This window comes from Canis aureus, chromosome 10 (genome assembly GCF_053574225.1).
Source record: "Canis aureus isolate CA01 chromosome 10, VMU_Caureus_v.1.0, whole genome shotgun sequence".
NCBI lineage: Eukaryota > Metazoa > Chordata > Mammalia > Carnivora > Canidae > Canis > Canis aureus.
In genome coordinates, this window is record NC_135620.1 from 6,038,631 (window position 1) to 6,100,214 (window position 61,584).

A 61,584-nucleotide genomic window follows, 5' to 3' on the forward strand; every position below is an offset into this window, starting at 1 on the left:
ACTGCCATTTCCACCTAACTGCCCATAGAGAGCAATGCAGGGGGAGTACAGATATTACCTCTGCAGAGCCTGTGTACTGAGAGGCATCCAGAATCAAAGGCAGGGGTAGAGCAAGGAGCTAGAAACAACGGAATGGGTTGAAAATCTAGAGACAGAACAGTTGGGAACCAGGTCCCAGCCTTAATACCAAGCCCACAGAACCAGGAGGGGACAAAGGTCTTCACCCACCCAAAATTCCCGACCCCACTCACCCTGGAAACCAAGGTTTAGTCCCTGGAGAAATCAAGCCTTGGAGGCTCAAAATCCTAGGACACCATGCATATCACAGCAGAGGGCCCAATGGGGCTTTAGAACAGAAAACAAACAAACAAACAAAAAAAGGTTAAATAAGAAACTTCAGGATACCTCCTTCATCTGCACCATGAATGCCAGCAACCAGGTTTTTATGTGACTATGAGCTCAAATAGTATAAACACTAGTTATATTGACTGAACCAAAATTATGTCATAATTATTACTGACAGAACCAAGAATTGTAGAATCACTGTAGGAAGGAGTAAGAATAAAGATGGTAGAGACATTTACATTGACATGGAAGGAACTGAAGGGAATTATACTGAGAGAAATAAGTCAGTTGTAGAAAGACATTTATCATACGGTTTCTCTCATATGTGGAATATAAGAAATAGTGAAAGGGACCATAAAGGAAGGGGTGGAGGAAACTAAGTGTTGAAAAATTAGAGAGGAAGACAAACCATGAGAGACTCCTGACTCTGGGAAACAAACTGAGGGCTGTGGGAAGGGTGGGGGGAAGGTTGAGGTAACTGGGTGATGGTTAACTGGGTGATGGGGCACTAAGGAGGTCACGTGATGGGATGAGCACTAGCGGTTGTAGGCAACTGATGGATCGCTGAACTCTACCTCTGCAACTAATAATACACTATATGTTAATTAAATGAATTAAAATAAGATAAAATAAAGTAAAATAAAATAAAATGAAGGAAATGAATAGTGTCCAAGTGCCGAGGGCTGACGTTCACCCATAGTATGATACAACTTCTGTGCACAACGCTGCTCTCAGAGTCCTCAGCAGTCACAAATCACAAGTCAGTGACAGATCACTACCACCCTGGGAACTGCCTGCCGGTCTTTTTCCCCCAAAGCTCCTACAGGTGCTCAAGCCACATGAATGACCTCACCTGACCTCTGTCATTGGAAATGTTCTCTTTTTTTCCTGAGAGCAAACAGAGGAGCATGTGTCACAGGCCAGGCCATCAATGAAAAAGAGGAAAAGACTTATCATACAAAAATATAAAATGTTTGCGGGACAAAACATACCCTAAAAAGTCAAAAGACAATAAACTGGAAAAAACAGCTGGTAATATGTTTGACAAAAGGGTTAATACCCTTGATAAATTTTTAAAAATAGGGGACAGGTGGTGATTAATCTTTATTCAAAAGCTCCACCAACATATCTTCCCTGAAAGAGATTGTCAGCTCTCTGCAGATACTTTGAACCCTATGTTGATTGAAGAGAAAAAATTAGATGTTTTACTGACTAAAAAGAAGTCAGCACTTATCAATGGTGGTGGAACAGCTAGACATTGTGGAAAAATCCAGAAAAAAAGCGTGGGCTCATTTCCATGGTTTTACACTCAGCAAAATAAGGAAAAGGCAGTGTCATGTTGAGGCTGAAAAGTAGCATATTTCAACTAGAGAATAATGTAAAACTGGGACTTCCCAAAACTATTGAAATTCTAGCAAACTATAGGGAAAGTAAGTAATGGGGAAATCATTCAAAAAGAACTCTGTTTTTAATAAGCTAATGTTTTGGTAACTCTATAGGTTTGTTTAGTGGTTGGTTTTGGCAAGCTTGGAAAGAAGCACAAATAGGAAATCATTTGTTTGATAAACACATTGGTCACAGATGATAACCAGACCCATGGGGGCGACCACTTTGTAATGTGTGTGAAATATCAAGCCCCTCTATTAGACACCTAAACCTAACACAGCACTGCATGCCAATTTTTCTTCAATAAAAAAAAAATTAATGAAATCAAAATCCGAAAGTACAAATACAAACAACAAAACCTAAGATTTCACATAGAGCAAAGAAAAGCAATGACTTCTATTCCTCGGGGATTGATAACCACACAGAAGCAGGTTCCCAGTACAGGCTGTCATTTGAGGGACCCTAGGAAGGTTCCAGCAGAGGTAATTTCCCTCCTTTCCTCCACTGAATTTCAACCTTTGAAATTTAATTCATTGACATCTCAAAGGCCTCTGGTTTCTTATGCAAATAGCAACAAGCCCATCAGTATAGGCATTGCCAACTGTCGTCTTTCAGGGAGGATTTTTTTTTAAGATTTTATTTGTTTATTCATGAGAGACACAGATTGAGAGGCAGAGACATGGGGAGAGGGAGAAGCAGGCTCCCTGTTGGGAGCCGGATGTGGTGCTCAAGCCAGGACCCCAGGATCACGACCTGAGCCAAAGGCAGATGCTCAACCACTGAGCCACTCAGTTGTCCCAAGAACCTACCCTTTTAAAAAGGCTTCTCACAAGATGGAGAGAGAGCCTCAGGGATGGGTTTTCAAGAGCCCCTGGGCCACCACATGCTCTTCTCTGCATTTGCATACCCTGGTGGGTTTTACCCTGAAAGCAGTTGGTCACTTAGGAGTTAGAAAGGCAAGAAAGCTGGTCTGGGGCAAGAAAAAGAGAAAGCTTGCAAGACCTCCAGATGCAGACCACGTCTGACTAGGAACTGCTTTGGATTGAGCTGTCTTAGCAGAGGAGAATCGTCCTCCATCTGAACCCACCTCCCACCAACCTCAGGGATAGTCAAGCCATCTGCCCCCCTCGTGGCCTTCTGGGAGTATCCCTGTTGTTCGGAAACTGAGAACACTCAGTTCAGAAGAAAATGAACCCTCTTCAGCACCCACCATGCCAGGCACTGTGAAAGGTGACAGATGTGCATTTAATCTTCAATTTACCTCTACTTGGAATGTGGGTATAATTGACCCTGTGTAACCAAAGAGGGAGCAGGTGCTTCCAGCGCTCAAATCCCTGCATAAAGTCAGGGGCTGAACAGAGCAGGGCTGAGGGTAAGTCTGGAAAGGGTGGCCGGGAAAGCCCTCTGCACAGAGCCCTGCCTGAAGCCAGAAGGGAGCCAACCACATGGCTGGGGGAAGAGGGTATTAACTAGGACCCACCAGGGCCAGAGCTCCGAGGTCTCATCCATCCTGTTCCAGGAGAAGCCAGGACAGTGAGACAGGAATGTGAGGAGCCAAGGGGTATGCAGTGACAGATTCTCAGGCCACAGTAGCCATGGTCTGGACCTAGGGCAGCTGAAAATGCTCATATTCTGGACTTACTGTGGAGGCCGAGAAAATTAAGGCCATTCCACCTTAAGTTCAGGTTAGGACAGGTACAGCCATCCCAGGTCCCTGTGAAGAAGAGCTGAACTTTACATTACTTCAGTTACAGGGAAAAAAACAGCTTACAGCTTAACGTCCTAGAAAGCCCCATATTAGAATGAGAACAGAGCTCAATGCCCTTGAAAGCCCCATATCAGAATGTGAACAGAACTTGAGAAATTCCTCCAGCCCTTCTGGAGGTCCCCGAGACCAGCCCTTAAAACTAAGCTGAAACCCACCTCGGGGTCCCAGTCCCTGCTCCGCTGTATCGGGTACACTTGGACCCAAGCTCGAGCTTGTTAATAAACCCTCATGTGTTTGCATCGGTGTCAGCTCCTTGGTGGTTTCTCGGATTCGCAATCTTGGTCACAACACTTATGTTGGGGGGGAGGGGGGTGTGCAAAGAGCAGAATCCAACAATGACTGCTCTGAGGCAGACCTACTGAGTAAATGGTGGGACTGGGTTTCATTTTACACATGCTCATTTTTTTTTCTTTTCATCTACATTTGAGTATAGTTGACGCACAAGGTGACATTAGTTTCAGGTGTATAGCATCATGACTTGACAAGTCTATACATCACACTGTGCTCACCATGAGTGTAGCCACCATCTGTTACCATACAACACTATTCCAACACCTATATTGACTATATTCCTGTAACTTACTCATTCCAACTGGAATGAGTTATAAAATGCTCTATCTCCGAACAAATTCATTTTTTTTAGATGTTTATTAAATTGGCAAGCAGGGAAGTGAGTAGGTCAGTAGCTTATGTGTTTAAGGCTCAGGGAGAGGTTCAAGCCAAGGGTGTAGATTTGGGAGGCATCATTTTATAACCAGTACATACAAGGGTAAGGCAGGACATGATCACTAGAGTGAGTTTAAATAAGAAAGTAACCCAGGCACCTGGTGGCTCAGTGGTTGAGAGTCTGCCTTTGGCTCAGGTTGAGACCCCGGGTCCTGGGATCCAGTCCTGCATCAGGCTCCCACAGGAGGCCTGCCTTTCCCTCTGCCTATGTCTGTGTCTGTCTGTCTCTCTCTCTCTCTCAATGAATAAATAAATAAAATCTTTATTTAAAAAAAAAGTCACCCTTTCACGAAGACGGCACCAAAGATAGAAAGGAAGCCTCTGCCCCTCCCAAAGCCTAGGCCAAAGCAAAGGCTTTGAAAGCCAAAAAAGCAGTGCTGAAAGGTGTCCACAATCACATACACAAAAAAGAGAAGATCCACACATCACCTGCATTCCAATGACCTAAGACCCTGTGTCTCTAAAGGCAGCCCAAATATCCTCAAAAGAGCGCCCCCCAAGAGAAACAAGCTTGATAGCTTGATCACTATCTCATCATCAAGTTCCCTCTGACTACGGAGTCAGCCATGAAAAAAATATAAGACAACAATTCACTCGTGTTCATTGTGGATGTCAAGGTCAATAAGCACTGGATCAAACAGGCTGTGAAGAAGCTCTATGACCTTGATGTGGCCAAGGTCAACATCTTGATCAGGCCCGACAGAGAGAAGAAAGCATATGTTTGACTGGCTCCTGACTATGATGCTTTGGATGTTGCCAACAAAATTGGGATCATCTAAACTGATCCCATCTGGCTATAAATCTGTACTTTTTATCACCATAAAAAATTTAAAATACAAAAAAATAAATTTTAAATAAAAATAAATAAATAAATAAATAAAGAAAGAAAGAAAGAAAGAAAGAAAGAAAGAAAGAAAGAAAGAAAGAAGCCCAAGTACGGAGCCCTCTGACCCAAAGACCAAAGAGGGAAGAATCTGTGACAACAGAAAAGCCCAGGAAAATATGAAGCTGTGGAAACCAAGAGAAAACTTGTTTCCCTGAGAAAGGAAGTGACCCAATGCTGAGGAGCAAAAGTAAGACTGATAAATGGCTCCTGGATCTGGCACACAACAAAAGGCAGCTGAAGAGAGAGGAGATTGGGAATATATGGAGCGAGAGGCTCATCTGTGCAAGATTCATAATCATCAGGAGGCCATTCATTCTTATCAACACATTGTCAAAAATAAAATTCTGTCAAGAATAGACTTAATAGGGATGCCTGGGTGGCTCAGTGGTTGAGCATCTACCTTTGGCTCAGGGCATGATCCCGACGTCCTGGGATCGAATCCCACATCAGGCTTCCTGCAGGGAGCCTGCTTTTCCCTCCATCTATGTCTCTGCCTCTCTCTTTGTCTCTCATGAATAAATAAAATCTTAAAAAAAAAAAAAGAATAGACTCAATAATGCTGTGAGTACAATTATTAATATATGCTTTTTATTTCCTTTTTTGGATGTGGATCACACAAAACAGAGTTTCTGAGAGGTCCTGTGTTCGTCGGGTACAAACCTGTAGCAGTGATACAACAATTGAGGGTATCTTTGGGTCAAGTTGTAGGTTTTATTTATCCCCATTATCAACAATAAAAGATAATGATCAACTATGCTGGAGGAATTATCCTTCTATTACCTTTTTTAAATATATATTTTAGAAAGGGAGGCAGAGAAGGGCAGAGAGAGAGGGAGAGACAGAGAATCTCAAGCAGGCTCCACACTCTGCAAGGAGCCCGACTCGAGGCTCAATCTCCCGACCCTGACATCATGATCTGAGCCAAAGTCAAGAGTCTGTCACTTAACTGACTGAGCCATCCAGGTGCCCCTCTGTTCCTTCTTTTTTTTTTCCCCCCCCCTCTGTTCCTTCTTTAGAAGATTATAAAATTGGGATGCCTGGGTGGCTCAGCGGTTGAGCATCTGCCTTTGGCTCAGGACATGATCCCAGGTTTGGGGATGGAGTCCCACATCAATCTAATTACATATTATAATATGTAAAATAATATTTTATTTCTTTATTCATGAGAGACACAGAGAGGGGCAGAGACACGGGCAGAGGGAGAAGCAGGCTCCCCATATGGAGCCTGATGTGGGACTCGATCCCTAGACCTGGGATCACGCCCTGAGCCAAAGGCAGACCCTCAATTACTGAGCCATCCAGGTGTCCCGGGAGATTTGTGTTTTAATTACCTATTTACCTACATATTTTTTAACGACTTTTCAGCCACCGTTAAATGCTAGTTGTCTTTTAAGTAGAAGAGCGTATTCAATCAAAACCCGACCAGCATACCCAAAACATATCACGGATGAAAGCAAACCAATCAGGAGCTGCCAGATTTGCTGTCTACGAAGGGCTTCCTGCTTCCTCAACAGCCCAGCTGTGTCTTCACATGAAGGAGAGAAGGGGCTCTGTGGGGTCTCTTCAATAAAGGTGCAACAGTCATTCATGAAGCTTCTGCCCTCATGACCTATTCACTTCTCAGAGTCCCTACCTGCACACCTGCTAATACCATCACTGTGGGGGTAGAGGTTTCAACCATGATTTGGGGCAGGGGTGAGGAGAAAGAGCCCCAAACATTCAGTCTACAGCAATCCCTTTCCTTCATCATGCCCTCTGGCCTCGGTGAAGTCATCATTCCCCTAATAATTTTAAGTTTCCTAAACCTCATAGGTCTTCCCACTTCCCAAAGAGTTTCCCCACACCCCATCTCTGCCAGTGGACTCCTTTGGCCAAGGTTACTTGTTCACTGAGGTGGCTCTTCTCCCCATGAACTATGAGGTAGACATCACAGAATACTTTATTCACAGTGTATCCTCCGCACCCAGCACCCACAGCTTAGCAGGGACAATGAGGACAGTGTGAGGATAGCAGATCCCTCTGGAATGCTCTGTAATATTGAAAGATGTAGAAAATATAGTGTGTCTGTAGCCAATTTATTGACTCACAGGTCCCAATCCACCCTCCATTGCCTGCACCATGAAGGAAGCTGTGTTTTGCCTTTGCCAGCTGGCACCGTGTTAAGCCTGTTAAGCTTTGTCAGTAGAAGGCGTGGGAGGAGCACTGGCTGGGGAAGAGTTTTCTTCCTGGCTCCTCGGTGCTCCTCAGCAATCTCCTGAATTACACACAGCTGCCAGGACTCTGCTCAGGCAGCCTAGGTGGCAGGCAGCTGGCAGCCAGCAGCAGCTCCCTGTCGGCTTCCTCTGACACCTGCTTCAGTCCTCAAGCATGATACCTCCCTTTGAACAGCTTTCCTTAGCTCCCCAGACCTGTTTCTAGCACGTTCCACCAATGTGGCACCTCAGTGATTTCTCCACCATGGAGTAGGTCACAGCTGCACACTCTCTGATGAGGTCTGGAACTCAGCCCAGAAACCTGACAAGGAAGGTGGGTGTTGGGGTTGGGGGGTGGACGTGGGTTTCAGATTTGCTCTCCTCTCGAGTCCTCTCTCTCAGCTAGCTCCTCTTCCTGTATTCTTTAATATTTTCTTTAGTCCTTACTAGCCAAATTCCTTGTTACCTCAGTCCCTGGTAAGAGTTAATATTTATGCTTAACTTTCCGTTTTCAAATTACTATATGGGTTTTGTCTCCTGGTTGGACCCTGACTGGTAAGACAGGTGGTCAAACAGAGGAGCCACTTTAACATACTCACTCTCCCTGGTAACAAAACCCAGGCCAAACTTTTCTCCGCCTTGTTTGCCGAGTTAAAAAAAAAAAAAAAAAAGCAGAATTCAATATCCTGATATTGTATACAGAATACACCAACGATATTTAATACAAGATATATAAAGAGTATAAGATTATCCTTCCATGAAGGACAAAAGGCTCCATGTTCTATAGGCAAGATTCACATGGTAACCAACCATTTACCCTCAATGCAGAAGGAAAAAAATCCTGTGAGTCAAAACTTGTCACTGAAATGAGCTGCTACTTATAAAGGTGCCCCCATCTTCACCTTATTCTTACAGAAAATCACAGTCCCTGGAAATGTCCGTGTTCATTTTCCACCCAACATCTGAAAGGGCGACAGAGTTAATTGTAGGTTTCTATTATACTGTGCAACTACCATGAATTCTTTTGAGAACCCACAAATAAATCACAAATCAGGACAATGATCTGGCTCTTTTGGTTAAAAGTGTTCAACCGAGGTCTGAGCTGGGGAGCACTCCTGGCCCAGCTACATTCCAGCACTAGGGGGCAATGTCCTCATTGAGAATCTACTCCCCACTTACTCCTGACCAATTGTGGCGGCTTTAATCCTCCCAATTACACTTGCCTGATTAAAGAAAAGAATCCAAAGAGTTACACTGTGAAAGACCTGCTCTCCAACTATATTGAATACCCCAAGAACAGCCGGTTAATTGGGATTTTGACTTGTGCTGTTAAAACTTGCCATTTCCCGTGTGAATGACTCTGTAAGCGAAAACCCAAAGTCCCTACCGGCCTCTGCTGTCACTGGCCAATCACCCAGCCATCAGAACAAAACTGTTTTGTTCCCCAAGAGCAAACTGCACCCAGGCACTGTGAATTCAAAAGCGGGAAGGTAGAGTGAAGTGAAATTTCTCCCAGACTTGCTTAAACAGAATCACTTTGCAGTAGAAAAGGAGGGAAGTCAGGGAATTTGTTAATTAAGCTTCATTAGAAGAACTGCAGGAAAACAGTCTACCCACCTCCCTCAATGCTTGGGGAACACAGTTCCCTTTCTCCAGGGCAGCAGGCCCTCCTCCAAGTCTAAAACTGCATAAAATAATACAGGTCACTCAGCACACTGACCAAGACATCGTTGCTCTTGAGGAAACCTCTAGCTTAGAAGAGTGATTATGAGGTCCATGGAAAAGGCAAAATTTAGGATACCAGGACCTATCCAATTCCCAGTTAAGATTATCGGGACACCTGGGTGGCTCAAAGGTTGAGCGCCTGCCTTCAGCTCAGGGCGTGTTCCTGGAGTCCCGGGATCCAGTCCCACATCGGGCTCCCTGCAGGGAGCCTGCCTCTCCCTCTGCCTGTGTGTGTCTAGGCCTCTCTCATGAATAAATAAATACAAATCTTTTTTAAAAAATTAACATTTTTCTCAGCATTTATGCTTCTGCAAAACCCATCACTCATCTTACCTTCAAAGCAACCCTCAATTCCTGGAGGTAGTAAGTTGCTCAAGGTCAACTCGAGTGAAGAGAGTAGAGCCAAGTCTGATACCCAAACTCATATGTTCATCTCTATTTTAGGGCCCCTTCAAGGGTTTTAAGTCAGACAAGTTTGAAAAAGGACTTTAGAGCATCACCCAGTCCAGTGAAAAACCCTGTCTTCGAAGGAATTCTCATACAGAATTTTGTATTTTAGAAAAAAGCTAGAAAGTAATGTTTTAGTTGGGTGAAGTGAGGGAGGGGACTCCTGGCTTTACCCATTCAGCAGTGCCCCACTCTCATCACGTCACATCCTAACTAAAGCACCCCTTATTCCACCCAGCAAGCTCCCTGGACATAGGTCCAGTTCAACTCCCATTCTAAAGTTGAGGAAACGGGGGCACCTGGGTGGTTTCGTCGATGTAGTCTCAGACTCTTGGGTGGGGCTCAGGTCAGGATCTCAGAGTCCTGAGATAGAGCCCCATGGGGTTCTATACTCAGTCTTCTTGAGATTCTTTCTCCCTTGCCTTCTGCCCCTACCTTCCCCACACCTGCTCATGCTAGCTTGCTTTCTCTCTTTCTTTCCCCACCTCAAATAAATAAATAAATCTTAAAAAAAAAAAAGAGGAGGAAACTGAAAAATAGAGAATTCCTATTCTCATCTTCCAAGTTCAGCCAGAGACCATAGCCATGGATCTGAAGGCTCCCAAATCATCACTCTTGCCAGTAAAATTGCATTTTTTAAGATTTTATTTATTTATTCATGAAAGACAGAGAGAGAGAGGGAGAAGCAGAGACACAGGCAGAGGGAGAAGCAGGCTCCAGGCGGGGAGCCCGAAGTGGGACTCAATCCCTGGTCTCCAGGATCAGGTCCTTGGCCAAAGGCGGCGCTAAACTGCTGTGCCACCTGGGCTGCTCTAAAATTGCTTTTTAAAACACAATAGGAGGGTGCCTGGCTGACTCAGTCAGTACAGCATGTGACTCTGGATCTTGGGGCTATAAGTTTGAGCCCCACATTGGGTGTAGAGATTATTTTTAAAAAATTTTTTAACTTTAAAAAACATAAATAATTAAAAAAAAACACACACACACACACAATAGGATCCACTAGAGAGGGAGGCCTGAGTGACTCAGTGGTTGAGCATCTGCCTTCAGCTCAGGGCATGATCCCCAAGTCCCAGGATCAACTCCCACATCAGGGTCCCTGCAAGGAGCCTGCTTCTCCCTCTGCCTGTGTCTCTGCCTCTCTCTGTCTCTCTCATGGATAAATAAATAAAATCTTCAAAAAAGCGGGGGCGGGGGGGTGGATCCACCAGAGATGATTCCTCTGGGTGGTATGAAAAACTTCTCAAACACAAAGAAATGAGCTCTATTTCTACCAAGGATTCTTAGTGGATGCCTATCTTGTCTTTTCAGTGGATAAGAATTTGGGTCTGTATTATGGCAGTTACATTAAACATTAACTCTATCCCAAGCACCAAGGCTGCTGCAGAGTTCTACAATCAAGGGGATGAGGTGGGGCTGGAACTCAGCCACCAAAGTGTACTTGACACACAATATTATACTAGTTCCAGGTGTACAGCATAGGGATTCAACATTATATACATTATGGAGTGATCACCAAAGTAATTCGTTACCAACTGTCACCACATAAGGTTGTTACAGTATTGCTAACTATATTCCCTATGCTGCCCAGTGCCTCCCCATGTCTTATTTATAACTCAAAGTTTGGGGGCACCTGGGTGGCTCAGTGACTGAGCATCTGCCTTTGGCTCAGGGTGTGATCTCGGGGTCCTGGGATCAAGTCCCACATCGGGCTCCCCACATGGAGCCTGCTTCTCCCTCTGCTGTGTCTCTGCTTCTCTCTCTCTCTCTCTCTCTCTCTCTGTGTCTCTCATGAATAAAAAAAAATCTTAAAAAAAAAAAACCTCAAAGTTTGTACCTTTAATTCCCTTTGCCTATTTCATTCACCTCCACTCCCCTTGGGTGTCTCTTCCTAATCAACACAATATTGTTGTTTGCTCACCAAGCTCTGTAGCCCTCTGAGGCTTGTCTGGGACAAGCAGGATGTCTTTTCTAACTCACACAAAAGCATCACATGGGTTAGCTGAGGTCCTGGTGGTGAACATACGTTATAACATGGCTTAGCTCATTTAATCCTCACTTAATTTCTCCAACCCTACAGGGTGGCTCCTGTCATGCCCATTTCACAGCTGAGGCCACTGTCTACTTCTAGATTACCTGTTATTACACAGCCAATAAGTGGTGAAGAAGGAATGGAACCCATCTATGTCTGTGGTACCTAAGCTACTCCAAGATGTCCTGGTGCAAACAAATGAGGAGCTCTGTGGTCCCCAGTGTCTGACCCCACCACATTCACATGGAGTCCCAGTAAGAATAGTTGCCTTATGATCTTCCCAAAGTCCCCACTTGTACCTTTCTCTCGCCTATGCTCCAAAATAAGGATATAAAAATGAAACCAAATAAACCAGAAGACTGTTGTATTAGTTATTCCACTGTGAAATATTACATATAAGAATGCGCATGAAACAAATGTATAGCTTCAGAAGTAAAGTGAATGCTCCTAAAATTACCACCCAGGTCAAGAAATGACCAGCACTTCAAAAGACTCCCCATCCATTCCTTCCCACTCCTAATATCTTCCCTCAACCCTACAGGTAATCCTATCCTTTTATAGTAATCTCTTTATATGTCGACACCCACATATATATCCCCAAACAACATGGTTAAGGCTAGTCAATATCCAATGAGCATCTAATATTCGCTGGGCTCAGTTCTAAGCACTTGGAATAATAGTAATAGAGATCCTTCCCCTCATGGGGTTATGTTCTAGTAAATTTAGGTTGCACGTGTTTTGAACTTGATACAAATGTCATAGGGACATACAGCACTGTATTTCTTTTGCACAACGTTGTGAGGTTCATTTACTTTGTTGTCTGTAGTTGTAGTTAATTTTCATTGGTCTCTGTAATACTCTACTGTACAAGTGTTTCATTATTTATTTACTGTATTACTGGTGAACATCTGGGTTGTTTCCACGGCAATGAGCTTTTAAAAAAAAAAAAAAAACTGGGATCCCTGGGTGGCGCAGCGGTTTGGCGCCTGCCTTTGGCCCAGGGCGCGATCCTGGAGACCCAGGATCGAATCCCACATCGGGCTCCCGGTGCATGGAGCCTGCTTCTCCCTCTGCCTGTGTCTCTGCCCCTCTCTCTCTCTCTCTCTCTCTCTCTTTCTCTGTGTGTGTGTGACTATCATAAATAAATTAAAATAAAATAAAAAATTAAAAAAATTAAAAAAAACGTATTATTTTGGAGACAGAGTGAGCATGTGTGCACGGGGAGAGAGGGGCAGAGGGAGAGAATCTCAAGCAGACTCCCCGCTGAGCAAGGAGCCCAACACAGGGCTCCATCCCAGGCATGACCTAAGCCGAAGGCAGACTCTTGACCAACTTGAGTCAGCCAGGTGCCCCTGTAATGCAGATGTTAATGTGGATGTGGTGATAGCTGTAGCACAGCCTGACTGGGTCTTGGAATTTGCAGAACATCCACTCTATGCCAGACATCATGCCGAGCAAGCTATGAGGGAAACTCATCTCAAGAGGTTCTTCCAGGGTGAATTGTTCATTGGAGCCACACAGCAATCTAAGAGCAACTTTTCACCACCCAATCCCATATACTAGTCTCACTTGAAAAAATAAAATGGTTCAATTACCTGGAAAAAATTTTTCTTTCCTTCAAGCATATTCTGTATTAACATGACACTAAACAACCAACCAACCAACCAAAAAACCACAACACTTACCATCAGAGAACAAACAAAACAGGAGGAAATAATCTTATTTCCTCAATCTACCAAGATCAAAGGAATGCTCATGTCACTGAATAGAGCCTTAGAACTGAGACAAATTCCACTGGGTGGCAGGACTGCAGAGAATCTTCTAAAGAAACTGGGGCTTTGTGAAGGAGAGAGGGATTCTTTTTTTGTGTGTATTTTTTTATTGGAGTTCAATTTGCCAACATATAATACCCAGTGCTCATCCCATCAAGTGCCCCCCTCAGTGCCCATCACCCAGTCACCCCATCCTCCCGCCCACCTCCCCTTCCACTACCCCTTGTTCATTGCCCAGAGTTAGGTGTCTCTCATGTTCTGTCACCCTCACTGATATTTCCCACTCATTTTTTCTCCTTTCCCTTTATTCCCTTTTATATATTTTTTATATTCTCCTTTCCCTTTATTCCCTTTTACATATTTTTTATATTCTCCAAATGAATGAGACCATATAATGTTTGTCCTTCTCCGACTGACTTACTTCACTCAGCATAATACCCTCCAGGTCCATCCGCATTGAAGCAAAGGGTGGGGTATTCGTCATTTCTAATGGCTGAGGAATATTCCATTGTATACCTAGACCACAGCTTCTTTATCCAGTCATCTGTTGATGGACACCGAGAGGGATTATTACTGAGTACTTATGTAGGCATACATTACTTCAAAATCCTACCCATTTTAAGATGAGGAATTTGCCTGGGGAGGGGGGAAGGGGTCATGAACTGCCAAGGTCACCCCGCTAGGAGGCAGCAAAAGCTGTTTGAACTCAAACCTCCCTGGCTCCAGACAGAGCTCCTTACAGGGTACCAGGATCCCCAGATGGTAGCTCCAAAAAGCATGCCAAATGAAAACGTTGCTGACAAAAATCCAGGAGAGCTACTGAGCCAAGATTTAAGTGACACTGATCAGGAGTTAGGGAGGTGGGAAGAATTTACCAGAAGCCATCAGCCCTTTATCTGTGCTATTACAATTTCAGAAGTGGTATAGCAACTTGCTGACAAAATTTTCTGGTGCACTTTGACGAGTGATTGACGACACCAAATGGATCTTCTAGATTATCCCTCTGATGCACTATTGTATCTTTTAAAATATCTGTAATAGGGGCATCTGGGTGGATCTAGTCAGTTAAGCATCCAACTCTTGATCTCAGCTCAGGTCTTGATCTCAGGGTTGTGAAGTCAAGCCTCACATTCAGCCCTGAGTTGGGCTTCACATTGGGCATGGAGCCTACTTTTTAAAAAAGTAAATAAATAAAGGACTTTTAATAGCTTGTCTTTTGATAAGAATTGCCTAGTTGGCAGAGCAAGGGTTAAGAGTCCTGGGAAATTGCACTTTATTTTTGAGGTACCACGGAACGATCCAAATGTCCATATAAGGATCTATACCCGATTCCAACATGAGGGGAGAGGTTCCTCACACATCCAAGCAATTCTCTGGATAACAGCTGGTTGTCCTTCAATTCAACTCAATTCTGACACTACCTACCTGGAGACAGCATCAGATTCTACAGTTCAATGTATTAAAAAAAAAAAAAAAAAGAAAAGACCACAAGCCCAAAATGGTATCACTTAGACCCAAGTTCTCAAACTAGTGCTTGATATATAATCAAATTGCATTTGACTCTCTCCCAGAAATGTAGCCTTAACAGATCAGTCAGGAATCTTTTCATTAGCACCAAGTCTGCCACTTGGGCTCTCTCCATCCCCCACAAAGAAAGGGTCATCTGCAGGGCCAGAACCCCTGCTGTTCCCCCTAGAAAGCAGCCTCACCTAGAACATTCCTTTTCTTTAGCCAATAATTCCCTTGCCTCGTGGTCCTTCCATTAAAAACTTCCATTTTATACAACTCCTTAGAGCTCTCCTCTATGTGCTGGATGGGATGTGGCCTGACTCATGAGTCATTCCATAAAGCCAACTAGATCTCCAAATTTACTTGGTTGCATTTCAGAAACCAATCACAAGTCCAGGTAATTATCTGTGTTTCTGATCCACTATACATCAGAGGGTCCCATGACCCCCTCCCCTACCCCCTTGGGATAGATGAGTTTGCTAGAGCAGCTCATGGAACTTAGAGAAGCATTTTACCTACTGGGTCACCAAAAGATACAAAAAGATATAACTCAGGAACAGCTAGGTGGAGGTGATGCATAGAGCAACATATAGGGGAAGGGACACAGAGCTTATATGCCCTATGAGCATGCCACTCTCCCCAAATTTCCACATGTTCACCAACTCAGAAGCTCTCCAACTCTTCCTTTTGGGTTCTTATGAAATCTTCATTATGTAGGTATGTTTGATTAAATCACTGGCCACTGGTGACTTAATTCAATGTCCAGCCCCTCTGCTTTCTCTAGAGGTGAGGTGGGGAGGGGCTGAAAGTTCCAACCCTCTAATTACATGGCTGGGTCCACCAGCAACCACCCTCTATCCTCAGGTGCTAGTGCAAAGTCACCCCATTAACCTAACAGAGGGCATCTTTGTCACAATCTTCCCTTAGGAAGTTCCAAGGGTTGTTAGGAGCTCCATGCCAAGAACAAGGACAAAGACCAAATGTGTATTTATTAGGAAACACAATGAAACACTATGGAATGTTGGCAGTTGTATAAATGGGGTTGGGTATCAGGGGTCTAGGCTGGAGGAGACAAACCATGGAACCATTGGCAAATAGGTGGTTACTGAGGTTGTGTGCAAAGACGAGAAGATCTAAGGAATAGGATAATGTGCATTAAAGTTCCATTATGTCGGTAATGTCAATTAACAGACTGGAATTGCAAAATCCTGAAACCCTAACAGCAAATAAAGATGGTCTAAAATTATTCAAAATTCTCTCCCAGAATGTCAGTACGAGGGGGGGGAATGCAATGATCTAAATTCTCAATGATCTAAATTCTCTAACCTTTCTCTAAAGATTTAGCTCATCTGTGTATAAGAGATCCAATCTGTAACATATGTCCTCACACTGGCAATCCAAGCTCCCTAGTAAAGACCAGGATGGCCAGCCTAATTTCAGTTGCTATTTTTACAGCACATGTAGATACCTAGTGTTTTAGTCTGGGCTTCTTTTCCATCTTGCACTCACTTCTTCTATTAATGCACAAGCAGATTCCCCAGATGTCCAGGTCCAAATGAATAGTAGCCACCTGAATGCCAAAGGTAGCCCAACGTCCTTATATCACAGGGAACCTAGATTGGAAAGACTTAGAAAAATAGCCAGTTGGAGAACAAACTGGGAAGGCGAGTAGGGGGATGGATCAAACAGGTGATGGGTATTAAGGAGGGTACTTGTGATGAGCACTGGGTGTTCCATGTAAGTGATGAATCACTAAATTTTGTTTCTGAAACCAGTATTACATGATATATTAACCAACTACAATTTAAATAATTTTTTAAAAGGTCAATTGGGTAGAAAAGGTCAATATCATGGATCACCATAACCTAAGAATATTAAAGCCCACAAATTAAGCCTAGGTCAGTGAGTTACATTCCTAGATTAATTGGGAACTGACATAATTGACACAAATAATTGAACTTCATTTATCTTCATCCTCAAAACATTTTGGACTAGGGCTCCTCCCTGGCTCAGCTCAAAGAGCATATGACTCTTGATCTTGGGGTTCTGTGTTTGAGCCCCATGTTGGCTGTAGAGATTACTTAAAAACAAAATCTTAAAGTTTTTTGGACCATGTTCAACGTGTTTCCATAAATAACCTTTTGAGTATCAAGTAATGTTTAGTTGTCAAACTACATACAAATGAACTGTGGATCAGTTGGAAACCTGAAGAGGGGTTATTGCATCTTTGGGTTGAATTAAAATGCATGAAGCAAAGAATTTTGCAGGGGGAGGAGTTTTCTCAAATAGAGCTCCGATGAGACTATTTGAGACAGGCAAGCTGAAGGGGCTCCACTTAAGAAAGGCTCCATCTCCGCTATTTTTCTGCAAGACCAATTTACTCATGATCCATATTTTGCCTCTGAATCAGCCAAAGAAGCTATGTTCCAATTCAAGGGGGAATCAAGAAAGTTAATGGTGGTCTGAGTTTTGTCCAAGGCCCCAAGCACCTGGTCATATCTCACTAGAGCCAGATCCCAAACATGTTCCAGGACATTAGCTTCAAACAAACCTTGGCTGATGCTACCATCAGGACTCCTTACCTCAGGTAATTCATGGAGTAACACCTACTATTCACCTGAGCTCACCTGTGATCAGGCCTTACCCTCAATTCCTAAAGGAATACATTCTCTAGGCCCTTTTCTAAGGAAGCCCCTCACCCCAAGCAATGATAACTTATTCTTCTCTTGGTTTAGTTCAAGATTAAAAGTCTCCCAGACACTCTCCCTATTCTTTCTCATCACGCTACTCAATAAACTGTTTTCACTTTCTCTGAGTCCCGTTTGTGTTCTGTCCTGGGTGAAGTCAAGGACACTCTTGGCTGGTCCTGCGGGACCCTCCCCTCCGTCCCCAGCCTGCCTGCATCAGATTCACACAATAAAATCTTGAAAGCTTCAGGAGCACCTGGGGGGCTCAGTGGTTGAGCGAATGCCTTCAGCTCAGGGCGTGATCCCGGGGTCCTGGGATGAAGTCCCGTATGGGGCTCCCTGCGAGGAGCCTGCTTCTCCCTCTACCTATGTCTCTGCCTCTCTGTGTCTCTCATGAATAAATAAAATCTTAAAAGAAAGAAAAGAAAAAAAAGAAAGAAAAGAAAGCAAGCGAGCAAGCTTCAACCACCTCCATTTAGACCTCAAACTTTCTAATCAATCAAGTTCAGGGGATCCCTGGGTGGCTCAGCGGTTTGGAGCATACTTTTGGCCCAGGGTGCGATCCTGGAGTCCCGGGATCGAGTCCCGCATCGGGCTCCCAGCATGGAGCCTGCTTCTCCCTCTGCCTGTGTCTCTGCCTCTCTCTCTCTCTCTCTCTCTCTCTGTGACTATCATAAATAAATAAAAATTAAAAAAAAAAAAAAGGACCACCAGTCAGGATCAAGTGAATTCTACTCATATTCTGCAAGACATATGCTGAGATTGGCTAGTTTCAGGCCAAAGGGCTCTATAACCTCTGCCTAAACTATAACACAGTCTCTGGGGAGTTTCGTTTAAATGTTTGCCTAAATGCCCAAGCTTTCAAAACTTCATTAAAAGATAATTCGGGCCTTACTTCTAAACCTCAGGAGGCCTACCTCAGGCGACGGTTCCCATTCCAGTTGAGCTGGCTTCATTTTCACTGCAAACTAATTCTGCTCCAGGGCCTCCCTTCCCAGATCCAACAGGCTTTCCGAAGCCCAGCTAAGGTGTCCTCTGAGCCCGGGACAGCAGCACTGAGTCACCTGGAGCTGGTTAGCAATGTAGATGCTTCAGTCCCAATCAGCCCTACTCAGTTAAAATCTGCATTTTAACCAGATCTCCAGGTGAGCCACATGCATTGAACCCGTGCTACTGCTTTTTAATTACGAAGTCCATCCACAGCTCCTGGAGCTCTGGAGAAATCTATCCCAAACCAAGTTTCCCTGAGAAGCTGATGCTTGACATAAGCTACCTAAGACCTCTTCCTCTACGCTTTTTGAGCACTAACTCCTTGTTATGTAATAGCAAAGAAACAAGCTTGGGCCACAGGATCTCAGTCTCTCGGAATCTAGATTTAACTTGTATCTGTCTGAATTACACCTCAAGTGATTCATGTAGCTCTTTAGTTTGGCTTCGGGCATTAGGAACAAATGACAGCAGTTGTTCACGGTACTTAGGATTCCCCAAATCAATTGTGTATTTGAAGATATTCTGATCATTCCTAAAACATATCTATGGAGTTAAATACCATTTTCAGAAATGCTACAGAAAAGCAAAATGTGGGGACCCTGGGTGGCTCAGTGGTTGAGCATCTGCCTTTGGCTCAGCTCCTGATCCCCGGGTCCTGGTGATGAGGAACAGAGAGCTACCTGAGGACAAAACACAAGGTGACACCCCACAAATGACACCCCTCTCCCCCCTGCCGTGGGATATGTGTGATATTCCTCAGGAAGTTTCCAAGTGTCTTAATGTTAATGCCTTGCTAGAGGGAAAAACAACCGTAACTTGACAATGGCAAGGCCTCCAAGTATCTTGTAGGTCCTCTTTGGCACATAAAAGTTCTTTTAAAAACCTCGCACCTTGATGTTTCTAGCAGCAATGTCCACAATAGCCAAACTGTGGAAGGAGCCTCGGTGTCCATCGACAGATGAATGGATAAAGAAGCTGTGGTCTATGTATACAATGGAATATTCTTCAGCCATTAGAAACGACAAATACCCACCATTTGCTTCCACGTGGATGGACCTGGAGGGTATTATGCTGAGTGAAGTGAGTCAATCGGAGAAGGACAATCATTATATGGTCTCATTCATTTGGGAAATATAAAAAATAGGAAAGGGAATAAAGGGAAAGGAGAGAAAATATCAGTGAGGGTGACAAAACATGAGAGACTCCTAACTCTGGGCAATGAACAAGGGGTAGTGGAAAGGGAGGTGGGCGGGGGGTTTGGGGTGACTGGGTGATGGGCACTGAGGGGGGCACTTGGCGGGATAAGCACTGGGTGTTATGCTATATGTTGGCAAATTGAATTTCAATTAAAAAAATTAAAAATAAAATAAAAACCTCCCTTTTTTCTTTCCCCTGCTGCCAAGTAAATAATCAGCCACCCCGCACAACCCTGGTGCAGCAGCTCTTCCTGCCCCCGGGTCCTGTCCCCGGGCTTTAATAAAACCACCATTTTGCACCAAGATATCTCAAGAATTCTTTCTCGGTCATCGGCTCCGGACCTCACCCCACCAAGCCTCACCTGCACTCCAAAGCTTCATCACTGGCATAGAGCCCCGAGCTGGGCTCCTCCTCAGCGGGGAGTCCGCTTCTCCCTCTGCCCTCCCCTGACTTGTGCAGGCTCTCTCTTTCTTGTTCTCTCTCTCTCTCTCTCTCTCAAATAAATAGTCTTTTTAAAAAATAAATCAATCAAGTAAAATCACACAGGTATTAAATGATAAACCTCACAGAGGAATCCAAAGCAAAACTCCACACCAACCACTACCAACCATGCCCGTGTTCACAGCCTCAAACAGGCAGTAAATGCTGTGAGAATTCCTGCTGTCAAATATAAAACAAATCTCTAACTTTGCCTAACAGGGTAGCACGCCCACTTATTTCTTCTCCCTGCCTCCAAATCTATAAAGTACTACGAGATCATTGTTTAGACACGTACTAGAATGTACTGACCTCTACAGTATTTTATAAATGTCTTTAGGCTTCCTTATCACCCGATAATTTTAAGGCATTTTAGGTATGCTTATGAAGGAATTCAAATGTCACGTGTTAGGGGCACCTGGCTGGCTCAGCGGTTGAGCATCTGCCTTCAGCTCAGGGCATGATCCCGGGGTCCTGGGATCGAGTCCCACGTCAGGCTCCCTGCATGGAGCCTGCTTCTGTGTCTGTGTCTCTGCCTCTCTCTCTCTGTCTCTCATGAATAAATAAAATCTTAAATAAATAAAATCTTTAAAAAAAGATCAAAATGGGGGAAACAAATGCAGGTGTGATAAAGAACCTTAAAACTCTCAAATGTTATCACAAATTGAATCCACTCACCATATACAATAAAAGTCCAAGTTATAAGTGATTTTTGAAGAAAGTATCTTCTGCCAAGCACAAGGTACATATACACATTATAACTCCATCGTTTAAAAAAAAAAAACCAAAACTTATTTTCCCTTAGAGTCAAGATGTTATAAAATGAAAACCTGGAGAAAATAATTTTATGGATCCATCATTCCAAAGATACTTTTCCTAGTTTCAAGATGGCAATGCCCTATCTGCTTCTTCCTCTTGAAAATCATCCCTCCCCTACCCCAAAAAAGAAAATCAACAAAAATACACAGCAAACTCAAAAGCCAACTCTAACTTCAGGGCCACCAGTAGGTAGGTATACCAGTTAGCTATGATGACAGGGGGGAGAGCAGATGGAGAGATTGCAAATGACCTGGTGAAGGAAGGTCAAATCTGAAAGCTTGCATTGGGAGAAACCCGTTATCCACGTAGATCCCCAGAAAGGCTCAAGAATGGCAGGGACAGGGCACCTGGGTGGCTCAGTGGGTTAAGCATCTATCTGCCTTGGGCTCAGGACATGATCTCAGGGCCCTGAGATCCAGCCCCGCATAGGGCTCTGTGCTCAGCAGGGAGTCTGCTTTCCTAGTGCTCACCTGCAGGCCCCACATACAGAAGGCAGAAGACAGTCCTAGAGCTGGAAACCAGGAGAGGTTCAAAGTGCTGGGATGCAGCAATGATAAAAACTGGATACAACTCCTGTTCTGGTGGAGCTAATATTTTTGAGGATGTAAACAAAAGTGAAACGTCTAGGTACAGGGAATGGGGAGTATGCTGTGTTGCAGGGGGCAGGGGAGGACAAAATTTAAAGAGTACTTAAGGTTCTCACTACGGTGACATTCAAAAAAAGATCAAGGTGAAGGATTGTGTGGATATCTGAAACGGTGGGAATTTGCAAAAGGTTCATGCTGATTTTGTGATTGAGAAAAAGTAAAATGGTGCATTGGCTTGAGAGACGCATGATTGGTGCTCGCCCATAACTGGTGGTCTCCTGCCTGCGCATCTGAAGGAAACAAGCTTCTCACTCCCATGCCTGCCGGTTTTAGCACCATGCAATTAGTTCTAGCTAATGGAACATGAATGCAAATGATGTGCTGGGGCATTAGTAGCTGTTGGGGGCTTTCCAGTGTCTTCAGTTTCTAAGAACTCTGTAAACCAGCAATGTTAGATGGCATCACAGCGTGAAGGTAGCCTGCCCCTGCATTGCCAGGGGAGGAAAGGGTTGCTGATACACAGTTAATTTTGTGAGAGCAAAAAAACATTTTGGTTAAGACTAGAGGTCTCAGGGTTTCTTAGGAGGATTTATTTATCCAGCTAATACACGGCCTAAGAGGGACGCCCGGGTGTCAGCTGTTGAGTATCTGCCTTTGGCCCAAATTGTAATCCCGGGGTCCTGGGATTGAGTCCCACATCAGGCTCCCTGCAAGGAGCCTGCTTCTCCCTCTATGTCTCTGCCTTTCTATGCTTCTCAATAATGAATCTTTAAAAGAAAAAAAATACATGGCCTGAGGGAGGAGACCAGGTGAGAAGGTACTATTACAGGGATCACATGAGAATGGTGGTGGTACAGAAGATGGGGGACAAAGTGGACTCTGGATAGTCTCAAAGTTGAGGCAATGGGCTGTTTGAAGGTTACTATACGGAGTAGTTAACCCCTTTCCCACACCTCAGCTCCCACTTCCCAGCTCCTTGCAGCTGCATTACCAGTTACCCTTCCTCCAACCTCTCCTGCCCACCTGGCCTGCCACCACCACCAGTCCCTACCAGAGAAGACAGGAGGTGGAGCTTCTGAAGAAAACTGGAGAAGTGACTCAGGGATGATGTAGAGATCTCCCAGGTAATGGTTTTCTAAGTCTTCATTTCTGTGTTTTTTAAAAAAAATTTTAATTTCTTCCCGAGACACACAAAGAGAGAGGCAGAGGCATAGGCAGAGGGAGAAGCAGGCTCCCTGTGGGGAGCCCCATGTGGGACTCAATCCCAGAACCCCAGAATCACACCCTGAGCTGAAGGCAGATGCTCCACCACGAGCCACCCATGTGCGTTTGCAGAACATTGTAAATACCTTTAAGCAGTCAGCACAATGGCCAATAGCCTTTTGCCCCCTTCAAATACACCAAGCTCCTTCCCAATTGCACCAGCTGTTCTCTATTGAAGCTACCCCTAGAACCTCCACCAGATGCCTGCTTCCCCCTTCTCCACCCCAGGAGGATGAGCTGTCCCATCCCCCCCCCCCCCCCACACACACACACACATCTGCATCCCTAGAGAGCCCTGGCTGAGTGGCTTCCAGTAGCATTTGGTCAATAGGCAGCACCAACAGATCCAACAAAGGGATTTCTGACTCCTTATCCTGGCGCTGCATCTCAGGGATTAGCTGCCTCCCACAGTGAGCCCAGCTCCCAGCAAGGAAGCCTTCCTTAATGTCTCTTTCTCCCCCAACATCTAGGAACATGATCTCCCCTGGCCATCCTTGCTCTGGAGGCAGTCATGGCTTCTGGCTGTGGGTAGTCTTACCAAGGCCTCACCATTACTTGTTCTTCAAGGTGGCTCACATCTCTAAGTAACCCTCTCATTAATATTTCAACTGAACCCTCCAGGCCAAATGCTATTTCCTGCCCCAACTCTGACCAGTTCGCCATCTCCAAGCCTTTTTAGGCAACTTGTTCTCTCTACCCAGCACACGCTTCACTCAGCTCTTTGTACAGCCAGCTCCTTCCAGTGGTGTCAAACTTCTAGTGCCTCCTCAGAAGGGCTTCCCTAACCAGAGTCTACCAGAGCCCATTCTTCCAACACTCTCTAGCACTTTCCACTTCCTCCAAAGGAAGCTCCTAAGAGCAGGAACTTGGGTGGGCAGTCTTGTTCACCTTGTATCCAGTATACCACACAAAACAGCAGGAGTTTTTGTAAATAAAGGAACTGGGTTCCAAATCAAACTTAACTAAATTCCTTCAAGTTTATTTGTGAAAGGCAAGAGAGTCCCCAGAAAAATGTCAGTTCTCAGGATGTTAGTTGCAATAAGCACGTGAAGATCCTTTAAAAGGAATGCACACCTGCCTTGTAGAACAATTTCTTCAGCGTATTCTTGCCTTTAACAGTTCTCCACTTTTTGTAGCAATGCCACGATCAGTGATATTCCCACACGGGACACACTCCTGGGGTCTAATCAGATGACGACCTAGAGTGTTTTCAATGCCTCGGAGATAGCTCTGATTCCTACTACTCTCCAGAAAGCAACTGCAAATATGAGAATTAAGTTATTATACAGTAACACAGGAATAGCCTGGAGCTGATTTTTTCTAAAAATTAAGACCCATCAAGCACAAATAACATTTAATTGCAACACACAACCACCAGAGCCCAAAGGCCCAAGAGTATGAATGTGACCTAAAGGAAAACTCATCTGATCAAAAATCTGATTACGGAGCAGAAAAGGAATAGGAGACAATCTGATCAATTAGCTGAAGTAAATGAATTTTCATGTTAAGCTTTTCTAATGATCACTTCGACAAGAATTAGAGCTAAATACATGCCCCAAATAATTTTACGTAAAATCTTAGCTCTAAGTTAATATATTCAGCTAAACACGTCTTATCAATGATTTTATTTCCATTTTCCACATAAATATACTGAGAATTCCCAGAATGCAGCTCAATAATTACATGTATTTCAATTTTTATTAAAAATGAAAGAAATCCAGGAGAATTATTTCTATACAACTATACAATGTTTTACGTGCCTTCCCTATTCCTATTAAAGCTTTATGTTTCAAATGTCTACATGATATGTGCTTACACAGGCTTGAGATTCAAACTTTATCACACACATGACATTAGCAGCCTTAATGCACAATCACCCACATAACACAGTGTATGTGTTTAGTTCAGCCTGTCATAAAGTGCTATTCATTGGTGGGAAAGTAACAAAGCCTACTCAATACCGAACTTCACCACAGTATTTCCTACTTGAGTTGGGGGAAGAAAAGCTAATTTGATGCTACTAGCCTAAGTAATAGATTTCCATTTAAAAATACATATGAAAAACAAATAAGGAAACCAAATAAGGCCTGAGGTTTTGGTTGGTCTATCAAAACAGATCAAAAGCATTTCAAAATCATTAGTGCTATGATATATAAAAGTCTAGTTTCTGAACGTTTTAATGTCCAAAAAATGAGCAGTCTAAATAAAAACCATCTAAGTTAAAGACACCTTTCAAAAATGAATGTAAAATTTCAATTAAAATATTAATTCTGCAAATCAGAACTTTTAAAAGGGTACAGTCCTATGATTTTTGTTATTATTCCTCAACAACTAGATTTGTATTTTACTTACTTTTACAAAAGCTTATTACCAATGGACCACAGAAAATAACATCCAATGACCAGTTACTCTACATTTTAGAATAATTTAATGACATTAAAGATATATCATGAACTTTCCAAACATGTAAACATAAAACAGGACAATCTGATATATAATAATGGTGCCAAAAAATGAAAATCATAGGACACGATAAGAGAGCAAAAGAACAACTATGCCAAATATCAGTGTATCTTCACTACTATTTGTGAAAAATAAATTATTTGGTATTTTCATTGAGTAAGTAGCTCAGATATTTTCACTGAGTAAGAAAAACTGAAGAGAAATTTTAATGAAGTGAGAAGTTTTGTGTGTTAGCCAAGAACTTTTGTGTTTCCTGCCAAAAACAAAAACAAAAACAAAAACAAAACCATGTTCAACTACACATGCAGGAATGGGCATCACAGCTAAGGAAACTCTTAAAAATATCCTTAAAAATACAATTTGTAGTCTTAAAAGAAAAAAAAAACAATATTCATTTCCCAGGGAATATACTCTGAATCTCAGTTATACACCTCAAAATACATAATTCTCCATTTAAATATACTACCGTTTCTCTGGTCTTTTTACCTATCTCTAACTTGTTTTCCTATGAAAAACATATGCAAGACACAAGGCTAAGTACTAATTTCTATCCATAAGGCATCTAAAAAATATCTTTTTTTAAAGACAAACATGATACAAAATGAAAAACCAAACACAACACAAAAACATAATAATAAATACTTTTGAATCCCTTCCCCGCCCTCAAAAAGAAATGTGCCTATCAGCAACATGGCTGACATAAATAAATTAGATTTCCTGTTCATAAAAAAAAGAAAGACAATCCAGTTACAGTCAACCAGGAGAGTGTCTTGACTCCCATGGCTTGTGAAAGGCAGGACAATGACACGGAAAAGGCAAAACTGTTTAGGGTTTCTGATTTAAGAAGAAACACACACACAAACAAGTGTGGTCACAGACTACTTAGATGATATGTAATTAGTTACGAAGGTTACACCAAGGCATTATTCTGCTCCTCTCTTCCACCCTAAGTCACATCAGATGCTTAATCTACATGTGCTCTTGGTATTCTAGATACTTTGCCGTGATGGGTTCCTCAAGTTGAATTCCTCCACTGCCCATTAATGCAAATGCTGGGTACATTGTGTGCGAACAGTCCACCTGACGCTCATAAAGGCATTTCATGTGATCCATGTCATAGAAAGCCACTCTGCCTTTATCATAGTCAAGGAAAATCCCTATACTTGTTGGCATGGGAAGAACCCTATTCTCAGGTTCATTGGCAGAAGTGGCTGACTTGGGTATGAAAAACTTCTTCATGCCTATGGTGACCAGAGTGAACGGCTGGGAAGAATCAAAGCAGGCATCTTCACTTCCGCTGTCATGGCCGCTGTCTTGCTCATATCTAGAACACAATACACAAAGCAGTCTTAGCTGTGTCGTCATCCACAAAGCATTTTCATGAGATAATACACATTGCTTTGAAATTAGACTGTGTGTCAAAAACTCTCTATTAAAACACAAATCAATTAAAAACATCTGGACTATGCATTGCCATTTAGAAATTATACCAGAGACTCAGACCCAAATTTCCTGTCATGAAATATCATAAAACATCTCTATATACATGCAGATAAGAAAAATAATAAAAACCTATAAAATAATTCAAGACTCTGGCCTATCAAAAATGAACTAGGGGAGGGATGCCTGGCTGGCTCAGGCCGTGGAGCACTGGACTGTTGGTCTTGGAGTAATGAGTTCAAGCCCCACATTGGGAGTAGAGATTCTTTAAAATAAAATAGATAATAATAAAATGGGGGGAGAAAACTGAAGGGAACTGTCACAGATTAAATTAAATGTGTGCCCTAATGCAAGGAATTACCAACTTAGAGTGAAATACAAAACAATGCAGGAGAAAAAGTCATATTTCATGGTCCTAAAGACCCTATTTCTGGATTGGGATTTCTACATGGATCTAGGTAAGCAAGCAGGAAGGTTTCTTTCCCAATATCATACAACAGTAGCAGCTTATATAAATTTTTGATACAAAGGTTCTTCCATTTTCTTCTTATGCATAGTTTACTTTTTATATATTTGTAATTATACTAAATCAATGCTTTTATTTATTTTTTTTAATCTTATTTTTATTTTATTTTTTTTAATTTTTATTTATTTATGATAGTCACAGAGAGAGAGAGAGAGAGAGGCAGAGACACAGGCAGAGGGAGAAGCAGGCTCCATGCACCGGGAGCCCGACGTGGGATTCGATTCCGGGTCTCCAGGATCGCGCTCTGGGCCAAAGGCAGGTGCCAAACCGCTGCGCCACCCAGGGGTCCCTAAATCAATGCTTTTAATTGGGTTTTCTCACTTCTAATATTTTTTCTCACTTCTGGTATTTCCGATGTTACAAGCTCTTTAAAACATTATTAATACTAATATTCTATCAATATTCTAGGCCTGTGGTACTATGTTTAATTAACCATGTCCTGGTTACAATTTCTCACACTTGTGCCAAAAGCTTTTTCTATCAACTCAGATGATTAACTGGGGATTCTGTTCACACCAGGGGTCAAACATTATCTACGTGGGCCAGTAGACCTTATACCATCTAAAACAACAAAACCATATGAACTCAGTCAAATTTACCAATCTCTTAAGAAACTGGAATTCTTTGATGTGGAAACCTGTTTACCATGACCCAATTTTATCAAGTACTTACAGGGGCGTTTAAAGAAATTGTGTCCCATAACACAAGAACAAATTCTTATCAATTCTGAACTATGCGGGGGCATCTGGATGGCTCAGTGGTTGAACTTCTGCCTTCAGCTTAGGATATGACCCTAGAGTCCCAGGATCGAGTCCCACATTGGGTTCCCCGCAGGGAGCCTGCTTTTCCCTCTGCCTGTATCTCTGCCTCTCTCTCTGTGCCTCTCATGATTAAATAGATAAAATCTTTAAAAAATTCTGAACTATGGCAACTAGAAGCACTTCACCATCCATGTGAGTAATTCTTATTACAGAATTAAGGTAACTGATACAAGAAACTTTGAAAATTTAAAACAGCAAGGCACAGTCAAGAGGTATCCAAAACAGGCTCAGTTCATCATGGCACCAGAAATTAACCACTAAGTCTCATTAGTCACCGTGGGAATGTAAGCCAACCTGGCACGCCCAGAGCACCTGACTCTAAGGAATGCACTCCAACTGCAATAAGTAAACCCAAGTGGATTTCCGGTCTTGCTAAACACAGATATTTACTTTTATTGTATTTTTTAAATTTTATTTATTTATTTGTGAGAGACCAGGAGAAACAGGCTCCATGCAAGGAGCCCCATACGGGACTAGATCTCAGGACTCTGGGATCACGCCCTGAGCCAAAAGCAGACGCTCAACTGCTGAGCCACCAAGGCAATCCCAGATATTTACTTTTAAAAGAATCATCGAATTCTAGATCAGTACAAGAACCTACCTTGGACTAACTGCATCCCGGGGAGACCGGAGCCACTCCTGTAGCTTATCACTGGAAGCAACTCCTGCTTTTACCAGGTACGAATACGGCTCCACACGGAAGGCCCAGAAGTGCTTCCCCTTGGTAATCCCAACGTCTCCAATGATATAGTCCAAGCTTGTGTAATAACCCACTTGGATTCGCTCCGCAGCGAGCAGGAGATTAAACCCGGCTCTGCTCTCCACGCGGTCTCTCTTCAGGTTCAGCAAGAGGTGTTCATTATTATAGCCACATTTCTCATCAAAGAGGAAACTGAAAACTGTAAAGAGACCTTAAAATTAGCCTGATCACTACGTAATTGCATTTCTGTAATTGGTGGTTAACACGATCGGGCTCTGAACCAGAAATGTCTGAAAAAGCTGTGAAGAGGCATGTTTCACAATACCCTCGACAAACTGTGACAAACCAAATCCCTGACTGAGAAATCACTTCCAATAGATTCTCTCTACCTGAACGTCCTCAGAAATATCAAAAGGCAGAAGGAAGTATTTTAAGCATATGAGAAAACCAATGAGTGTGGTTCCTTGCAACAGTTACAGATCTCTTCTAAATATTTTACAAGTGGATCTGTCCCTTTTCTCCTTAAAACGAGGGGTTGTACATTTTCATAATTATCAATACATTTTCCTAAACATGTATTCCACATTTTATAAATTTGGAAAACATGAGCAATTGTGATAGAGGCTTTTCCTTATCCATCAACATGGCAGACATGAGACATGGTGCATGGTATTTTAAAAAGGCAAAAGTTTTGGGGTTAGAGAGATGAGTTTTAATTCCTGCTCAAGGATTTAAATGAAGTTTTTTTTTAAGATTTTATTTATTTACTTGACAGAGAAAAAGTGAGCATGAGCAGGGGAAGAGGCAAGCAGAGGGAGAGGGAGAAAAAGATGCCCCAGTGAGGAGGGAGTCCAATGCAGGGCTCGACCCCAGGACCCTGGGAATCACGACCTGAGCCAAAGGCAGACACTTAACCCACTAAGCCACACAGGCGCCCCTTAAATGGAGTTTAACAGAACTTTCAATTTCTTCAACCACAGATTGGACATAATGCCACTCTCCTGAGTCTCTATCAACTCATATCCATTAAGCAAGGACATTGGCTGTTAGCCCCAAAGTGGAAACAATTCAAAAGTCCATCAACACATGAATAGATAAATCCAAACAGTAGAATAGTATTCAGCCTAAAAAGGCAAGAAATTCTGGTTCATGCTTCAACATGGTTGAAGCTCCAAATATGCCAGGCACAGAAGGATTATTAGATCCACTTCTATGAGGTACAGACAATGAAGAATTATTATCAATCCACTTCTATGAGGTACAGGCAACTCATAAAGACAGAAAGTAGAAAAGAGGCTCCCAGGCTCTATGGAGAGGAGGGATGGGGAGTTTGTGTTTACTGGGCACAGAGTTTCATCTGGAAAAAATGAAGACATTCTAGAGATGTGAGTGGTGGTGGCTCTACAATACTGTGGATGTACTTAATGTCACAGACCTGTACTCTTAAAAATGGTCAAAATGGTAATTTTTAACTGTATCATAATTTAAAAAAAAAAAGTCTACAAAGCAAGCTAAAGTCATTCTCCATACGTAGGCTGACCATTCTTCCTGGTAATGTCTGCTGTCCTGCCATAATAATTCCTGCTTCCAATCTCAAGCCTCCCCATTTGCAAATTTTTTTTTTTAAGATTTTATTTTTTTATTTGATAGAGAATGTGCGCACATGCACAAATAGAGGGGAGGGACAGAGGGAGAGGGAGAAGCAGGCTCCTCACTGAGCAGAGTCAGACGCAGGACTCGACCCCAGGGCCCCGGGATCATGACCTGAGCTGAAGGCAGATGCTTAACCAACGGAGCCACCCAGGCACCTGGCAAAATATATTTTAATGGTCTCCCAATTCACACAGCTCCTCTCAGAGAAAAGCTAATCAACTTTGGGGGCACCCGACTGGCTCAGTCAGTGGAGCATGCAACTCTTGATCTCAAGGTTGTGAGTCTGAGCCCCACAGTGGGTGTGGAGATTCCTTAAAAATAAAATATTAAATTAAAAAAAAAGACAACTTTGAACATGTCCTTTCTTGCTTCCCCTTCCACATCACTATTTAAAACAGCAGCTACTTCCAGGTTTTTTTTAATTCCACTTTCAGTCAGAGAGCTGAGAAAAGAAAGGGGAAACTGAATAGATGATAAAAGGCAAATTCATTTAATATTTGCAAATCCATCCTCAGACTCTACTGGATTTTATTCAAATTGAAGGAAGACAATTTTAGCCACCCCTAATTTGTATCTGTATTCTCTTTTTTTTTTAAATTGGCCACAACGTGCATGAAAAACAAGTAGTGGTCAGTCTGCTATGGACAAAAGGGGAAGGAAAGACAAGAGTGTACAAAAGACGGCACATAAAGCCACTAAACCCAGGCAGGGGCAATAGAGTCTCAGATCCAACTGGAAGCACCTGGCAGGCAGTGACAACAGGCCACGGTGTCTTCCTGCTAAAGCAGAACAAGCACAGCCTTGGTTTTGCGTGTCCTTTGTCTATGGAGACCCTGCGGAGAGCCACCCACCTGGCGATTCTCATTCTATAAAAACCCACAGGCGGAAAAAAAAAAAAAAAAAAAAAAACCCACAGGCGCTCTGTAAGGAACAGCAGTGGTTTCTGACTCGGAAGGCAGGGGAAGTGGGTGGGTGTGGGGACTCTAAGTGTGGGAGGCACAGCTACCACGTGGTTCTCATAGATGCCCTTCACCCCCACGGGCCGGGAATCACAGAGATAGAAAATCCGGACAGGTCAGAAGGAGGTTAAGTGAAATATGAAATAGCGTTTCATATTAGAACAGTAATTTTTCTACAAATCTACCAGGGTCTCGGTTATAGCTTTCTATCAGCTTATCAGAAATATGGAATTATACTATTTAAACTTGTAAGGTGGCACTGATGCTATTTTAATCTCAAATTAATAGCCCCGCTCAGTCAAATGACTTCATGTTTTTCTATTATCTGAGGTCAGGCCAAACTCGAATCCTGTTCCCAGCCTGTCTGGTGAAATTCATGTATTCGGTCTATTTCTAAATCCTTGCTGAGGATGCAATCTATTTTCTAGATTTTTTTTTTTTTTTTTTAACACACAAGAGCTGGTTTCAACGCAGGTCTATCCAGAGGCACTGGCTAGGTTATTTTTTTATCAAGGTCCTTCCAACTCTCTGGCATTTTGATTCCCAGTATTCGCAATACCTGGAGCTGGTGGAGTATGAAGAATCAGCTCCCTGCTGCAAGGACTGCAGATTGAACCCTTGTAGGCTCTTACTCTGAAAGCATAGTTACAATTGCTTTCCAGATCTGAAATGACTTTACTGGTGCCACACACTTCTATCTCGTTCCAAGACAGCATTTCTTCATCTCTGTTAATCTTCCGATATTCGAGGACATAGCTATCAGCTTTATCCTTTTCTGGATGGTACCAATTTATCAGAGCATTGTTATAAACTTTGCTCTGTTCCTCGTTGATCTCTGGCACGTCTATGCCTGAAAGTGTTAAGAAACAAAAAATGTTAAAATATCGATACATATTGGAATCTGGACATTCCTCAATAAAAACGAGGTACTGACAATACTTCAGTCATTTCTGTACTGTCCAAGTGTTTTCCAAATTTGCAATACTATGTATCAGAGAAAGAGTAATTCTGGCGATGTACAACAGCATGGATGGATCTTGTGGACCTGCAAACTGAAATAAGCCAGACATTGAGAGACATAATACTAACTGCATGATGCCACTCCATGAGGAATCTAAAAGAGCTGGATTCACAAAATCAAAGACTGGAATGCTGGCTGCCAGGGGCTGGGGTGAGGGAGAAATGGGCAGGAATTAATCAGGAGGCATAACGTATCAGTCAAGCAAGATGAATAAACTCTAGAGATTTCAGTACTCAGTCAACAACACTATATTCCACACTTAGAATTTGTTAAAAGAACAGATCTAGGGATCCCTGGGTGGCGCAGCGGTTTGGCGCCTGCCTTTGGCTCAGGGCGCGATCCTGGAGACCCAAGATCGAATCCCACATCAGGCTCCCGGTGCATGGAGCCTGCTTCTCCCTCTGCCTATGTCTCTGCCTCTCTCTCTCTCTCTGTGACTATCATAAATAAATTAAAAAAAAAAAAAAAAAAAGAACAGATCTCAAGGCAAGTACACCTCCCACAAAATTTACAATGACAAACAATAAGCAATAAGGATTTTTAAAGATATATTTAGGTTGATAACTGAAAGGGTGAAGGATGAAAAGACAAAAAAAGATTCAGTTTCAGCTTTACATGTTATATTAATTCTGAAACACCATAAATTAAAGTTTTTAAGCATTTGCCTTTAACTTCCACTTACTAACAGCACCAGACTTGACATTTTTAATCTGTGTCCTATAATAAATATTTTTTAATCTAAGTTTGGTGAGTATAACAAAGTTGAGTGAAACATTATACACAACTTTCATATTTTCTTCAAAGAGTTGTAAAGCAATTTAATGAATTTTTCTTGGCATAAACATGATACATAATATTTTTTTGTAAGAAAATCAGAAACTTCATAAAACACACTTTAAGTAACCTGAAGATAATCACTACAATAATTTTATACAGATCCTGCCAGTTCTTTTCTCCCAATGGCATTATGCTCCATGGCTATATCAACATTTTAACAATTTTCAGAAATATGTTTCTAGTTTTTTTTTTTTTCATGAAAAATACAATACAAAAAGTATCGCAGCTGAAGCTTTGTGCATATGCATAATCCCTTCCATAGAAGAAATTCCAATAAGCTTAACTGCTTGGGACAAGCTATAAAAGTCACACACACATAACACATATTTATATCAAATGAGAGATTCTATGAAATGAAAATAAAAGTCTCCCTCTGGCCTCCCCCAGACATATATAAGCAAAAGAGAAGCATGTCTGGATATGGTACATTCATGCAACTGAATGTTCTACAGCTATAATGAGATCTGGAAAGTCATTCAAAATATATTTGGTGGGGGAGGGGGAAAGCTAGTTAAAAAATAACATGACTTGTATACTCCACCCCACACCCCTTTCTTTTCTTTTTTTTGAAACATAGCTTACTAAAAAATGTGCATGCAGGAAAACAACGAGACCATCCATCAGTCAGAAGCTGGGTAACTACTTTTCATCCTCATCCATCCACTCTGCTGGTTCTTTTGGTTAGACACTGGTCTAACCCAAGATCAACCTTCACCATCATCCTTCCAAGGACTGTTTTGGGATACCCCCACCCAGGGGAGATAGGACCTTGTACTCCTAAATAAACTGGCTTGTATATGGAAAACAATTCAAGTTTACATTACATGAAGAAGAATCAGCATTTGAAAGAGTAACAAGTACAGATATGGGAAAACAAGATTGTCATAATAAACAAGACAAGCACATATCCAGGGGTGCCTAGTGGGCTCAGTCAGTTAAGCAACTGGCTCTTGATTTCAGCTCAGGTCATGATCTCAGGGTCCTGGGATCCATCCACATGTCAGGCTCCTCACTCAGTGAGGAGTCTGCTTGAGGATTCTCTCTCTCTCTCCTTCCCCCTCTGCCTCTCCCCCTCATTTGTGTGCTATCTCTCTAAAATAAATCTTAAGAAAAAAAAAAGATAAGCACATATCTGCAAGAAGATTCAGGTATAGATTCAAAAGAAAGTCAGTCATAATAATAATCCTTTAGAGTTTTTAGCTTTAAAACTTTCTTTCCCCCCTTTTTTTAAAGTAGGCTCCACTCCCAGCATGGAGCCCAATGTGGGGCTTGAAGTCACAATTCTGAGATCAAGAGCTAAGATCAAAACACTCTAACTAAACCCCAAGTGCCCCAAGAATTTTTAACTTTTAACGGGACAAATTTCCTCCAGGTGACTGTACAAATCTACACATTGATACCTCTACAGTCATCAAACTCTATACTATTCTAAGGACTATTAATTATCCACCATAAGAGAAATTGGAGGGAGATATGAACAGGGTGAGAAGGGAAAAAGTAAAGGAAGACCTCCCTGCTGGGGAACAGCAAAACACAAGCATAAGTGAGTGCTATGGACCCAAAATTCATATGCTGGGGTTCTAATCCCCAGGACCTCAGAATGTGACTTTATTTGGAGAAAGAAGTCTTTAGAGGTAATTAAGTTAAAATTAAGTCACAAAGATGGGCCCTAATCCCACCATGACTAATATGACTGATATCCTCAGGAATAGAAATTTCAGAAGACCATGTGAAGGCTCTGGAAGGTGGCCATCGGCAAGTCAAGGAGAGAGGCCTCAGGAGACACCAGCCTGCCAACACTTCTGTTGTTTAAGGCATGCCGTCTGTGGAATTTTGTTTCGGCAGCACTAACAAACTAACACAGTCAGGTAAACACACATCTCAGAGTCAGTTTTAGCCTGGAGACATCATTTCTAGGTCTCCGCCCTAGAGAAACTCACGAACATGTGCAGAAAGTAACACTGATGAAGATGCTCAACACAGCAGTTGTTTACAAAGGAGAAAGAAGAGAAACGAATGGTCTCTCGGGAAGGAAACGATTTCTATACCGAAATACAATGAACAGCTAAAATATAAACCAGAACTCCGTGTAGTAACAAATATCTTCAACTTCATTTTTTGAACAATTCACAAAAGGGATGCACATGCAACGTGATGCCATTTAGACAGTGTTTAAAAACCACACAAGCCAACACAATATACTTTCTGTGCATAAAAACACGGTCTTTCGTACTGTCAAACCGAAGCATGTGTTTATCCCACATCACGAGAACCCAAATTACAAGAGCAAGCTTTTGCAGTCATCTCAAACTTACCACTAGAGAAGAAAGACAATTCTCCAAGAAGTTCTGTTTGTTTAGATGTATTAACAACATAGTCTTCAAAAGAAGTCTGAGCAGCAGGTCTAAAGCTCTTCAAAGATTCCGTAGCTTTCTGTATTCTGCAGACAGATACAGTTTATATAAAAATAACTCGTTAAAAGGCCAATCAGACTAAACATCTGCAATGTGATTAAAACAAAACAAAACACCTTGCTCTTCACATGCAGGTTAAGTGTGCAGCAGGTGTGCGCATAGAGTGCAGCCTTAGGAACCCCTGAGAGTTTGGGATGAAACAGAGCATTTAATGACATTGCCATGGAGATTCTAAATCCAAAGCAACATACCTGAGGTGGAGTTGTTTCGCTGTCTGCACAAAACAGGACTGATCTGTCTCCTTCAGCACTTCTTGGGCATAGCCCACAAGCCCATTGTTCTCTAGAAGCCCCTGATACTCTTCCACTTGAGTCTGAAATTTGTCTAATCTTAGTTTCTTAGAAGCATCAATTGCCTTCAAAACAGATGATTTCCTCTCTTCTAGAATTTCAAAGAGCTTTTCAAAATGTGTGATGGCTTCTTCTTTCGCTCTTTCTCCGTTACACTATTATTAAACAAGCAAAGAGTTACCTCATCTGCTAAATCCAAATGTCTTTTCTCAAAATAACCAACATTTAATTTTGTCTGAGTCTGACATCTTCAGAACAATAATTTGGCATCAACTACACTGAGCAGGGGGCATGATCACCAGCTTTTATTTAGACATCCTTTCTAATTTTGTGATACTGTACTCTCCGCAAGTTTTACTCTCCAAAGTTCAGCAATAAACAAATAAACAACCTGCAACATTGTATACAAGGGAACTGGAGGCAGAAATTAACTGATTTAAACAAAGACACAGTATAACACAATTCTGGAGTTTTTAATTGATTTTTAAAATATTTTTTATTTTATTTAAAACAATTTTTTTAGTTTTTGATCTCTAATTCAGGTTACTTTTGACCTTTTCTATGCTTTTTCAATTTTTTAAGAAAAATGTTAAATCACAGCTATGACACTCAGGAAAATGATGTCCTTTAACTAAGAAGAGTGTGACTCTTCTCTTTGAATTGATAGAATTGAATTAGAATTAAATCCTGTGTGACTTTATGCAAACTATGGAACTTCTGTATGCTTAAGTTTTCCTCTTCTGAAAACAGGGGATGAGAGAAGCCATTTGGGTTTTAAGGAGCGGGATTGTGGGGGGTTTTGTGTTTTTTTTAAAAGATTTCATTTATTCTTTCATGAGAGACACAGAGACATAGGCAGAGAGAGAAGCAGGTGCCCCGAGGGGCGCCCAATGCGGGACTCAATCCTAGCACCCCAGGATCACGACCCAAGCCAAAGGCAGACACTCAACCACTGAGCTACCCAGGCATCCTTGGGCTTTTTTTTTTTTAAGACTGAAAAATATTATTTACATAAAATGCCCACCACAATGGCACATACACTGTACACACACAGTATTATTATACTCACTGTGCACGCAGCTCTTCCTCTACTTTGTCATAAAATGACCCTGTTTGTAGTGCTTATGAAACATTTTGAATGTCCATAAAATCAGAGACCAACTTGATTTTGAAAATAAGACCAGCAGAGCACACATATGCCACCATCATCACAGACCCATAAGCAGCAGCCAACAGAAAAAAAAAAAAAATGTCTTCAAACACATTCTTAAAAGCTGACAACATATGGAAGAAGTGCATTGTGCACTTTCCAATGGCTTCTGGCCAACATTTCTAATGAAAGGAAATTTTTTCCAGATTCCCTTCTCTGCTTCCTAAACCCAACAGGCAAAAAAAAAAAAAAATTTAAAGGGCGGGCAGGAGGGAAAGAAGGTTGGGGGACAGAGGGTGGTGACATTTTGGTAGCTGAATTTCAGTGATACATCACAATATTAAACTCAAAAGATCATTGCACACAGGTAAAAAGGGTGATTTTTTTCCAGCTAAGTGTAACTATATAGAAAAAAAAGTGTCGCAGTCCTCACCAAGTAAAAGTCAAGAATGCAGACCAATTCTCCAGTGTGTGAAAGATTCTTGCTAACAGGCTCACAGAGGTAGCTTAGGTCAAAGGTACATAAGAAAGCTAAAAATGTCTCCAGGATCTCAAGGACTTGATGTCTGCATGAATACTGATGGGAGAGTTCCTCAGTTTTCAGCCTACTGAATCACAAACTCAGCAATGGGTACTGAGGATCCCTTGTTTCAGGGATACAGCATGACTGAGGACCAGTAGTAAAAGAAACCTAAAATGACCAAAGATTCAATCCTTGAAGCAACCTCCTATGGAGGTGATTACCTGCCAAGGGCTGGAGGGTTGTACCACAGTGAGAGAGCTGGTCCATCAGACAAAAAGAAGTACAACAAAGTCCCACTTTGCAAGTACATGGAAAAACAACTTACTCAGCCTGGGGAATGCAATCAGCCAGTAGCAGAAAAAGAGTATTAAGAACAAGAGCAATGCTGGCGATATGGCACTAATTTGCATAATTTCCCAATTTTTTTCCACTCATTTTGGAAAATAAAATTTCAAGCCATTAACAGTCTCATACTAGCCAAGATATTTTTATATTTCATTGTAACTTCTAAAGTGACCAGGAGTAATGGCTCTTCAGTTATTTCAAAGAGATAAAAGAAACAGGCAGCAAAATCAATGCAGAGTATTTGGAATTTTAAAACAACCCAGTCCTTATCCTCTTTTACTTGATTTTTAAAATGCTGTCAATTTTCTCCATTTTTAATTGAAATATATAATATATAAACAGAAAAAATGTATATTTAAGTATGGAGATCGACCAATCTTTGCAAACACACACATGTAGCCCACATCCCAGTAAAGTAAAGGAGTATTATCTGGATCCCAGACGCCATCCCTTAGAACCTTTCCAGACACCCACCCTTCCCCTCCTCACCTTTCAACAACGCCTATCCTGAATTCTAACAAGAAAGTCCAGTTTTACCTTTTTTGGTACTTTTTATAAAGGGGAATCACGTAGTTGGTATTCCTTTGTCTCTGGCATCTTTCTTTCAATATTATTGCAAGATTTAGCTACACTGTTGCATAGAGTTGCAGATCTTCATTCTTACTGCTGATCATATTCCACTGCTGATGAATATTTGGATAGTTTCCACTTCTCAGCTATTAGACTGCAGCTATGAACATTCTAATGTTCATTCTAATGTGTGTCTTTTGACAAATGTATCAGTTATACACTTGGGAACAGCAGCATTTTAAGTCAACATATATAGTATACTTTAAATGCAATCTGTTAATTTTGTACAATACAGATAAATTGCCAAAGCTATCATTCACGTTATGTCCCTACTTGTGAGATCGTAACCGCCACGTAAAGGGTTAGTCTTTCTCTCCCCTGTGCTTCAGTATCATTTAATCACCACCTCTATCAGCCACTGATCACACATTGTAACTTGTATTTTATACTTGTTTTCCTAGTCCCAGAAAAGCAGGGGTGAAATCTAATGCAACTCTGTACTCCCAGCTCATTTACTAGCCTCCAGATTTTACGAATGAATAAATTCTCTAGATGGATAAACAAAAATAAGCAAACCAGTTTGTCACTTACCTCTGTTTCTTTCATTAGCAAGTTTAGTTCAGAAATTTGACTCTTCACCTGGCTCTCCTTGCCAATAAGGTAATCAATATCCTTTGAAAGTTTTTCCTGTTAGAACAGATCAGTAACACAAATAAGCAGAAATTTAACAAAGGCCCTGCAGATCTACCTTTCTTCCTTCTTTCCTTCTTTGTGCTTTTGTTTTCTTACACACCACTCTTTCGCCTGTGATGAACAGGCAGTAAAATCAACCCTGACGAGTCTCGTTACTAACCCAGGGTTAACTGTTCCTGGCCTTGAGCATGGGGACCCGCGGATCTATGAGAGATGAGAAGCAGGCTGAGTAAAAGAACAAGGCAGTGATGCTCAGATGAGTCAAAAAAACGGAATACATAAATAATACATTTTTGTTGTCTTTTCATCATTCCCAGTGGTCCTAGGTTTCTAAGTAAATGCTAGAAGAGCAATTCAAATAGGATTGTCTTCCATCAGATTTTATAATTCATGCTTTCTCTGGCCACACACACACACACACACACACACACACACACAAAGAACACAGACCCTTCCAAAATGAATTGCACATCTCAGCCCAGACTAGATATTCATTAAATAATCACACAAAATAATGAAAATATAGATTTATAAAAATAGAGCTAAGCTTCCAGAGCTCACTGAAGAACTTATTTATAAAGTAGTGATTTTGAAGTTAGCCTGCTCACCATAGAGATAACATTGTGGGCTTTGGTGCAATCCCTACTTTAACCCAGAAAAAAGAATGTGTGTGACTGAAGGATATTAAAAATCCAAACAACCAACCCTTGAAGCACCATGGGGTACAAAGTTTTAAGAGACACATGTATGCAGAGTCTAAATCAGAACATCATCCAGAAAATGCCACCCAAGCTGGAGCCCTGACAAGAGGACCTGGGCATTTCTCAATCGTTGCTGCTGCTCTCAATTAAAGGGTGGGTAAGAAAAGAAGGCCAGAGATCTAACTTTTTGGAATTCAAGAAGTAAATCTCTACCTATATAGTTTCCCTCTTTTCTCATTTAGACCACGTGATAGAGTAAGAGAACATATGTTGAAATGGATATGACAGGCCCATGGCAGGACCAGTCTTCAATTCTCTGGAGCACCCAGTAATCGACACACTGAGTTGCCTTGATGGCTCACTGCAGGGCCAGAAGAAGGACCCATGGGTAGAGGAATAAGATTCCTGAGGGCAGGATAGGACCAGAAAGAACCTGTGGGTGGTCAAGGACAGCAAGAGACATGAAATCTCATGTCTTGACTCACATTTTACAGATGAGGAAACCAGAGCTAAGTGCAGAGAGTACACAGTCAATACGAACTAGAAGGTTCCTCGCCATGCAATCCACCGACCATGATTCTGCAGGCTGAGAGATGCTTCCTTGGCACCAAGCTACAAGGGACAGGAGAGCCCCTGAAATGCCATCCCATCAGGCTCCTGCTGGGACCAAAGGTACAAGGGACCAGGGGCTGTACCCCTTGTCACTACAGCAACAGAGGAGAACTGGGCCATTTCAAGTGACATAGGGCTTGGTGGTTAGACAGCTTACACTGGGAGTGCAGGATGGGCTGGAACAGGAAGGATGATGGAATTCAGGAACATGGAAAGTCAGAGAGCACGGGTGTTCACTGTCAGTGAGCAGTAAAGCTTAGGCAAGGTCTCCAGCCAACCATGGCCTTTAGCACCAGTCTTCTCTGTCCCCTCACAACGACGCAGTCTGTGTCAAGATGACATGTTGGTTTGGGTTTTTTTTTAAGATTTGTTTTATTTATTTGAGAGAGACAGAGCATGAGCATGAACAGGGGAGAGACAGAGAGGGAGAAGCAGACTCCCAGCTGAGCAGGGAGCCCGATACAGGGTTCGATCCCGGGACCCTGAGATCATGACCTGAGTCAAAGGCAGATGCTTCACAGACTCAGCCACCCAGGCACCCCAAGATGACATATTTTAACCAATAATCAGTGTGTCCATTTATTCATAGGCCTCCAAAAGTATAAACACCAGACACTGATACTAGATGCTGAAAAGTGAAACATTAGCAGAAATGGTTCCCTCAGGAAATCCATCTAATAGAGGAATCAGTTTTAAATCCTTCAGCTATATTAGGGCCCCAGTTCCTTAGGAACTGACCAAAAGCTAACTGCTCAAGGACTCCAAATTTTCCCAAAGCCTTCCCCTAGGGTAGTGATTCTCAAAAGCTGGCGTGCAGCAGAGTCTCCCAAGAACTAATAAAGACCACAGAGGCCCAAGCCCCTCAAGGAGAACAGGGCCTCTAGTTTTACCAAGTGTTCCATGATTCCAGCACCCTCAAAGTCTGAGAACCACTGCCTCCTGCTTTTAGTAAGATCACTGATCCAAGGTACCCAAAGAAACAGTCAACAAAACAAGGGAGAAGGGAGAGAGAAAGGGAGAGAAATTCATTCATCAATCACACTGAATATCTCTCATAGGAGCAAGCTAGGAGAATAATGAGTATGTTCCCTGCCCCCTTAGGACATATCATTTTATTTTTAAAATTTATTTATTCAAAAAAATTTATTTATTCATGATAGACACACAGAGGGGCAAAGACATAGGCAGAGGGGGAAGCACGCTCCCTGCAGGGAAACTGATGTGGGACTTGATCCCAGGACCTCGGAATCATGACCTGAGCCAAAGGCAGACACTCAACCACTGAGCTCCTCAGGCTCCCCAGGACAGATCATTATAAAGGTGATATCAGCCTTGCTATGTGTCTAAAAATGTTAAGAAGAAAATGATAAGAAGAAAAGGTATAGAATGATACATCTTGGTCAAGTGCCAAATGACTTCACCAAATATGGTAATGCTATATTCACCACAAATCTCACAAACCCCCCCAAAATACAGAAGCTGTATTACTTTCTCATTCAATGGGGACTGGTTCTAGGGGTGTTTACATTTTCTACATTTCTAAGTCTTAGTTTCCAATCGTCTCATCATGATTAAAATCACAAAGTGACCCCCTTCCAGAAGAGATAACCGCACATGAACAATTATTAACTCTCTTCCAGAAATTAATGGAAATAAAGAAAAAATAAAAGTAGGAGAAACTCCTCAAGTCAACAGTCTTCAGTAAAATGTCCATTAACTACTAGAAAGTGGACAACTGAAGGAAGATGAACTAACAACCAACCTCCTTAATGAGAGCCTGTATAGTAGTGTGAGAAGTTGAAAAAATCCTAGAAAACCCACTAACACCCAAAGTTGGGAGAAGCAAGTTGTTGAGGTGGGACCAGAAGGAGAGACAGACAGTAAATATCCCACTGTGATGCCTTTTTCAGGGTAAAACAGAATTATGAACCTTAGCTGTTCAAACTGGCCAGAGGAGATAGTAAACATGGTTTCCTACATTGGAAGGTGGGAAGGACTCCACATCAGTCCCTATTCTGGAAGAGCGAGGCCAATAAACAAAGACAAGCTACAAAAGAGATGGAACCATTCCATCTGAAGCGTGTGCACATGCGTGCAGGTGTCTTTCTATTTTGAGATTAACAAGGGTGAGGTTCTATGGAAGCAAACACAAAAACAAAAAGCCAAGAAAACAGGTCTCATTGTAACAGAAGACTGCCAGGAGCACAATTAGCCCTCTCTGCTATTCACTATTTAGGCCAGTTCACTTGAAAGTGCTAGCGCTTTCCAAAATGGGAAGGGCACGCTCAATGAAATAACTTGGTAAAAATTCCAAAGAGACACCAGACACGACAACACAGTCTACCTGTATTAAAAGCCAAATTGAACAGATGTAGATGGGAAGCCTGGCCCTGGCTTCAGTGGTTTCAACAAACAGCAGCAACAAGATGGACAAAGTTACCCCACCACGACGATCATTTTCCTTCTGTTCTTGCAACACACAAGTGTGTAAAAATGAAAACAGTATGGGGCGCCTGGGTGGCACAGTTGATTGAGCATCCAACTCTTGGTTTTAGCTGAGGTTGTGATCTCAAGACCATGGGATCGAGCCCCGTATCAGTCTCCATGCTCAGCAGGGAGTCTGCTTGAGTTTCTCTCCCTCTCCCTCTGGCCCTCCCCCCACTATGCTCTCTAAAATAAGTAAATAAATCATTTTTAAAAAATGAAAATAATATAAACGTGTATCATGTAGCCAGCCACCTGCTTAAAACCTAAAACCAAGTCAAAAGAAAGATCTAAGGAGATCATTTTTGGCAAATGTGTCAATCAAAATAAGTTTATCCTTACTAAAAAGTGAGTAAATTGAAAACCTCATTAGGGGGCCTATTGGGGAAAAAAAAGTCTGAAACATGAATAAGAAAAGTTAATAGCAGAGTGTAAAGAGTACTATCAAAGCTTTATCCCAGGTAGCAGAAAAAGAAATTTTGGACAGCTTGGATAAGATCAGGGGACTAAAAAATAGAACAAAAATATGTCAAAAGTTAAATTTAACTAGCAAACAATGGTAACACCATGGAGGCGGGGGCGGTGCACAAGTGAGTAACAAAGCCTGGATTTACTCTCCTACCAGGAGAAATTTTAAAACCTAACAGAATACATGAAATGGCTCTCAAGACGCTGGACATCAAGGAACGCCTGGGTGGCTCAGCGGTTGAGCGTCTGCCTTTGGCTCAGGGTGTGATCCCAGAGTCCCAGGATCAAGTCCCACATCGGGTTTCCTGCATAGAGCTTGCTTCTGCCTATCTCTCTCTCCCTCTCTCTCCCTCTCTCCCTCTTTGTCTCTCATGAATAAATAAATAAAATCTTTAAAAAAAAAAAAAAAAGCCCTGAAGAGAGGGCAACAAGATGGGTCTATGGCCGTGCCCACCTTACAGCCCAGACACGGTTTCCTCCAAGGCCAGGATGGAGGAGAACTGAGATAGATCCTGGGTCTCCCATGAGTTGAGGAGACAAGGCTCAGAGTCCCGGGAGGTCAGAGCTTATAAAGCAAAATCCCTAAGAACAGAAAGTGACAGAAAGAACTCTGAAGATGCCCAAAGGGGCTTCCTGGCTTCCTTAGCAGAGTATTGATCAATTCCCACGTGTGAGGAAACTCTCAGAAGCCAGGGAAAGAATCACCCAGAAGGATTACAAGGAACAATTTCAGGGGCTCACACAAGGCTGGGAATACTGCCTGTGACTCACCAGCCAAACCAACCAAACAAACAAAAAACAAATTAAAAACCCTCAAAAAATGCCAACAAAACTCAAAATCCAAAGGTCACTGAAAAGAGTAAAATGAGAAGAGTAATCTGGTAAAATTGGCCTTAGACTGCTGCTCTGTCCTACCTAACAAAGGTTAAAAGACCCAACAAGGAACCAATTGTTCTGAGGTAACCTGACCACACATCAGAAGAAAACTCAAGAATATCTGTGGGATATAGAAGTATCTATGGCCCAACACGGTAAAATTTACAAAACTGACCTAGTAATGACATAGGTGACAGTTAGAAGACCAGGACAATAAAACAATTATACCGTAATCCATATATTGAAAGTAGAACAAAGACTGAGCATGATAGACATATAAAAATGCAAAAGATAAAACTGTAAGTAAGAATTAGATAAAGGCCCCAAAAGGCATGTACATATTATGAAAAATAGACAGGAAATTAATTAAAATCGGTGAGATTTATGAATGAAGATACCATTTAAAAGAAAAAAGAATAAGACAAACAAAAAATAGCATTATATCACTGCCTACCTTACTTGTAGATTATCGGTCAAGTCTGAAAGTTTTCAAAGGTCCATGCATAAGGTTCAGAGATAGGAGGTAACTCTGTTTTAGCTGGTAAAGGTCCACCAGACCCTTAGTATAAATAAATTTTCCCACTACTTCTATAGGCAAGTAATAAGAATCAAGTGTCTTAACATGACTACCATCCTTCCAGGTGTGTCATTCACACACATATTTACACTCAACAGGGGTGTCATTTCCACACACACACTCAACTGGTATGTCATTTCCTCACACACTCAACAGGCGTGTCAGCTCCACACACATTCAAGAGGCTGTCATTTCCACGTACGCTCAAGAGGCTGTAATTCCCCAACACATACTTGACAGGCTGTCATTTACACATACACACACCACACACACACACACTCAACAGGCTCTCATTTACACACACACACACTCAACAAGCTGTCATTTCCACACACAGACACTCAACAGGTTATGTCCACACACACTCAATAGGCTGTTATTTCCTCACACACACTCAACGGGTGTGTCATTTCCACACTCAACAGGCATGTCATTTCCACACACACTCAACTGCAGGCACTGGGCTCACATGGGAATCATAACGGAGTGGCCTTCACCCCTCTTTCTTCAGAACCAGCTAATCTGCTGAGTCACACACACTAACAACCTCATATTAGATCACCGAGGGACCCTTTACATTGCTGACTCGTTTCAGTAAAACAAGACTACACAGCAAGTTGTTACTTTATAAAGAAAAAGTTAAAGGCAAAAGTAAAACAAAAGTTATAAGGGATTCAAAATGTAGTTCTCCAAACATACAATCCTACCTTTAAGGTTTTGTAGGCACTGCTCATAGTAGTTACCCGGTGATTGGAATGATTACCGCCCAACTTACAGAGATGACAAACTGGCCTCCGACATAATTCACAGTACATGTTTATTCTCTCCGTTTCATGTTCTGGGCACATTAAAATCTGTTGAGCACGGAATAAAGGTGTAATTAAGGGTCCTCAGAGCCTGCAGGATACTCAATATCCCAACATGCAAAGACGTGCTTTACCAAACCACTAAATAAAGCCATTTAAATGAATGAATTTTAAAAAGTGTAAAAGCATTTGGTGTATTAGAGTCACTATTTTTCGATTTGAGGATTCAAATGGCCAATTAAATATGCAGATATTATTTCCCCCAACTTGGTGGTAAGATGGTGACAATTCCATTGCTATCAGGTCTGCATGCTTATTCAAGACAAAAAGGCCCTCTGGCCACACTGACAAGGCAAATTTGAATGACGTGACCAGCGCTTTTGTAAGGTACCATGACAAATAACTGATAGGAACCCAAGCCCTCACCATCTTCATAAGAAATCTGCTCCTAAAGTGGTGCCTTGCTGGCTCAGTCAATAGAGCATGTGACTCCTGATCTGGGGGGTTGTGGGCTTGAGATTATTAAAAATAAAATCTTAAAAAAAAAAAAACCCTGCTAAGGAGTCTTGGAACACTTTATGATATAAGCTTCCAGATGTTTGCCTTTACATATTAATCATGTACATGATCAAATTTAGAACTGTTTTTCTTTCGTTTTCTTTTTTTTTAGTACTGTTTTTCTGATTCAAGTTTCTAACTTACTCTGTGAACTATCACTATGTATGAAATAACGAGTTTCATTTGCAAGAAAGAGATTTCTTTAGACTAGTGTGTCAATGAAATCAAAAAGTTGTCTGTGGCTCCAACAGTTCACATTTTCAGCAACCACAACTGTTTTGATAATATCAAGACACAAAGAAAATGTCCAATATGAAAAAGCCTAATACCAATATGCAGGACCAGGATAAAAACTGGAAAAAAATTGAAATTTTCCAGCATGTCCAAGTTCCTACATTCTCAAAACCATTAAATTTATTTATTTGTTCTGATTATTTTAATTCCAGTATAGTTAATACACAGTGTTACATTAGTTTTCAAAGCCACTGCATTTTAAATAAAATAGAAAATTTGGCATTCTGCAAGGAAGGATAAGAACTCAAAGTTATAGGCAAATATAAGAGACAACTTTGTAGAATTTTACTATATTTAGCATTACACTATTTAAGGAAAGTAATATTTTCCTCAATATAACCCACCTCTTCAGTTCTCCCTTGCCAATCTTTTATTGTATTTGTAAGTAGACTAAGTCTGCAAATTATATTCAAAAAATTTTTACTCAAGATTTCATGTGTTTTAAATCATAAAAGCCCAAGTGTAATAAATTCTATAATGACAAGTTCTTTCATAATGGAAAGAACTAGTATTAATCAGTTTAATTAATCTTCTGAGAGAGGCATTGAAGCCCCAAGTTGAAGTCATAAATTTTTAAAAGTCTATGACCTGGTGCATTTAAAATGAGATAAGGAACATAATAGGAGATTAAAAACTTTTTGATAAATATATTGCCACACTGACATAGTTTTAAAAAAAAGACACAGTGTGAAAGCCCAGATTGTTTCTCTTTTGATCTACCAGTCCTGGGCCACTTACTATAATGTCAGAGGGGCACCTGGCTGGCTCAGTCAGCAGAGCATGCAGCTCTTGATCTCAGGGTTCATGAGTTTGAGCCCCACAATGGGCATAGAGCTTACTTAAAAATATAGATATATGATGCAAAAAATACTCAGCTCATAGTCTCAAGATAACTTTTGGGATTTATTTCCATTGTATTTTTTAAGCAGACTCTACACCCAATGCAGAACCCAACTTGGGGCTCAAACTTAGAACCCTGAGATCAAGACCTGAGCTGAGATCAAGGGTCAGACACTCAACCTACTGAGTCACGGCGGCCCCCATTCTTCTATGACAAATTAAACAGCAAAGATTTATCCTCAAGAATGTAAACAGATTTTCATACTCACACACGTTACTAAGAAGAAATAAAAACTTTAATCAAAAGAATCTCTCAAGTTTCTGGTAATCTATCTAAATCAGAAAGCAGCATAAGTGAAGATAGCCAAACATCATTCTGCTTTTCTGCCACGAAGCAGGGCAAACCACAATGCATAAGGGTCTTGTGAGTGTTACTAGAGAAATTACCCAGAATATTTAAGAAATGTGAGTTCCACTTCAGATATTATATAAACATTATACCACAGTCTTCAAACCATTACGCAGTACTTACTCTTATATATGCACAGCATAAGCAGCTAACTGAAAACGTCAGAAAAATGTTTCCCAATCAAATCCTTTAGGCAACTATGGGTTTAATCACATTAAAGCACAGAAGCATTTGAACTTTATAACCACTTGGATCTCAGGGAGCACCTCTGAGACAATTCAGCCCTTCCCGTTTGCAGAGGTAGCATTGCGAACATTTGCGTATCGTGCTGCATGACGCTGTGTTGTAACATAGCGACCCAGGATATTGCTTTTGGGCTGTGCGGTGAGTGTCCAGCCACACACAAAATAACTCCAAATGCCAGGCCTTAGTTTCTCGTACAGGTTTTTTTTTTCCTTTTATGTTCTCATTTTATATTTTTTTGGACATACACGTCTCTGTGTTTGTGAGCACCATCCATTTTTTAAAATTAATTAATGTATGTATATATTTTGTTTATTTATTTTAAGTAAGCTCTACAGTCAAAGTGGGGCTTGATCTCACAACCCCGAGATCAGGTCGCACACCCTTAACAACTGGGCCAGCCGGGCGCCCCTCTTTTTATAGGCTTTTCAACTTACTCCCATTCTTGCTGTCGAGGTCTAGATGCATAAATAATTCCTGTTAGGATACCGATATTCTAACCAAATCAGAACTTCTCTTACCTTGGGCCTAAAATTAGTCGTCGGACCCACATACTCATGCTGAGCTTTCACAGTACCCCACGGGTGGTAAATTTTGAAGCACTCGTTGCAGTAGCTCGCGCTACAGTCCATGCAACTTTTTGTGGACTCCTGGGGTGGTGGCTTACAAAGGTCACACATGATAGCTGTGGCTGCCCTGGCTGCCTGCCGGTACCTCTCGACAATGGTTTCCAAAGTGAAATTTCGAAACAGACCATTGATTCCTCGTTCTCCAAGATCCACATCATGCTCACAGCCGGGGCAAGGAAAAGTGGTTGTCCTGGGGGTCAGTGAACCGCGCTTCCAGCCTGTGTAATTGGAAGTCCTTGTTTAGTTATGTCAGTAGGAAAGCAAACAGAATGAAGGAGAAAGGAGTGATGTTTTGGAAAGAGACAGAGCTACACCTACATTCCCACCACCACCACCAGCATCCCTATCCCCAAAAATAATGCTCAGAGTGGTGGCTCCACTTGAATCAGTCTGTATTCTGAAAATGCATAATGCTGATTTTTCTGTGGTATACAAAAGACAAGCCCAAGTTATTAGATAGGTCTTAAAGAGGAGAGGAAAATCTAGAGTAAATCCCACACAAAACCATATCAAACCAAACAGATATATAGACAAAACACAGAATACAATACTACACAGGGTCAGGATTTTTTTTTTTTGAAAGCATATAATTAACATTTACAGTTATTTCTATGTATCATATCCAAAGTAATTTGGTTTTCATTTAAATGAACACAGCCTTGGCTGATGGATAGGAAACAAACTCATACATAAATGACAGAAGACCCTAAACAGTGCCCCATGGAGAGGCTCCAGAAAGATCCAAATAGTTCTGTATGCTATTTGAAATTGTGTATACAATTTCAACAATCCATCGCTTTGATCAGATTCTGAAAAGAATATGTGACCATAAAATAGTTAAGAACCACTACAAAAGAGCATTCCCCACAGTAGTATTGTTTTATCCAAGTAGGCAAAATCATTAGTTAACTGAGTGTAATCTATAAGAGTGAAAACCTCATCCATAGACCTAGAGACTAGTGACTTTAAAAGAGGGACCAACCATTTAGTATCTTCTTATGACCTGAAAAAAAGAACCATTAAAATTACTTAATTCAGTAAGCCAAAAGTTAACCCAACAAGTATAATTAATAATTTTCTAATATATACATAATTCAGTGAATGACTATGAAGAGCACACTTTTGTTCAATATTATCTTGATTTTTAACAAATCAAGAAACCAAGACATGACCGTCCTTACCCACAGGTTCAAGAGAACCTGGGGTTGTTCCTTTAACCTAAGCACATGCATACTTATTCCCTGCTCTCATTTATAAATCTACCCTGAGAGCACGTAGTCTTGGTTGTTCACAAAATAACTACCTAATTATAAACACAAACTTCTTAACCTAAAGCCTCTTTCATTCTACCATATATCCAGTACTAAAAACGAATGGCCAAACTTAGTCTACCACATTTATAATAAGTCTTTCCAACAGCTACGTTAATATTGCTCTGGCACATTACTATCATCACTGAAAAGACTGTCTTAAAATAGGTCTTGCATGATAACACTAAAGGTAAATTTTAGCCATCAGCTCACAATATTATTCATTTGAAGTGACTTGACAGCATGCTAAGTGGCACTGGGTTCCCAAAAGTACTTAAGCAACAAACATGCAGAGTATTTTTGATATCTTCATTTACCTTTGCATTTCTAAACCTATAAAAAAAAAAAGCATAACAAAAAAAGCTGCCCCATAAAAAATTAGAAAATTCTACATAAAATATATTTTTATGATAATCCTCAAAACATGCAACACAGTCCAAGATATTTCACAACACAGCAGGCATATAACGAAATAAGCAGCAAAGCCACTTTTTAAGACACATGCCAATGAAAATTTCATTCATGAAAAAAACAAGCCAAATAATTCTGGAAGTGATATAGTGCAGTGGTCAAGTTGAAACAAATGGAAAGTCCCTTTTAACTGCATGCTTCCATATGTGAACCAGGTGATAGAAATAAAAATGGATAAACCCAAACAGTCAATGTTTAAAAAAATGAGTTATTACTGCTTTTATGAATTGAAGGTGGAGATCAGTTTAAGTAACAGGATCAAACAAAATTAAATCACGACAACAAAGTCATGCTTTCACGTATATACTGGTGACACCCAGATTGTGGCCTTCATGTTCAGAAATTTCAAATAAGATGTTTCGTCCCTTTTCTGTAAACCTCTTTTATTTTTATAACAAAAATAAGGTGTAAAGCATCACACAGCCTAATAAGACAAAATATTAAGTCGATACATCTCAGCTGCTTTCCTAAACAGATCTTAAAAAAAAATTCTCATCTTTTTCTGTGAATGCCAAAGTATTTAAGTTTTATTTCATGTCTTGGGCTTCCACCATTGTCTTCAAAAACAAATGATAGTATATATGTTCAGGGCAATAAGGAAACAGAACAGGTCTAAGGATATTCTAGGAAGTAAATCTAGTGGGGGAAAAAAATCTAGACAGAGGGGCACCTGGGTTGCTCAGTGATTGAGCATCTGCCTTCAGCTCAGGTCGTGATCCCAGGGTCCTGGGATCAAGTCCCACATCAGGCTTTCCGCAGGGATCCTGCTTCTCCCTCTGCCTATGTCTCTGCCTCTCTCTCTCTGTGTCTCTCATGAATAAATAAAATCTTTTAAAAAATCGAGACAGTAGAACTAAGAATAAGATGTAATAGAGTCAACTTTTTACTCTACAGCTGTGTTCTCTACTATAGTAACTATTAGCCAAATATCACTATCTAAATTTAAATGAAAGATTCAGTTCCTTGGTTGCACTAGACACATTTCAAATTCTCAAGCGCCATATGTGACTGGTGGCTCCCATACTGTCCAGTGCATGGTCAAACAAAACATTCCCATGATCATAGAATGTTCCATCAAGTAATATTCCCCAACAGCATGACATAATGAGAAAGAAAAGTAATGATGACTTTGAAAGGTAAGGAAGCAATGCGGGCCAAGCAATGTAACAGTATATGTCAAACTGCATTTATGGGGCCAATTACATGTGCAGATTATTTGAATCTGTCCCCTTGCAGGATTAATTCTTTTCCCCAATAACACCTTGACTTCAAAGACAGATTCATGACACATATAAATGTAACAGATTTATGACACATGTGTCATAAAATCATGACACAATTTGAAAATGAAGACTCCAAAAAAAAAAAAAAATCCTCAAATTGGTTTCTAGCAAATCTCCCCTCAAAACTACCTTTCAATCATTATGTTTTGTCATTGAAATATCAAAGAAGATAAAGGATTTCAAGACCAAGTCAGTTCGTAAGGAGTTCAAAACTCTGCTAGCTGTATCCTCTCCCAAATTCTGACTACAAACTACTTCCCCACCATCAGCTGCCAGCGAGTTCAGGTCGGGCTTCTAGGTGCTTGGCAAAGGGCTCATGGATTGTGCTGCCACATTCATACTTCTTTCAGCACGTTCTCACCATCTGATGCCTACAAGCTACAATCACCTTCCAAGTATTAGGGGCATGTTCAAACTGCAACACCTTTATCTCAACTACTGTCTGAAAGAAATAGGGAGCAAGCAATGCTTAAGCCAACTGCTCCTGCCTTTCCTCCTATTTTCTAAGTCTCAACACTTAAGATTCTCAGGGACTCCCTGAAGCTTGTAAGAGAAAGGATGCCACATGGCTTTTTTGGAAGTGTCAGATCTGTAAACTGAGGCACGTAGAGAGGTAGGTAAGGAAGACAGAAAAGGGATAACATTTCAGGTGTTTATTTTCTCTAGTAAAATAGAAGGTATCACCAGCATTCTGCAAAAAAATAAAAAGTAGCCAATTTTACTTTAAAGGTCAACTGGAGTTTAAAAAAAAAAATCCTTTTAATAAAAAGGGTTGGCCCATTGTGGGCCCAGAAGTCAAATACTTTGGAAAGCCTAAAAGAGGCAGTGTACGTTATTTACCCACAAATGGGTAATACCTCAAGGTCAAAACTCAAACACTTTCAAACATTACCAGAGGAGAGACACCGTATGCACAAAACAAGCAAAGATTGTATTATTAAGTACCCAAAAAACTGCCACTGCCCTTTAAGCAAAGTTTTAAATGCAGAAGAGAGTACTGGCTCATTTGACCATGCCCAAGGTAGCAATACGGCCATTAATATAATCTTAGTTCCACTAAGTAAATGAAAAGAATCGTTAGGCATATTAAAAGAACTCATAGACACGAGTATGTCATTTTCTTCAAAAATATCTTGTCATGCCAATGGACAAAAGGGAGGCACTGGTGACTGGAGCTCCCTTTAGAAACACCAGCCTCGGCTTGGAAATTTAGTCCTGTTGACCTTTAAGTCATTCAGCCCAATTTGTCCACTTTCTACAAAATTTTGAACACTTGACCACTGATATTTACACACTTTATGTATACAAGGTTATTAAATTTAATTCTAACACTATACTGCCTGCGGCCACACAAGCAATAAAGCGTTTTCTACCTCTCCACCCCAAAGATCTCCGTTGTGACGCTGCGAACAATGAACAGAAAGCTGGATTTAGAATTTAATTTCAAAGAGAAGATTCACAACTCGTTAACAAAAGATAAAGCAGTAACTGTGTCCTGTACACAACACAATTCTTGCATTAACGGTAAGAAAATGTGTTTTTTTTCCTGGCACATGTGGTATTTATGAAACCATCACTGTCAAACATTCATCAAGCTGACCTTAGAGTTCAGAATCAATCATTGTTGGCGCAGCCCTGAAGAGGTCTAAACTCTATCTTATAGATTCGTATGTTTGCACAATTGTATTTCTGGTAACTTGAAAATACACAGCAATAGCAAGCATCTTTTGTTTGATTTTTTTAACTGATGTATACCAAACCAACCCTGTAAGTAAGTATTGCTAAAACTGACTGTATCATCTTCCAAAAAAGAAATACAAAATGTGGGGAAAGCTTGTACACATGTGACACAAAATGTATAGTAATATGGCTATTTTTATATAATTGAATGTGTTACAGTGTTGCATACACAAACCCTACTCTCCTTTCAAGGCAGTACCCTTTTATTTTAAAAAATCTGCCAAATATCCAATGCAATGATAGCCAAAAGGGCTATCTGAGCCAAAAGCATCAGCCACATATGCCATTAAATTTTCCAGTAGCCAGATTAATTAAAAAGAAAGTGAAATCAATTTTAATATGTGATTTACTGAACCCAATATATCCAAAATACTAACACCTCAAAATGTAATAAAAACTATTAGAGACATTTGATATTCTTTTCATTCTAAGGGTTTGGCATTCACAGTGTATTTTTTATACCTCCAGCACATTGCAGTTCAGACTAGCTTATTTCAAGTGGTCAACAGCCCCATGGGGCTAGTGGCTACTGCACTGGACAATCCTGATCTAATTAATTCATTTATTAAACCAGGGGCAAAACTAATTTTTAGAATTCTACTCCTCCCACACCAATACTCAGAATAGGATTTCTTTCCCAAGTATCTCTAAGTGATAAAAAATAAAAAAAATAAAAAAGAAGCCTGCCAGGAAAAAAGGGGGGGGAGCATTACTTCCCTATGAATTTCTCTTTGAATCACTCCAAAGAAAAAGTAGAGGCAAATGTCCCATAAATGGAGGGTAGCATTATATTTGTAATATCATTACTTCTATTAATTCAAAACTGATACCATGAGAAGAATGGCAATCCTAAATCCACATTCATTTGATAAAATCCTCCAGGAATGATTATTATACTTGGAGCCCCCCAACCCTCTGAGTACTCGATCTGTATTTGTTAATTTGCTCTGTAGGCTCTTCTTGATGAATGATTGTGTTCTAACTATGACGCTCTACATAATGCTAGGCTATAAGCCTCTTGAAAAGGAGGGACAAATCTATCTTGTTCATTCCTTTTGAGCATTTAGCCAAGCCTGGCAACCAGCAGGTTAAATTCAGTATTTGTTGAACGAATGAATGCAAATGAATGCAAGCTTGAGAATTTCAATATTGGAGAAGAAATGGCGGTTGACATACAACCGACTTAACCTACCACCCAAGGCAGGAATCCCCTCTACAATGTATTCAAATGGTGGTCACTCACCCACTCTTTAAAACAAAGATTTCAAATACTGATGGCCCAAATGCTGAATGGGAAGGTCATAGCCAAAGATGTGCATTGGCTGCCCTATCCTATGTTGAGCTGGTATGGAGTCATTCAATAATTTGAATTACCTATCAACATTTAAAAGACAGATTACACATCAAAAACACTATCAGGTTCTTTTGCGGGAGGAGGAGGGAAGGACAGTAAATCTGAAAATCTAGTACCCCTAAACTAATGCACTAGTGCCAAGTGGCTAAGTGCCCAATTAGACAAGGCATCCATTCTGGTCTACAGTCTCAAACCATGTGACACCATGTTCTACAGGGGAGGCCTGGAGTCAACTGGCTGCTAGTTTTCTTAAGGTAGATGAGTTAATGGGAAAATGAAATATTTACTCTCTATCAAAGAAGTAAAACCAAGGTGTTTATTATGCCTGGGACCTGCTTCCCTAATGCATATGGCCCCTGAAGCATTCTAAATCTGACCCCTCATTTGAATACTTCTACTGACAGTGAGCTGACAATCTCATCTTTGGAAACCCATGATGGGTGTTTGTTTTCTTTAGCACTGAGCTTGAAATCTGCATTCCTTTTCACAGAAAGGTTTTCTACCTCCCCCCATCTCAGGACATGATCCAACTTGACAGGGTTCTTCCTCAAGGAGAGGGAGGAACATCTCGGTAATTCTATTTCTGATCTAGATGGTGTAAAATATGGTGGAATGGATCTTTTATTTTAAGCGAAAAAATAACACTATTATTGATTAAAAGCCATCATGGCATGTTTTGTGGAAATCTTGTAGCAGGGGTCATTCAACAACCACTCCACAAATATGTATTAAATATCTGGGATCCCTGGGTGGCTTAGCGGTTTAGTGCCTGCCTTTGACCCAGGGCGTGATCCTGGAGTCCTGGGATTGAATCCCGCATCAGGCTCCCTGCATGGAGCCTGCTTCTCCCTCTGCCTGTGTCTCTGACTCTCTCTCTCTCTCTCTCTCTCTCTTCTCTCTCTGTCTCTCTGACTCTCTCTCTCTCATCTCTCTCTGTCATGAATAAATAAAATCTTTAAAAAAAAGATATCCACCAAGTAATATCTAGGTGTGCTTCTAAAAGCAGTTAACCATATTTCATCTAGTTAGATATATATATTTATCTGTATTTCATCCATTCTCCATATGAATCACATATAAATACCAACCAAATGTTAAGATTAGAAGCCCACATGAGATACAGGATTTTATATACGTGTGTAAGCTCTATCTAATTATAGAAATGTTAGTAGATAACTAAAATTCCTTTTAATGATTTGTGTTAAATATTAATAGAAAAAAGTAAATTTCCCTTGGTCAATCAATCAAGGGGTCTGTCCCTAATTAGCCAATGAGGATCTACCAACAGAATATCTGTTTTCCCTGTAGGTAATTTCCAGCTATGGAAATCTGTCCCTGCCCCCAGGGCTGCCAGCTGGTTCCTAGCAGGGAGGGAAACATACAAGTGATGACTTCATAATAAGCATAACTCTCTCTGATCTCATACTCCCTGCAGCCACAGTCATTTAACACTCCCTTTTCAATACATGCTTATAATTTTTATATATGCAAAATATCTTCCAAGTAATTCGTGATTACCCTTTAAAGTAAAAGACATTTTTAAAGCAGCATAATAACTACTTTTAGATCAAATCCACTCTTATGGAGACACCTGGGTGGCTCAGTAGTTGAGCGTTTGTCTGCCTTCGGCCCCGGGTATGCTCCCTGAGTCCTGGGCTCAAATCCCACATTGGGCTCCCTGCAGGAAGACTCCTTCTCCCTCTGCCTATGTCTCTGCGTCTCTCTGTGTCTCTCGTGAATAAATAAGTAAAATCTTAAAAAGAATCTTATCCACTGTCTGATGAAGCACAAAGACACATACATTGCCCTACAAGATACCACCAGATCACAGTGTGGACCAAAAAAGACAGCATTCACTAAATGCAAATGAGGAGAAGGAAATTCTCTTCTACAAAGTTTTTTTTTTTTTATATTAAAGATTAAAAAATTATTCCTATACTATAGGGGGAAGAAATAAACATAGGGTCCTAAAAGATCAAACTTAAAAGCTCCAAACCAAAACCGGATAGAACTGAGGCAGTGAAGTTTGGTGTTTAGAGCTACTCACATACTCTCCTCCTCCAAATGATGCTAGTACCTAACCTGACGCTGAGATTCTGGTACTCAAATCTCGGCCTCCTCTTGGACCTCACTGCTGATTTTGGCCCTGAAACGCCCAGTGGCCCTGTTCCTCGGATTTCAAATTAGTTTTGATCTACTTTAATTCTGCAATGGAGGTCCAGAAGAAAGAAAGTTAACACTATCCCAACGGGTAACAATTATGATGGACTTCTATCATTACTACAGAATTCCACCACTAGTTAGTTGATATTCAAAAATCCTGATTTCAAAAAATGGATTTAAAATGGCTGAAGAAGATAAAGTCCTCAGGTAGAACAAAATGACACCAAATTAATCTATCTAAAAAGCCTTTTGGGAACAGTCATTATGGAATCTTATCCCTTAATTTGTCACATTTATTTCCATATTACTATAGACAGAGGATTCCCTAGTGAGTACTTCCGCGATCCATTGTTTCATCCCTCATCTAATCTAGAGGACCCCTTGGGTCAGAACACACCCCAAAATACAGACCATTATTAAGAGCTCTAACACAAAGCTGGGGTTCAGTATTCAACTTTAAGTGTATCCCAGAGACAGGAGAAGTTCACTTCTGAACTTCTGAAGGGAAGGGCTCCTTTACAACTAGTTTCAATTTATTCACCTGGAAAGATCAACCCGCAAAATGGCAAAAACAATGTCCCTTCCACAAATATTGCTGAGACTCCCAGGCCCCAGGCTTTGGCCACATACCTGGTCTGCTAAGTCTGTCAATTTTGTCCATGCTCGGGGACGGGAGCCGAAGTCGAGGACTGCTCTGATTGGAGTTGTCTGATCCCACGTCAATGAATGAATCATCAAGTGTCAGTAAGAGTTCTTTTACACACTTATGACAGATACTGTGTTGACAAGGGAGAATCAGTGGGTGGGTAAACAGCTCCTTGCATGCTGGGCAAATGAGCTCTCTTTCGATATTCTTAATGGTAACCTGGAGAAAAATCAGAATCAAAAGCCCTCGGTGAGTGAACGTATTACCATGTTTATGCCTCTTGTGTCAGTTACCTGTGTTTGCCTTGCCAAAGGGAATCAAGAAACGGTTTATAATCTGAGGTTGCTTTCTGGCAATGAAATTCTGTACCATCAGCCCCCCTCACCACCCACAGCCTAGAACTGAAGGGACGCAGAAATGGAAAAAACTGAAGTCTGAGCAATATCAGCCCCAAATATGAGGAGGCCATATTTCACCAATCATGAAGTTATTCAAATCATCATGAATTCACTGATTTAGGACATCTGAAAAACCCTTAAAGTAGATGACTTCAGTAAAAGTTAAGAATACAGCCCACTAAGAATGAGACTGCTCCTACTGAGCACACTAACTCTGTGGCAAAAGAGAGCTGGCGAAAACTGGGTTAGCCAGTATGTTCATGGAAGCCTCCTTGAAATCTCTTTACAAGCTGAATCATCAGCAATTGTCTACATTAAATGTGGCCAATTTTCACATGCTGCAACTGTAATGTTGCTGAAAAGCTTGAGGTTCTGCTGCCTATCAAAGTGGTTATCTTAAAAGCACTTTATGAATATTGAAAGGGTGGAGAGGACTAGAAAGCACCATTATAAGTGCTCTCAATACTACAGGCTTGCATTATTTTCCATGAGAAACACTCAGTCTCTTATCACAACCAAAAAGGTTTGATGACCTCATGCTCATTTTCCCATCCTTCCCATATGCAGCCCCCCAAACTGCAGGTGCTATGAATCTATATTCAGCACCCCTGCAGTTTTACAGTTCAATTTTAAAGTGCTCCTAACCCATGTACAATCATTTCAATTACTGGAGATCCAAAGAAAATGAGAATCGAATCAATTTACTCATTTCCACTAAATGAAAATGTATGTTCTTCTATTCCCCCTAAAGCGACCTTTAAGTGCTTTAATAATCCCTGACAGAAGCACTACATCCAACCGGCTTTATCACTGCCCATGGTCTTTGAAGCGTTTCTTGCTGCATCATTCAATAAATATTTCATAGAAGCCCACATCATGTCACGATTTTATTAAATTTGGGAGAGTGCCACACTTCACAATTCACAGCAAAGAAAATAGAATATTCGCATCCTAGCTCATTTCACAAAGAATCTGACACCTCAATTCGAAGGAAAATACTGCTCTGAAGGTCCAAGATAGGTCCAAAAGAAAATACGAAAATACTGTTCTGAATGAAGGTCCACAACACATTCCCATCTGGTAAAAGGTTTACCTCCTGGTGGAAGATCTCAGATCACTTCCAACTTCCTTGTACAAAAAGCGGTACATAAGCTTCTTAATCACGGCAGACATAAAGTAATCCTTCCCCAAAAGAAAAACGAGCTCTCATTTTAGATCCACCGAGGGCAGCCACAACTTGATTACGAGAAATGGGATGCGGCGGCTCCCGCAATTGAGCTGAGGACCAGCAGGGTTCGACGAGAACTAACAGGTTGGAAAGAAGGGCAGCTCCGAGCCTTTCGAACAAAACACTTGCGCCCCGACAGCTGCCAGGGCCACCCCGCCTCCCGCGCGCCCGGCCGGCAGCCGGGGAGGGGCCTGTGCTCGCGGAGCGGGCGGGCGGCTGGGGAGCGCCCGCGGGGTCCGAGCGGGGTCCGGCCCCACGACGCCCGGGACAAAGGGCCGCGCCCGGCCCCCGACTCCCGGGGCCAGTCGACTCTTCGGCCTGGCCCCGGGTTAGGGCGCCCCGCCCGGACTCCCCGAGGTGCTCAGGTGGGCGAGCGCCGCACCCGGTCGGCGCCCCCGGCAGGCCCCGGCGCCCCGGCCCCGGGCTCCGAGCCCCGGCGGGGCAGGCAGGCGGCGCCCCGGACTGCGGAACCCCGGGCGCGGAAGGCGGAGAGGAAGCGCGGCCGCCGCCCGCCCGCCCGCCCGCCCTCGCTCCCGGGGAGGAGAGGCTCCCGCGGCTCGCGGCGGAGGGGGTGGACGGCGCGCGAGCCGGGGCCCCGGGGAGCCGCCCGGGGGCGCGGGGCGGCGGCCGCGGTCGCCCACTCACCAGCGAGTCGGAACCATCCCCTTCCATGGTAGCCTCGTGCCGGGTGTCATCAACGGCGCGGTCCCAGCCGGCAGGCGGGCGGCCCGGGCAGGGTCTGGTGGGCGGGTCCCCGCGGTCGCGGAGCCTGGGCTCGGAGCCGGAGGGCAGCGGGTCAGCCGGACCGGCCAGCGGACCGGCGCGGCTGGGAGCGGGGCGGGGGAAGCACAGGCACCGAGAGCCCAGCGGCGCGCGCTGCGACGGCCCCGGAATCCCGCCCCGCGGCCGGCTGCGGCGGCGGCTCCTGCGGACTGCGGCGGGCGGGAGGGCGGGCGGCCGCGGGGAGACCCGGCGCCGACGCCGCGGAGGGGCGGGGCGGGGCGGGGCGGGGCGGGGCCGGGCCGTCGCCCGGGCAACAGCGCCCACCGCACAAAGGGGGCGGGGCGGGCGGGGGCGCGGGCGGGGGCGCGGCGCGCGCTGGGTCTGCCGCCCGGGCCCCGCCCCCTCCGCCGCTCGCCCCCTCCCGGGCGGCCGCGGTCGCCTCCCCGCCGCGGTGGGAAGCCTCGGAGGGGGCGGAAGCGAGGGGCTGGGGAGGCGGAGGGCGGGGCCGGGGCGGGGCCGGGGCGGAGCGCTCGGCGGGGCTGCGGCGACTGCGGCCCTGGCTGCTGGCCCGGCGCGGCCCCTCCGCCCGTCACCTCGTTTTCCCCGCGCCTGGGCGAGCCGTCACCGCGATGCCGGGTCTTCGGACGCTGGACGGCCGGCGGGGGCGGGCGCGGGCGCGGGCGCGGGCCGGGGCGGGGCGGGGCGGGGCGGGGGGACCGCAGGACCGCAGGGAGACCCGGGCCGGGGCTTCCCCGAGCGGCTCCCGGTCCACCTCCGCCCGGTTCTTCGGCCTCCTCTTCCGGCCCGGCTCGTCGGGCGAACTTGGCGTCTCTCGCCGGTCCCCAGCCGCCCGCACCCCGCTGCTGCTCGCACACCCCGGGGCGCGGCGCTGTCGCACGACAGGCTCCCGCCAGGTGGCGCGGGGCGGGGGCCGCCGGCCTGCGGTGCCCCCCGGGGACCAGCGCGACCTCCACCTGCCGGGGCTCCCGGGCGCCGCTCCTCCGTCTCCTCTCCCCGCCCGCGGGAAACGGCTGACCTGCGGTGCTTGGAAAGCCGCATTACTGGTCCCGCCACCGCCTTCCCGGCTGGCTGAGTCCACCCGTGCGTAGAGAACAGGGGAAACGGGAGCCCTGGACAGCTGGGTGAAGGGACCTCGGCTGCAGCAGAGGAATCCCGCCGAGGTCTTGGAAAGCTTCCTGCTTGTACTCTCTATTTGGGAGACGTCCGTCGCTGTGAAAAGTTCTACGGTCCCCCCGTCGAAGCACGGTCAGCAGCGGTGCAGCCTCTTCGCCAGCCCGACGATTTAAATGATGTCGTGAAGGGCAGTGGTCGTGAAGGGCACGGTCTGTTTACAGCTGAGGTGTGGGGAGGATGGGCCCCTGCCCAGCAACGACTGGACTGCTCTCCGGATGAATGCCTGCTCTGGGGCCCCACCGGCTGGAGTTGAGGCTGCTTCCTTCCCCCAGATTCCGAAACATCCTCCTCTGGAGGGGAATGA

At 42.5% G+C, this 61,584-nt stretch overlaps 1 protein-coding gene across 2 annotated transcripts; it reads right to left on the reverse strand.

Moving 5' to 3' along the window:
* Window positions 1–26,137: 26,137 nt before the first annotated feature.
* Window positions 26,138–60,261, reverse strand: TRIM36 (tripartite motif containing 36). 2 transcript variants are annotated; one of them, XM_077911249.1, is made up of 10 exons: window positions 60,009–60,261; window positions 57,722–57,956; window positions 48,663–48,988; window positions 45,699–45,845; window positions 39,172–39,267; window positions 35,894–36,147; window positions 35,544–35,668; window positions 31,930–32,220; window positions 28,660–28,957; window positions 26,138–26,595 (listed from the first exon to the last, which is right to left on the reverse strand). In XM_077911249.1, exons 1-10 carry the CDS (start codon window positions 60,033–60,035, stop codon window positions 26,241–26,243), a joined length of 2,154 nt encoding a protein of 717 aa, XP_077767375.1. In that variant the 5' UTR covers window positions 60,036–60,261; the 3' UTR covers window positions 26,138–26,240. The 2 variants fall into 2 exon arrangements, with proteins under 2 accessions (XP_077767375.1, XP_077767377.1); XM_077911251.1 differs by lacking the exon at window positions 60,009–60,261 and adding an exon at window positions 59,229–59,402.
* Window positions 60,262–61,584: the final 1,323 nt, after the last annotated feature.

What these genes read in the sequence shown, in the direction of transcription:
- TRIM36 (XM_077911249.1), bottom strand. Translation starts at nt 60,035, where the DNA reads ATGGAAGGGGATGGTTCCGACTCGCTG. An exon ending in TCATACTCCACCAGCTCCAG is followed by an intron (nt 28,958 to 31,929) that starts GTATTGCGAATA and finishes GTCTCTTTACAG; the next exon opens with TTTTCAGTTTCCTCTTTGAT. An exon ending in CGGGATGCAGTTAGTCCAAG is followed by an intron (nt 26,596 to 28,659) that starts GTAGGTTCTTGT and finishes ATTGTGTTCTAG; the next exon opens with ATATGAGCAAGACAGCGGCC.